This window comes from Diceros bicornis, chromosome 31 (assembly GCF_020826845.1).
Source record: "Diceros bicornis minor isolate mBicDic1 chromosome 31, mDicBic1.mat.cur, whole genome shotgun sequence".
Lineage (NCBI taxonomy): Eukaryota > Metazoa > Chordata > Mammalia > Perissodactyla > Rhinocerotidae > Diceros > Diceros bicornis.
This window is the reverse complement of record NC_080770.1, coordinates 143522-202524: the sequence shown is the minus strand read 5'-3', so window position 1 is coordinate 202524 and position 59003 is coordinate 143522. Positions and strand designations below refer to the sequence as shown.

At 48.6% G+C, this 59003-nt stretch overlaps 4 protein-coding genes and 3 long non-coding RNA genes across 10 annotated transcripts; 3 read left to right on the top strand and 4 right to left on the bottom strand.

Annotated features, from left to right (window-relative positions):
* Positions 1–5643: 5643 nt before the first annotated feature.
* LOC131395480 (interferon-induced transmembrane protein 3-like) lies at positions 5644–6788 on the top strand. Its single transcript, XM_058527337.1, has 2 exons — positions 5644–5953; positions 6554–6788. The coding sequence occupies exons 1-2, from the start codon at positions 5768–5770 to the stop codon at positions 6701–6703; spliced, it is 336 nt and encodes a 111-aa protein (XP_058383320.1). The 5' UTR covers positions 5644–5767; the 3' UTR covers positions 6704–6788.
* Positions 6789–16074: 9286 nt separating this feature from the next.
* LOC131394656 (uncharacterized) lies at positions 16075–17222 on the bottom strand. The gene is made up of 2 exons (XR_009216209.1): positions 16896–17222; positions 16075–16784 (listed from the first exon to the last, which is right to left on the bottom strand). It is a non-coding gene; the product is annotated as an uncharacterized LOC131394656 (long non-coding RNA).
* Positions 17223–17258: 36 nt separating this feature from the next.
* On the bottom strand, positions 17259–26328 carry LOC131394657 (uncharacterized). Of its 3 annotated transcripts, none has more exons than XR_009216212.1 (5): positions 26172–26328; positions 21865–22081; positions 21321–21379; positions 20446–20530; positions 17259–18000 (listed from the first exon to the last, which is right to left on the bottom strand). It is a non-coding gene; the product is annotated as an uncharacterized LOC131394657 (long non-coding RNA). The 3 variants fall into 3 exon arrangements; XR_009216213.1 differs by having other exon boundaries at positions 21930–22081; XR_009216211.1 differs by having other exon boundaries at positions 21321–22081.
* Positions 23649–25175, top strand: LOC131394655 (interferon-induced transmembrane protein 3-like). The gene is made up of 2 exons (XM_058526040.1): positions 23649–23981; positions 24834–25175. The coding sequence occupies exons 1-2, from the start codon at positions 23733–23735 to the stop codon at positions 24987–24989; spliced, it is 405 nt and encodes a 134-aa protein (XP_058382023.1). The 5' UTR covers positions 23649–23732; the 3' UTR covers positions 24990–25175.
* A 13101-nt stretch (positions 26329–39429) lies between the features above and the next one.
* Positions 39430–41351, bottom strand: LOC131395479 (uncharacterized). 2 transcript variants are annotated; one of them, XR_009216365.1, is made up of 2 exons: positions 40755–41351; positions 39430–40593 (listed from the first exon to the last, which is right to left on the bottom strand). It is a non-coding gene; the product is annotated as an uncharacterized LOC131395479 (long non-coding RNA). The 2 variants fall into 2 exon arrangements; XR_009216364.1 differs by having other exon boundaries at positions 40915–41351.
* Positions 41352–48720: 7369 nt separating this feature from the next.
* LOC131394654 (interferon-induced transmembrane protein 3-like) lies at positions 48721–49629 on the top strand. Its single transcript, XM_058526039.1, has 2 exons — positions 48721–48941; positions 49380–49629. The coding sequence occupies exons 1-2, from the start codon at positions 48753–48755 to the stop codon at positions 49539–49541; spliced, it is 351 nt and encodes a 116-aa protein (XP_058382022.1). The 5' UTR covers positions 48721–48752; the 3' UTR covers positions 49542–49629.
* A 4116-nt stretch (positions 49630–53745) lies between these two features.
* LOC131394653 (interferon-induced transmembrane protein 1-like) lies at positions 53746–54744 on the bottom strand. Its single transcript, XM_058526038.1, is given in 2 exon segments — positions 53746–53964; positions 54527–54744. Coding segments are annotated over 2 exon segments (381 nt in total). The 5' UTR covers positions 54713–54744; the 3' UTR covers positions 53746–53769.
* Positions 54745–59003: the final 4259 nt, after the last annotated feature.

Sequence of the window (59003 nt, the reverse complement as noted above, 5' to 3'; positions counted from 1 at the left end):
CGGGTTATTGTTCGCATGCTGCTCCTGGGTGAGGGGATGCTGCTGGCTCAAGGCTCCCCTCTGAGAAGAGAGATGAGAAAAGACTGAGAGATGGAAGGACAGAGACAGTGTAAGAGATCCTGAAGACAGAGTGACAACTTCTAATGTGTGTTTAGTTGGAGTTCCAGAAGGAGGGGGAATGGAGAATGGGAGAAAATCAATATTTGGAAATATAATGATGAGGATTTCCCAAAACTGTTGGCAGACATTGACACTCAGATTTAAGAAACCTGAGAAGTCTCTACCAGAATAAATAAAAATGAATCCACACCTCAAAACCTCATAGTAAAATCGCAGAAAATCAAAGATGTGAACAAAATCATAGACAGCCTGACAAAAACACAGATTTCCTAATAAGGGGGAAGCTTGCATCAGTGGCTGACCTCACAGGAGCAGCAGAAGCAGAAGACAAGGAGATGGTATATGCAGTGCCAACCTCAAATTCTATACCAAGTGAGAGGAGATGAAAATTGAAGAGCATAGCTAAATGGCGTGATCAGGAGGCAGGCCCCCACATCGTCGAGAGGCAAAGGCACTGAGGGTCTCAGAGGCTGAGAAATCAGAGTTATGTCATACTTTATAGGGTAACCATTAGAATAACAGGAAAAGAGTGGACTCTTCAAGCTTTCAGAGAAATCATGAAATAATAAACGTCAGACAAAGTACAGATGTTGTTAGCATCAGTGGGAGAGTCTGGTGAGGTCGCTGGATGCAAAGCTCATGTACAAACACTGGTTGATTTCTGTCACCAGCAAATGGCCATCACACACAAAGAAGGGGCCGGACTTCTCGGGCAGCTTGACTGCAGAGGTGGCCCTGAGTCTCCACTCCCCCAACAAGGACCTGGATGTGGGGCTGGGAGTCACTGCGGCCAGTTTGGAAACAGTCTTGCACGCTTGCTCCAGTTAATGAACGCAGTGGGAGTGACATGGGCCAGCTCCAAGAGTGGACTTCAAGAGCCCCTGCACGCTTCTGCTTTCTGTGAGGACCCCGCCATGGCCGTGAGAACAGCCCAGGCTAACTTCCTGGAGGACGAGAGATCCCAGATAAGCTGGTCCAGCTCAGCTAAAACTCCCAGAGATCTCATAGATTCTTCAGCAAACAAACGTTTATTGATGTGTACCATGGAAGTTTTGTGGTTGTTTATTATGTAACCTTACTGGGGCAATAGATCATTGCTACAGCCTAATTCATCATCCGGGACATGAAAATTGAAACAACAAGGAGATGGCACCACACAACTCCCAGAGTGGCTGCCCGTGGAGTCAGGGGACACCCAGGGCCTGCTGTGGGAGTGTACACTGCAACGACCACTGTGGAAAGCCACGCGGCCTGGTCCACTGAAGTGGGAGACACACGTGCCCCATGACCCAGTACATACCCAACAGAAACACAAATTCAACACAGGAGAGCACGCGTGCACACAAATGCCCACAGCAGCATCGTTCCAGCTACCACAAACTGTGAGCAACATGGACCATCCACGGTGGAGTGGATGAGCTGTGGTATGTTTATATAAAGGAACAGAAGACAGAAATTAGAATAAATGAACTTCAGCAACCCGGTGAGGCTCACAAATGTAATGCTGAGTGAAGGAATGGAGGCACCCAAGAAGACACACTGTATAGTTTCATTTACGTGAGTTCAGACCACATGAACTTGAACTGTAGTGTTCAGGTTTCACCTACACACAACCAAATTTGGTTTATCCCACACTTGGGGGTTAAAACTCAAATGAAAAGCAGGAGTGTGCTCACCGAAGGAGTCTAGAGAGGGGTGACCTTCATGGGAAGGGAGGCTCTGTCCTGGGAGGGTAGGCGGGTGCCCTCTGGGGTATCGGCATCAAAGTACTTCTGTTCGACTTGAGTGGTAGTTTCATAGGTGTTGGCATTTTAGCGATTCGTTAGGCAATACTTTTTATGTTTCATGCACTTGGCTGTATATTTGTTAAATTTCACAATAAGGAAAGGTTTACAGTACACGCGCCCAACAACACAGACTGAATACATCAAGCAATGGCAGATGGAAATGCTAGGAGAATGGACTCATCAGTAATTCTGTTTCTGAAGTCACCAAAATCCAGCCAGGAAAAGATTTGGAGAACACGTGAAGCCAAGGCTAGAATCTCAATGGATGAGAGACTAAGCTGAGGCCCTACAGATGACCCCCACACGGAACAGTGCATCAGTCAGGATGGGCTGGGTCAGGCTGTGTAACAAACAGCCCCAAACACCTGTCCTTCTCTTGCTCCTCCCCCAGCAAGGGTGGGCGGGGGACTCTGCTTGCCACAGTTGTGCAGGGAGCAGGTGAGGTTCTCCAGTGACATGTGCCTCCACAGTCACTGCAGCAGAAAGAAGGGACATCGGTGAGTCACACCCCAGATATGCCTGGATTCGAGGGTGTGGGAGGTGCAAGCCCACCACTCGCTCAGGAAAGGCAAGTCCTCTGGTGAACGGAATGAACAACGGCCACGTTCAGATGCCTGGTTGTGAAGAACTTGGGGACTCTCCTTCCTGTATGCAAATTACACCCCCTCCCCCGGGGGCCATCCCGACCTCTCCTCCAGTTACACAAAGGTCAAAAGGGATGCAGCCTCCCCAAAGAAGGCAGGTGCTGGAGAACCGAGCAGCTTTCCCAGCCCCCTTCTCACCCATGGAGAGTTGGGGTCGCAGTCTCTCTGGGTCCAGGCTGTTTTTAGGGGGGCAGTACAACTCTTTCATAGAGTTAATCAGCTTTTAAAATTTTGATTTAACTTCAGGCAGGTTCCTATGCCCATTGCCACACCTGTAGCTCCTTTTTTCACAGTTCTCGGGTGCCACTCGGCTCTCAGCCCACCTCCGGACTTAAACACAGGTACCCAGCTAGTCGGGTGTGGATGGACGAGCCACACCCGTGGTTCCATTCTTGCAGCAGCGCTGGGTTTTACCACTTGGGAGCCTGTAATTTTATCTTTCACTGGTTAAGGTTGAAAAGCTCTCACGTCTTCTAACCCTGCAAGGCCCCACTCTGGACTTTCTCCGTGTCCTTTCATTCCTGCTCATCCACCAGGAGATTCTCTCCTGAGCTCGTGAAGCCAAAACACGCAGCCAACAGCGAAGAGCATACACAGTGGCAGTCTGCTGTCCAACATCTTATTCTAGGGCGGATCAGAACCGCCTTCCGCATAGCGCAGGGAGTCATCTAACCACCAGCTTCCTCTCTGCTGGTCCGAGGCTGGGTTCTCCAGAATAACAGAACCAATGGACATACAGAAGGAGACCTAGCATAAGGAACTGGCTTGTTTGGTTATGGAGGCCCATCGTCTGCCATGGGCTAGCTGGAGGCCCACGGGATCCAGTGGGCAGCTCCAGCCTGAGTCCCAGTCCAAAGGCAGGAGAAGGTGGCTGTCCTAGCTCAAAGGCAGTTGGGGAGAGAGAGCGAACCTTCCCTTACTCCATCTTTTTGTTCTATTTAGGCCTCCAATGGATTGGACGAGGCTCACCCACATTGTGGAGGACTGTCTGCTTTACTCAGTCCATTTATTCAAACATTTATCTCATGCAGAAGCACCCTCAGAGACACAGCCAGAGTCCTGTTTGACCCAAAGTCTGCACCCTGTGGCCCTGTCCAGTTGACACACAAAATCAGCTGTCACATTTCTCTACCTGGGTCACTCTGCCCGGCCTCCGAGAACAGTTCTTTGCTGCCTGGCAACTGGCCCCAGGCCAATGCCCCACGTTCCACGTCTTAAATCATGGCAGCGCGTCACTGCATTGGTCAGCGCAAGCCAGACTGTGCTGTGGCGGGGAACAAGCCCGGATCTCAGTGCCTTCAAGGAAAGCTTTGTTTCCTGCTCATGCGAGCACTCAAACGTGGGTCTTTGGTGGCAGTGGGGTCCACGTACGGCCCTCACCCAGGGACCCAGGGTGGGGCCCCCCTGACACGGGCGTCCATGGCTCATGGCTGCCGCAGGGAGCGTGGTGAACACACGTATCTCTTAGCGTTTTTGCCTGGGAGCAACGCCTCTCAGCCCCACCCTCACTTCACTGGCCACAGCAAGCCCCCGATCACGTATGAATTCAAGGTGGTGGGGAAGTGCCTTCTTTCCCTTCGCGCGGAAGGAGGGGAGCAGGAATCCTGGCGAACGGCAGGAATAATGATGGCAGAGTCAAGTGGACGGAGTTCCAAGGAACTGGCAGGTTTGTGGAAGAGAGAGAAAGGTGATCCGGAGGAGGAGGTGAGGAGCCAGGATGTGCCTCCAGCACCTCTGGGCCCCTCGCATTGGATATGTGGGTGTGGCGGAGAAAGGAGCCTCCCCTGACCCTCGTGGAAGAACACTCTCCACCCTTATTTCTCTGTGAAGCAAAACTCTATTTATTCCCTACCCAGTTTTGGCCGGTAAGAGGCCCTGTTGAGAACTGCTTTTTCTTTAAAATGCTGACTCCCACAACCAGCCAGGGAGGAGGGCACTGGGGGCCTTGGAAGCTCCAGGAGAGAGCGAGGAGGGAACCCTGACCTGGGAGAGCTCTCAGAGAGCAGAGCAAGAGGGACTAGAAGGAGCCAGACAGGATCACCCACGTGGAAGGGGGCTGGAGAAGGGCTGCGACGCAGGGGTCAGCCTACAGCGCCCATCGTCTCTGTTCTGTTAGGGGAACAGCCCAGTGGTCACTGCAGCTGAGTCACAGGAACTGCCTTACCGCAGGTGACACACCTCACTGCTCTGATGTCCCCATCTTTCCGTGGGGTGGACTGAGGCAGGAAGTGGAAAGCATGTAATTTCAGGGAGGCCCTGGCCAGTGGGGGGCACTGCCCTCTCCTGAGGCCCCTCTGAGTGAGCTGCTCTCCAGGTTCCCCTGGATCCTGCCCCTCAAGCTCCTTGGCCCTTATATAAAATGATGGGGGACTGGAGGGAGGAGGGAGGTGGGGTTGCACAGAGATGCTGGCCCTGTGCTCCGAAGCTGCTGCCAAATGCCCCCAAGTCATCCTGTCTCCCTCCACAGCCGCCTCCTCCTGTCATGGAGTGCCCAGGGTTCTTGTTCCTGGGGGACCCTGGGGAGAGGGCCTGGAAGGCTCCTCAGGGGCAGGCAACACAGGTTGCTGGGTCCTGACCTGCAACCAGGAAACACCCAATGCCACCTGGAGGATGGACTCAGAGCCAGGAAAAGACAGTGGATTTCAGAGAGGGGGCCTGTGACAGCCTAGGTGTGGGCTCTGGGGGCGGGGGACGCCCTCTGGGCCTGGAGTGTGGAGTCTGAATGAGGGCCTGGTGGGGCCTTGCCTGGGGACAGTGGGGGGCTGCAGCAGGGTTGGGGCTGGGTGGGGGAGAGGGTGGGTGACTTCCAGGCTGGGGAAAAGTCCCCAGGGCCCACCCACTCCCCTAAATGAGAAAGTGGGTCAGCAGGACCAGGACCAGACCTGAGTGCCTAGGAAAGGAAGCGCCCCCCCAGACCATAGCCCTTCCTCCCACCCTGCCCCAGACTAACTTGGCATTCAGTCATTTATTCTGCCCTCCTAGTGCTCAGCCAATTCACCAATTTACAAAACATCAGGAAATAGAAATTTCTGAGAAAGCAGAACTACTGAGTCGTGATGGGGAAAGGGGACCCTGAGATGGGGGGGCCGAGCTCTACCAAGGACCATCCTCCTGCATCCGGGCCTCACTCCACAAATGGTCGTAGCTCCACATCGTGACCGCACTTCCCAGCCCTTCTTCACTGGTGCCCACACCGGCATCCAGACAACATAAGACATGTCCAAGGAGGAGAATGAGGTGGTTGCTACGGGGATGCCCCAAGGCTCGGCTCCCATAACGACCACCGTGATCAACATCCGCACCGAGACCTCTGTGCCCGACCACATCGTCTGGTCCCTGTTCAACACCGTCTACATGAACTGCTGCTGTCTGGGCATCGTGGCATTCGCCTACTCCGTGAAGGTGGGGGATGCTCCAGAAAGTGTGTGTGAGCCTGCAGAGGTCCCCCAGCCCAGAGGGCACTTGGGGTGTGGGGAGGCCTTGTGTGTATGTCTCACGATGTGTGTGTGTGCGTTCTTGTGTGTGTGTGTGTGGCTGGGGGATCTCGCAGTGAGGGAACACGGCAAGGCTGCACGGGGATGGCCTGGGAAGCCTATGTCTCCATAATCCCCAAGTCTCCTTCCCAGACTAGTTAGCGACATTACATGCTTCACACTTCGAATTCAGACCTCAAGTCTGGTCCGGATAAAGGAAAAGGTACTCAAAAGACTCTGACCCTGACAGGGTGAGTGGCCAGTGAAGGGGCCAGAGCAGAAGGACGAGTCTGTGGCCTCGTGGAGAAGCTGAGGCTGTGAGGAAGGAGATGGAGGCCCAAGCCGGGAGGGGACCCACCGGGCACTGTCCTGCTCAGGCTCAGGGGCCGGGGATGGGGGGGGTCCCCATGTGGGTGAAGGGCAGGTGGAGGCTGCTCTGGGCAGGGACCAGCCAGGGGAGGACGTGAGTCGTAGCACCTGGCTCTCACCAGAACCCTTCCAAGTCCCTCTCACCTCTCTTCTCCCCCAGTCTAGGGACCGGAAGATGGTGGGCGACATGACTGGGGCCCAGAGCTATGCATCCACCGCCAAGCTCCTAAACATCCTTGCCCTGGTCTTGGGCATCCTTGTGATCGTCATTTTCATCATTGTTTCTGCCGTTAAAGGACAGTCACGCTGAGTTAACAGAATTCAAGGCAACAGAGTCCACTACTAGCTGCCCATGGCCACGGCGCCATCCCCACTGTCCCCTGCTGGCCTCGCATCCTGGGGCTGTTGGCCCTACCCCCTCGCCCCCACCCCTTTCTACAGCAGTTTGCACAGACAGACCTGTCTACACCTAGATTCAATAAAGCCCACTTGCCTGTGACGGTGCTGTGATGTCCCATGGGCAGGGGCCCTGCTGAGAGTCCCCAGCCTGCCCCCGAGACTGGGCCCACTCCTCCCTTGCCCACCTGCTGTGCTGCTCTGAGGGGGACAGGGCATGTCCTCAGGTTGTGTTGGTTCCAGCCTCCTGCTGGGAGCAACAGCTGGACCCGGGTCCTGGGACGGGGCTCCCTCTTTCCCCAAGGTCTGCGTCCTGACTCAAGGGCACACTATGTCCAGAACACCCTTTTCCCCAAGGACCAGCCTCCCTGACTCTCGGGGGGCTGGGAGCCGCGGTGCTGGGTGAAGGCGGGCAGCTCAAACCCTGTGGGAAGGCCATGGGTTTTGCATCTGTGGGCTCGGCTGATGGAGATGGAGCCCTGGCCCTCCCCGCCCCTCCTGGGCGATCCAGCCATTGCTGCATCCTGCTGCTGCCTCCTCCAGCCCACCAGGCTCTGTCCTGCTCCCCTGTGGGTGAGGGGTGGGGGCAGCCAGTGTCCTGGGGGGACAGGGCCAGCTGGAGCAGTGAGGAGCAGCCGTCCTCAGCGTCAAGCCCTTCCTAGTCCTGGCCAACTACCTGGGATGACCCTGCCCTGACCAAGAGATCCACTCCTTACCTCGTTCCACCATGGCCCCTGGATATGTGGGCAGCTGGGGATGCTCCAGGGCAGACCCTGCCCACAACCAGCTCGCAGGCCATAGCCTCCCCATCCTCCCCTGTGCACCCAGACCCCAGCTGTGGATTCTCCGCACCCCTCACCCACACCCTGTTACCTGTTCCCAAAAGCAGTGCCCTAACTCCAGGAGCCGGGGGTCAGGTTGGGGTCCTCCGGGGGGACCTGCGAGAGCAGTGGTCCCACTTGTGGGAGCATGATGGGGACAGGCCCAGGAAAGGCGGGTCGTGGAGAAGAGGATGCTGACGGACTCCCCCTCCCCCCGGGTCATAGGACTCACTGCGAGGGGGGAGGGGCCCACGGTGTCCCCTGCCAACGGACAGCCCAGACCCCGATCAGGCGACCCTGACCTGGGCCCAGTGGACAGGGCTGGATGGACCTTCCTGCATCTGACTAACTTTCCGTCCGGCACGTCCACAACCTCACCTCTCGTCCTGCCTCTGCCATGGGTAGCAGCTCTCACGTGTCCACCACATTCAGTGGGGGCCTCACGTTCCCACGTTTCCTGGAGCCCCCTCGGGGTGACCACCCCGTCTCCTGCTGTCCTGCCAGGGCTTCCATGCTGACCTGCAGGCTGGAGCAGGTAAAGCTGCCCGGCAGGAGAGCTGGGGACACCCCACTCAACAGGTGCAGTAGGTGGTGGCCTCCTCTGCCCCAGGACCGGTGCTGGGAGACGCCCACAGGGAACAAGGCAGTGACCGCGGGGGCGTGGAGGCCAGTGGGATCAGTCATCTCCTACTAGGACGTCAGAGTGCAGCCACAGGACCTGACCAGCAGAGAGTTCTAGAGACGTTCATGGGCTGTGTCCTGGGGGCAACGTAGACGGACAGATGACGAGATGCTCCTCAGCCTCCGCTAGCCGAGGAAGCAAGGACGGCAGACTAGGAAACTGATGCAAGATCTCAACAAGGCTCGTTGCCCTGGGCCTCTGTGGTGAACTGGGCTTCAGACCTGATCCCATAACTGAATGAAGGTAGAGCCCTCAGGGGGAAGGATGCTGCCACACCATGGCCATGTGCCAAGGCCCATCCCTCAGGCTGCCCCCAGAGGAGCACGTGGCTGGTCCTTGGTAATGGACCCTGAGGAGGAGGGAATCGAGACATGGTAGGAGTGTTGGACTCAGGGCCCAGGTCAGTATCTCGACAGGCAAAGCATCATCCTTGCCCCTCTTTCACGTGGGGTGCATGAGGGCCAAGGAATCAGGGGGCTCCAGGCCCAATCAAACTCTCAGGGGCCCCCTGGCCCCTCCCAGCAGGTATTCCCCACTCCCTGGATGTGAGCTGGAATAGAAATAAATGGTGGTTGGCACATCCTCACATTGGGTCAACCTCCCCTTTCTAAACAAATATTACGCCTAGACTGGCCCTTGTGGTTCTTACTATGATTGCAAGATGCCCTTCAGCAATAACCTTCAGGGAACATGTGGAAGAAAAAAAGTTTATTACTTACAAGTCCTGGAGTGTAGGAGGCACGCCCGGGGCCATACAGCGAGGTCGTGGGTAAACAGAGAGAGAGAGACAAGGGGGTTGAGGGTGGAGTCTAGGGTTCCCAGGGCTCACTCTTTATTGCTGAATTTAAAACATAAGAGTGAGACTTTAAAGCACAGGAGGAGAGAGGACAAACAAGCAGCCCAAAGGCTGGTCATCTAAATCAACCAGGATCTCTAAAATAAAGGATTTATTCCAAAGTGTTTATTCCAGACAGACTTCCTTGAGCAGATGCCTCAGCAATCAAAGCTGAAGTCAGGCACTGAGTTGACGAGGCTGTGGGAGGCCGATGGCCAGGCCTGCACTGTCCTGTTAGGAGCTGTCGCCTTCACCTGCTGGCCCCGTTGGATCAAGGCTCCCAGACCAGCCTCCAGCTGCCCAGTGGCTCCCACATCACCCAGAGGTCTGGGTCTCCTGCCCTTGGACCTCCTCCAGGTCTCCAGGTTCTGATCATTTCAGCCCCTTCCCTGGGTTCCCCTCAAGGGTGTCAGCTGCTTCCTACAGTTGCCAGCCCGGGGCTCCCCGAGACAGGTGTTCCTGTCACCCATTCCTGTGTCAGATCCTCCCTGTGGAAACACCTAGTGTGGTTCTCTGTTCCTGCTGTGCCCACACTGACCCAGAAGGCTGTCTCACCTGACTGAGCTGACGTTGCACACACGGGCAGTAGGGGGTATTGGAGGGAGAGAACTGCCCCTGGAGCCTGGTGTAGGGGGTGGTCTGTGAGGGGTGGGGAGGGTGCCTGCAGGCCCGGGTGGGCTGTTGCTGTTCAAAGTCCTGATAGGTTGCCCTTGCTAGTGTCTGTGGGACACACTCCCCCTGTGGGCCGATCCATGTGTGATAAATAAATGACATGAGATAGGATACACTGGAGGATATGAGGAAGCCATGTGGTTTAAAACTAATTCAGCCTGACTTTTTTTTCCCAATAGGGCCTGATGTGGCCTGTCGAGCATGCATTGTATATCTGCTTTAGACTTTTCCAATGTCCCACAGACAAGAATGATGCCCCTTAAGATAGGGATGTAGCTTCCGCCTCATATCAGCATTACATTAGGAAGGAGGGTCTCTTCCTGGACTTGAAGGATTAATTACCGACCTGCTGTGCTCACCTTGTGACCACTGACCTGCTGACCACTGACCCGCTGTGCCAGCAAAGCAATCTCCTGACTGTTGTAAAGCGGATATCCCTGTCAAATATGATGTATGCTCTTTGTTCCAACACAGTATATAACCGCTCTGCACACCACACTTCTTGGCGCCCTTCCTTCCTTGGGGAAGGAAGGCCCCGTTCTACAGTCCTCAGATCTGGCTAATAATAAACTCTCCCTAATTTGGATTTATAGATTGGTTATGGAGTATTTGCGTTGACATTTCTTGGTGTAGTTGTGGCAGGATTTCAGAGACACCCACCGGAGACCACCTGGAATCTACACTGAACCAGCATTCGGAAACAATAGGGGCCCATTGAGCCCCCAGATCACTGTATTCTTCAGGGGACCCTCAGGGGTTCTCATGAAACCCGGACCTCCTTATTTTAAGTTGATGGCCCAGAGTTTATTTGAGCTGTTTCAAGGCCTAAGACTAGGTGTCTTGTGGGGGTACCAGTACATACCCCAGGTCAGAGGAACCTAGCGGGAATGTCCTAGGCCAGGGGAGCCTGGGGGGAACTTGGGAGTGAATGGGGCAGGCTGACCTTTTTAATTTGGCTTAAATTGGAAAGAATTGTGCTTATAAAGCCTGAACAAACTGTTCAATAGAGAAATGAGAGTCTGAATTTGTTCAGCTCCGAAGAGAAGGGACTCCAGCTCCTCCAGCTGTAAGGCGTTCTCAGGCGACTGAGAACCTAGTGGGAGTGTCTGAGGTGGAGCCTCGAGACGTGCAGCGGTCCCATAGGGAACTCCACTATCATTCACGTTAATTAATTAAAGGGTCGTCCGGGGAAGCGCATGTGAGGCTTGGTCACCCTCACTCCAAGCCCCCACAGCAGTCTTAGACTTCTGGCAGGAGCAATCGAGGCACGTAAGAGACTGTTTGCAACCTTTCTTTAGGGAGTAACACTCACAAGCAGCACATTTCTGACCCACTACACTGTCCCTAGAAATTGTTCCGACTTTATAGTAAAATGAAACTAAAAGAAAAACAGGAAGTCAAGTTTCTAAAGGCCAACTAATTCCCAAATGGGGAGCCGCCCCCCAGAACTCCGGCTGGCTTCATGCTGAAAACTTGCAAGCGCTTAATGAAATAAGGATAGCTGTAAATGGCTGGCAAGATAACCTGGGATAACTTGAAATTACAGTGGCCACTGTGGGGCTCCTTTGTAAGAGCCAGATGACAGAGACATTTTTAAAGAGTCAAGCTCGCCAACTTCCGGCACAACTGCTCAAACTAAAGGTTCTTGAAGCTGTAAATATTTACAAAGAATAGCAAAAAAATGTCTTACCTAGCTTGTTTCATGTCCTGAGGGCTTGGCTTAATAGTCTTCAGGTTGGAGAACTCACTAGGGAGTCTCCAAATAGGAATTATCTTTTCCAATAATAATTTACTTAAAGCCATTGCTCTTCTGCAAGGAAAGTCCTCAATTCAATGTGAGAACATATAGATCATTACCAAGATATATTTATATCCTTGTGATGGTGGCATTTGGACAAAGTCCAATTGGCATACCTCAAAGAGTCCCTTAGGAAGCGCAACGTGGCCTTGTGATTCATGAAATAGTTTTCCTAGATTACATGTTGGGCATATAGCACGAGTATAGGCTTTATGAGCCACTGTGGGAGAAAGTTTCCAAAAGTATTGTTTTCCCCCTTTTGTTGCCACTTTTATTTCTCTTCTTCTGTGGTGATTTCTTGAGCCTACAGAAGGAAATTTTTACTGGGTTATCAGAGTTAATAGAAAGTAGCAGGCATTCTCGAGGCTGCACAGCATATCCAGCTTGATAACATTTTTGCTTATCATTTGAGTAAGACACATCTGTAAACCAAATTAGATAATAGAATGTAGTCATGACTTCTTCTTGTTATGTTGGAAGCAAGGTAGCAGGGTTAAGATAGTGAAAAATGTCTACCTATGTAAACCTAAGAAGGTTTATCATCATTTACTTCAAGTGCTTCCCAGGCAATTTAGCATACCAAAAAGCCTAATTAGTATCTACCTCTTTCTAGGAAGAGAGAACAAACTTCTTTGAGAAATCTCAAGGTCCCTTTGAAAATTCTCAAAGAAAGAAAAGTCAAAAGAAAGACTTTATTTAGGATATGAATTTTGGAGAACTTGTCAAAAATATCAAAAGGTCTTAAAGCACTTGATCAGACAAGATCAAGGGGTCGCTAATCTTTTTGCAGTGAAGCAAAGCTTAGTTACCCCTTCAAACAAAGTGACAACAGAAACAGTCAAGGGCAAAGAGAGCACTAAAACAGTCAAAAAAAATCTTATTAGAGAGACCTCAGTCTTTTTGAACCTAAGAAATTGCCTTAACAAGACGTAGATCTCTGTCCTTTACGTAAGCTTACTCAAAGGTAAAGAAAAATCTTTTATACCCTCTTTATCAAGAGCAGGCTAAGAGTTTAAGAAAATTATCCCTTTTAAGAGGTAGAGAAAACCAAATTCTAATTTTTGTACCAGCTTACTTCTGATATTAAAACTTATGTACTTAATTAAATTTATTTTAATTTTAGCCAACTTGACAATGCATAAAACTGTTTCCTCAGGGCTTCTCTTCAATGAACCTTCTATAACTTTCTTTTTACATTCAGAATTTGTCTCATGCCTTTCTTCTTTTTTTTCCTCCTAATACTTTGGGACAAATTTATCTTTCTTAACAAAACAAACAAAAATATTTCCATTCTTTATATCTTATTTACTTTTATATCTTATTTACATCTTGCCTTGAATACAAAGATGTTTTCTTATTAATTTTTAGTAACTTTAATCACATATATTAATTAGAATTTTTAACCATTATAGACCTTAACTTCTAGTGAAAACTAAGAAGTAATTATAAATTGTCTTTTACATTAGCATTCTGTGGCTTGGCAAATTTATAAATACCTTTTAACATGCTACTTCATAGTACAATATTTCAATAAAATATGAGACATATTTTTAATAGACTCCAAATTAGTCTATTAAAACCTTGGTTTCTCTGTAATGAGAAACCAAAAGTAGAAAAACTTATACAAGTTTAGCGATAGTGTTTCAGTGTGTTATCTTATTTGAAAATGACCCACATACCCAATGAGTTTTTTAATCATTTAGTTTCACCTAGCAAAACTTCAAAGTTTCAAGTTACCAGAAAGATTTTGGAAGTTAATTTAAATACACATGCCATAACACATAATTATTGTTAAAAAGTTTACCCAACACTTTTACTTTTTTCACATCTATTTTGTTACTTGTTCCTAATAATTATTTAAATTGCCTACAAAATTTCATGAGACATTAGACAAAATTAGCCATCATTTTAAGTTATTTATTTATTTATTTATTTATTTATTTATTTATTTTTTTTTGTGAGGAGATCAGCCCTGAGCTAACATCCGCCAATCCTCCTCTTTTTTTTTTTTGCTGAGGAAGACGGCCCTGGGCTAACATCGGTGCCTATCTTCCTCCACTTTATATGGGACGCCGCCACAGCATGGCTTACCAAGCAGTGCGTCGGTGCGCGCCCGGGATCCGAACCAGCGAACCCCGGGCCGCCGCAGCGGAGCGCGCGCACTTAACCGCTTGCGCCACCGGGCCGGCCCCTTAAGTTATTTTTTTTGTTAACCAGTTTTGTGCTAGAGATAACATCAACTTATTTGACCAAGAAACATAGGATAAAGGCTGTATGTCTGCATCATATCCAATGCTGGTAAATTAGGACACGCCTATTTTAATCAAACCAACAAACTTAAACAAACTTTTATTTACCAAAGATTATTTCATATCACATTAACTTGAAAGACATTTGGGTTAGTTGCATTTACATTTAGAAATAATTTATGTCAGTGCTTACTTTAAGCCAATTATACAAAGTTCTTAATTTTGGCTGTACCATCCAGAGGTAAGATATTACACAAATATAACAAACATATAGACACACACACACAGAGACTCCACAGCAATTGTTTTAAAATTACTGCCATGAATCAGGTACAGTAATATAATTCAAGGCTCCCTAGTTATGAATGCAAATTTTGTTTTAAGCCTCTTTTACTAATATTTGTGGAGAAGACACTTAAGATGCCAGATTTTGGCAGACGGTGCTCTTATGGCTGTTTTTCTGGCCTTTTTCCTTTTTTCTTTTCTTCAGTCTTAGGAAGTGGTGATGGGCCGGATAACAGTTCCCAGAGAGACAAGGCAATAATCCTTTTTGAGATAAAGGAACTGGAATCTGATCTGCCTCTAGAGCTGCTTTTCCAGTCTCACGAGAGTTTGTAAGTTGAGGACAGTTTTTCTACCTGTCCAAGTACATCATCCCTAATTTTCTTCTTTCCCTCTGGGTGCTTAGTTTTATGTTAACTTAGGAAATAAGGCCTGGAAAGAGAATTCTTATCAGGCTCTGAACATCAGCTTCCAGTTTGGCTGAATATCTGATGGTAAGTTGCTAAATTCTTTCTAATACCTTGTCAGGTTAGCAGGGACAAACAGTAACTACCTGGCAGTACTGAACAGTTCCAATAATCTTTAACGTAGGAGTCTCCTGAAAATCTCTCAGAGTCTCGTTAACTTTGGGAGTAGATTATGGGTGTGTCTATAAAGTCATGGCCTAATATATTTTCCTTTAGGTACCTTCTACAACTTAATTTTTATTAGCTTTTTGCAATAAAACTTTCAGTAATGTTATTTTGGCATTTTGAAGTCTTTGCTTTTAAGTACACTTCTTAAATTATCTTATCTAATTGGAACACTCCTTCTACTGGCCAATGTGATTCCCCTGAAGCTGGCAGCAGTTGGGTAGGACCCTTAGCCGTGAAGGGATGGCAACCCACATTTCTGTGTGACTATCTCTGGCTGCAAAATGGGGTACAACTGCATCTTGTCCGACCGTATTTTGGGGTCTCCAACCTGAAGACTATTAAGCCAAGCCCTCAGGACATGAAACAAGCTAGGTAAGACATTTTTTTGCTATTCTTTGTAAATATTTACAGCTTCAAGAACCTCTTTGTGTAGGGAGAAGTGGACACTGACGGAAGACACATGGAGACCTGGACGGGGAGAGGCCAGTAGCCGGCAGGGCAAAGAGTGGAAGGTGGGGCCAAGGGGCTGGGTTGGAGGCCTCAGGAGGCAGGTGGAGGATGGGACACAAAGCCTGAGATATTACATATTACTTTCAGGATAAATCCAGATTCCGTGGCCTGGCGAACGTCCTGTAGCAGAGGAGTTCAACTTCCAGGAATTTGTGAGTGGATTCTGAACACAGCTGTGATTAAAATTAAGTCCTGGAGACTATCAATCACTGATGTCACATAAGACAAAAGTCCTCATTACTCAAAACACACCACTTGGCAAGCGTTTCACCACATTTTCCTGTTCCTCTGCATCCAGGTTGTTTCTGTCTCCTTGACCAGCCACTTGGTGAGAAGCTGCACCTGGGTGGCTGCTGCCCATCGCTTCGCTCCAGGAGCAGGACGTCATGTTGGCCTGAACGGCCCACAGGGGCAGTGTGTCCCACAGACACTGGCAAGGGCAGCCCATCAGGAGTTTGAACAGCAGCAGCCCACCCTGCCTGCAGGCGCCCTCCCCACCCCTCACAGACCTCCCCCCACACCAGGCTCCAGGGGCAGTTCTCTCCCTCCAATGCCCCTACTTCCCCTGTGTGCATCGTCAGCTCAGTCGGGTGGGACAGCCTTCTGGGTCAGTGTGGGCGCAGCAGGAACACAGAACCACACTAGGTATTTCCACATGGAGGCTCTAACAAGGAACGTGTGATGGGGGAGCCCTGGGCTGGCAACTGCAGGAAGCAGCTGACACCTTCAGTAGAGGAAGAGACTCCTTCTACCCTCTAGGTTCTTCTGCTGGTCTAAGAATTAAGTTGACATGAGACAGAATAACAGGAGAAAACAAAGTTTAATAGCGTGCATACATGGGAAAACCCCAGGAAAACCGAGTAACTGGCCAAAATGGCCAAAGACACCTCCTTAAAAATCATCCTCAGTTAAAGACAAAGCAGGATCTTGGGGTTAGTGGTTTGGGACTTCAGAGGGGTGGAAGACAATTCACATGGAGACGGAAATGCAAATGTTTGTTAAACAATCCTTTGCTGGGCCATCTGTAGAGAATGTGACCCAAGAGACAGGTCTTTGATAAAAATGGCCTTGCTGGTGCCTTTCTAGCACACCCATTTTACATTATACCCTAGTTATCTCATGGTATTAGCTCCTTCCTGGAACAGGCCTTCTATCTTAAATTCTTTTAGGCAGTTAGTCTCTTACTTTCAATCAGTGAAATTGACCTTTCAAAGGGGGAAGGTCAAAGTTTCTTTCAGAGTCTTTTGTTCTTAAAAATACTCAAGGCAAAGAGAGTGGCCAATTGGGGTGACCAATTCTGATTCCCCACAGTCCCAGCTTTGAAACTGTCAGAAGCTTCACGGTCCAGAAGCTGAGTTTGTAGATTGTTCCATCTCAGTGAACACGTCTCTTAGTCCTGGGGACAGGTCAGTCCAGTTAAATTCATTTCAGGAGGCAGTGATGCAGGTGGGCTCCCAAAGTTAGGCCTACATTGTATAAGCAAGAAATCAGGTATTTAATAGGAAGCATTTCTATGGAAACAAAAAGAAAAAAAGGTTAATGGTTGGATCAAATCATAAACCAGTTTCTGAGTCTAGGGGACAGTCAATCAAGAAGATTTCTAGATGTCAGAGTTGAAGCACCTTTTGCAGTTTGAAATGACTCTGATGATGTCATCGGGCGTTCAGGTATCCTTTGAGTAACTTATACAGCAACAGGCATGCTACCGTGGTGATCTCTACAAAGTTTATGTCAAATTATCCACCTTCAGTTTGCAGGGCTTCAGAAACAAGTATGATTTTAGTTCTCAATGATTCCAAATGAAAATGATGGAAAAAATTGAAAATGTTAATTTGGAGATTTGTAGCTAGATATTTCAGGACAGTAGAATAATTCAGGAGCCAGTCCAGTTTACAGGTATAAAAGAAAAACCTAAAAGACAATTAACAGAACTCGAATCTAATATCTACAAATGTATACTATAGTTCCACTGAAACATATATACTATAGTTTCCACTGAGACATAATTTTTCTCTCTAAAATCACTTTCATTTTTATCAAAGATAGCCAAATTAAGACTAACTGGTTTGTAAAATAAGTCTTGTTTCAATAAACTTAGCCCAATTATTGACATAAGTACAGCAAGAATAGCAACTGATTATATAGGCTCTTTTAAATTTGCTTTGCTGGGACTTTTTATAAGGAATCTCAGATTGAATTGTAAAGGCCTCTGGAGGCCAGGAAAGCCAGAACAAGGACTTGTCATCAGACTCTGCCTGTAATACCTATAGATTTGGGTGAATTCCTCTCTTCTCTTGAGGTTCCCCCAAAACATCCTGAGGTTCCTTGTACCTGCCAGGGAAGTGACCTTCTTTACCCACTTGGAAAGCTTGCTGGGAACCCTGTAAGCAAAATACCAGTCCAATATTTCCAAGCGGCTTTATTCCCTAAAGTCCAATCCTTGTTTCTTAAAGCTCAGTTATATCCAGGTATATGTATGTTTCTCTCAAATATGAGATTCCAGTCAAAGCTTTGGTAATATAACCAACATTTTCAATTTTGTCCTGTTATAAGGAGAACAAATTCTTATTGAACTTACGTAAAAACAGCTATATTGCCATGAAAATAAGAATATTTACTCACCAAGAGTTTTCAAATCCTGGAGGGATTAGGTAGGGAGAAAAATATAAATGCTTCAATTCCCCTTATGAAAGTATAATTTATCCAATTGTTATAAGTTATAGTTAGCTTAAGAGAAAAGAGAAAAAGATTTCCTTAAATCTGAAAGAACAAAACATTAAAAAATCATCACTATTTCAAACAAAATGTCATAAGAGTTATAATCATCCTCATCAGTTCATTTAGTCCCATGTTTAACCAACTCTTGATCTTCTGTTAGCAGTTTCATGAAGTCATCAGTTTTTCCATTAGAGTTCTGTAACTTCTTACCCCATGCAGTTTTATGATCTGAAAGTTTATCAGAAACCTGTATTCTAGAGTAAATGTCAGAGTCCTTTCCATGAATCTCTCTGAAGATGAAACATATTTGCAAAAGCAGAACTAGAATTATGACTGACAACTAGCACAGATCAGAATTTTAGGGATGTTATATAATTCTTTTTCTTTTCTTCTTTTTTTGGGGGAGGGATGTTATATAATTTTTAAAACACTTATATTGATAACATTTACCTACACAATATCATAGGTCCCTATGAAACAATGCTTAGTTATCCATTTAACCATGGTGACAATTAAAGATTCTCAGGCAAATACAGAAAATTAAATAGCTGTCCTGTGATTAAAGACTGGATAAAAACACTACAGCAAATTTATTTTGATAAAACATAAAATCCGTACCCTTCCAGTAGACTACTCAAAGAAAAATCTCTTTATCATTTCTCTTTCATAATCTCTTTATCAAGAGCAGACTAAAAGTTTATGAAAATTATCCTTTTAAGAGAGGGGGAAAAAACCAAATTCTAATCTTGCACCAGCTTACTTTTGACATTAAAATTTGTTCACTTAATTGAATTCATTTTAATCTTAGCCACCTTGACCATCTACAGAATTCCTTTCTCAGAGCTTTTCTCCAATAAACTTTCTATAACCTTTTTTAACAAACAAAAATATCTTTATTTCTTATACCTTCTGTACTGAAAACATACATCTTACTTTCCTTGAATACAAAGATATTTCCCTTTTAATTTTAGTAGCTTTAATCACATATATTAAATAGAATTTTTAACCCTTAGAAATTTTAATTTTTGGTGAAAACTAAGAAGTAAGCAATTATAAAGTGTCTTTTACATTAGCATTCTGTGGCTTGGCAAATTTATAAATACTTTTTATAATTTCTAGAAACATGCTACTTCGTAGTGCAATCCTTTTAATGAAACACAGGACATGTTTACTAATAGACCCAAATATCTTTTAGTTTCTCTGTAATAAGAAGCCAAAAGTACACAAACCTGTATTTAGTAATTAATGTCTAATATTTTATCTTACTTGGTAATGATCTAGATATTCAATAAAATTTCAGTCATTTAATTAAACCTAGCAAAACTTCAAAGTTTCAGGTTACCAAAAAGTTGTTAAGTACATATACCACAATACGTAATTGTTGTTAAAAAGTTCACCCCCAAAATTTTATCTTTCTTACATCTATTCAGTTTACTTGTGTCCAATAATTATGTTTAGATTCCCTAAAAACACTTCATGAGACATTAGACAAAGTCAGCTTGTCATTTTAGGCTGTTGTTTTGCTGACAGATTTGTAACAGAGACCGTGAGCTTATTTGACTAATAAAGGCTGCATGTCAGCATCAAATCCAATGCTAGTAACTCTGCAGACATGCCTGTTGTAATCAAGCCAACGAATTTAGACAAGCTTTCATTTACCAAAGATTAGTTTACATCACATTAACTTGAATGACACTTGGGTTGGTTTCTACTACATTTAGAAGTAATTTATGTAAGCGCTTACTTTAAGCCAATTATACAGAGTTCTTAATTTTGGCCATACCATCCAGGGATAAAATATCACACATATATAACATACATATAGACACACACACACACACACACACACACACACACACACACACACACACGCAGACTCCACGGCTAATGTTTTAAAACTTTAAGACAATGTATCACACCTTTAAAAGTCTACACAAAGCATTTAACAAAGGCCTTCTTTCTAAGTGTACAATTTAACCCTAGACCAATTTACCGTGGGGGGGAGGCTTTTATTATCTTTTTCATTAGCACCTGATATTAGCCTCTAGTTTTTATCTCATACTGTGTGGGCTCAGGCAATCCTATTGACTTCCCTTTAATATGTTTAATTAATGTTGTCTGAAGGGCAGATTTATATGCTGTCCTCCCACCAGGCAGGGGAAAGTTCCCCAGTGAGACACAGTGTCTATCCCCACAATACAATCTATAATACAATCATGGAAAAGAGATGCAATCACTTAATTCCATCAACCCTTATACTTCTAAACATAGCTTTCAATAGGATGTTATCACGGATCTCAGTCTTATAATATTGGATAGGGGAAGCATTCCCAGCCAGACATTTTCAAAACACACTCAGCAGAGCTGGCCCTGTGGTGTAGTGGTTAAGTTCTTGCGTTCTGCTTCAGTGGCCCAGGGTTCACTGGTTCAGATCCTGGGTACGGACCTACTCACTGCTCATCAAGCCCACAAGCTGAGGTGGTGTCCCACATAGAAGAGCTACAACTCCACAGCTATGATACACAACTAGGTACTGCAGCTTTGGGGAGAAAAAAGACAAAGAGGAAGATTGGCAACAGATGTTAGTGCAGGGCCAATCTTCCTCAAAAAACAAACAAACAAGCAAACAAACAAACCACACTCAGGCAAAGTTGATATAACCTTTTTATATAAAATTAGCTAAAACATTCCAAGCTTTATAATCTTATGAACACTTATAGTTTTACATTTTCTCAATTTAATTGTAGCCTGAGTCAGGGTCTTAAGGCTGGTCATTATTTTTTTTGTATTTCCTTTTTAATTTGGTCTTTTCATAGGTATCAATAAAACAATTATGACAAGAGCTCTCAAAATTTTATTTTCAAATTTGGGAGATTTTTCCAATTGAAATGATCCATCATCTGCCCACATTGATGAGTAGGATCTTAATAGCAACTCAAACCAATAAGCCTTTTTTATGGCTTAACCATGGATGCACGAAGCATCCCAAAAGAGAGTGCAAAAGAAGCAGCACTCACAAGATCCAGAAAGTTCCCTCCCAGAAATAGTCTAAGAAAGCAGAGGCCTTCATTGCACAGGCAGTAAGGTGCCAGCATTAACAAGGAACGAAGGTTGAGACAACAAAGGCCCCTAATGAAAGCTACCAGAACCCCTTGTGTCAAACTGCCCTAGAGCTGACACAGCCAGACAAAGAGAGTGTGTCTCGGCACCCCAGTCTATGCAACTGGCCGCCAAGCTGCATGCGGTAGGTGCGTCCCCTGGGGGCGGAGACCAGAAAAGCCACAAAGCCCAGCTCTCAAGACAGAACAAGACAAAAGGAGAAACCTCACCTTACATGCACATTAACAGCTTTAGCTGAGCTTTGGGTCTCTTGGCACCAGATCAATACCTAGAAGAGAGGTGCCACGGGGTTGGGGATTGTGTGTGCTTTAGAGTATCTTGTTGCATGGACATTTTCTTGATGTTGGTGGGGGACCTGTGTCATCTATCCTATTCCAGGACCAACTTATCCTATCCTGGGAGTCTTTTGAGGTGGCAAGCGCCCTAATGACTCTTAACGAGTCAACTCGTGCCCACCAAATTTGCGGCCTTTTTGACTTCCAAGACGCCCTTGGCAGCAGCTTTCACGTCATGCACATATTCCCAGACAACAGGCTTATAGATGTGTCTGTGTCTTGCCCTATGGTTTTCCCTTTTTATGACAAATGACACAAAGGACAGCGACAAGGAAAAATAGTGACCATCTCTGGGAGGAGAAGGATCAATAAACCAATGAGTACTCAAACCAAATTTCCCAGACTTGCTGAGTGCAAGAAGCTAGCTTCACCAACACTTTCTCCAGCTAATCTAAATGTAGAAAAGGAAGAAACTCACCATTCTCACTTCCACTGGACCCTGCAGGTAGAGATCTGGGAAACTGACATGGTAAGAAATTTTACCTCCTGCTGGCTCTTGTTAGGGGTCCAGGATCTCTCAGCTGCAGTGGTCCAGGAGCCAGCAGCGTCCAGCCAGTGAAGTTTTATCCCGTCCAAGTCGCCAAACTGTAGGGGAGCAAAACAACCCCTCTACCCCCTAGGTCCTTCTGGCTGGTCTAAGAATTAAATTGACAAGAGAGAATAACAGGAGAAAATCAAAGTTTAATAACATGTATACATGGGAGAAGCCCAGGAAAACTAGGTAACTCGCCAGAACGGCTGAAGCCACCACCTTAAATACCATCTTCAGCTAAAGACAAAAGAGGATGTTGGGGGCAGTGGTTGGGGACTTCAGAGGAGGAGGAAGACAATTTACATGGAGATGGAAGTGCAAATGTTTGTTAAATAAGTGTTCACTGGGCCATCTATAGACAATGTGACCTGAAAGACAGGATTTTGATAAAAATGGGCTTGCTGGTGTCTTTCTAGCACACCCGTTTTACATTATACCGTAGTTATCTCATGTTATTAACTCCTTCCTGGAACAGGCCTTCTATCTTAAATTCTTTTAGGCAGTTGGGGGGAGGTCAAAGTTTCTTTCAGAGACTTTTGTTCTGAAAAATAATCAAAGTAAAGAGACACATTTTGGGGTATCAAATTCCCTGCACACACCCTTGAGGGGAACCCAGGGAAAGGGTGGAAATGATCAGAACCTGGAGACCTGGAGGAGGCCCCAGAGTGGGAGACCCAGACCTCTGGGTGGTGTGGGAGCCACTGGGGCAGCTGTAGGCTGGTCTGGGAGCCTTGACACAACGGGGCCAGCAGGTAAAGGCGACAGCTCCTAACAGGACAGTGCAGGCCTGGCCATCGGCCTCCTACAGCCTGGTCCTCTGGTGAGGACTGCAGACAACAATGAGAACAACCTGATCCTTCTGTCTTAAATGGAGCTGTGTCCTGGCTACTGAGCTGACCTGACCCTCTCCCGGAGAAGGGGGCACAAGCCTTCCAGCCCAGGAGCCATCCTGCCAACGCTGGAGCTTCCTCCTGTCGCCACCCCAACAACACCCATGGGAAATGTTGGGTCACAGGAGGGAGGAGGGGGGTGAGGTTGCACAGAGATGCTGGCCCTGTGCTCTGGAGCTGCTGCCAAATGCCCCCGAGTCGTCCTGTCTCCCCTCACAGCCGCCTCCTCACCTCACAGAGCGCCCAGTGTTCTTGTTCCTGGGGGACCCTGGGACGAGGGCCTGGAAGGCTCCTCGGGGGCAGGCAACACAGGCTGCTGGGTCCTGATCTGCAACCAGGAAACACCCAACCCCACCTGGAGCATGGACTCAGAGCCAGGAAAGGACAAGGGATTTCAGAGATGAGGCCTGTGACAGCCCAGGTGTGGGCTCTGGGGGCAGGGGACGCCCTCTGGGCCTTCAGTGTGGAGTCTGAATGAGGGCCTGCTGGGGGCCCTGCCTGGGGACAGTGGGGGGCTGCAGCAGGCTTGGGGCTGAGTGGGGGAAAGCGTGGGTGACTTCCAGGCTGGGGAAAAGTCCCCAGGGCCCACCCACTCCCCTAAATGAGGAAGTGGGTCAGCAGGACCAGGACCAGACCTGAGTGCCTGGGAAAGGAAGCCCCTCCTCAGACCACAGCCCTTCCTCCCACCCTGCCCCAGAGTAACTTGACACTCAGTTATTTGTTCCGCCCTCCTGGTGCGCAGCCAGTTCCTAATTTCCCAATGCCAGGAAATAGAAACTTCTGAGAAACAGCAACTACTGGGGAAAGAGACGGCCCACTGAGCACCATCCGGAATCCCGACCACAGCTGCTCTGTCCCGGCGCCATGAACCGCACTTTCCAGACTTTCATCAGTGGCACCCGCACCGGTGTCCCCCCGACCTATGAAATGCTCAAGGAGGAGCATGGGGTGTCCGTGCTGGGGGAGCCCCAGAGCTCAGCTCCCCTGACGACCACTGTGATCAACATCCCCACCGAGATCTCTGTGCCCGACCACGTCGTCTGGTCCCTGTTCAACACCATCTTCATGAACTGGTGCTGCCTGGGCTTCGTGGCATATGCCTACTCCGTGAAGGTGGGTGGGTGCATGGGGGATTCTCCAGAAAGTGTGTGTGAGCGAGCCTGTAGAGATGGCGCTTGAGGTGTGGGGAGGCCTTGGGTGTGTGTCTCATATTGTGTGTGTGTGTGTGTGTGTGTGTGGCTGGGGGATCTCGCAGTGAGGGAACAGGGCGAGGCTGCGTGGGGATGGCTGGGGAAGCCTATGTCTCCCTAATCCCCAAGTTCTCCTTCCCAGACTAGTTAGCGAAATTACATGCTTCACACTTCGAATTCAGACCTCAAGTCTGCTCCAGTTAAAGGAAAAGGTACTCAGAAGACTCTGACCCGGGGCCGGCCCGGTGGTGCAGTGGTTAAGTGCGCACTCTCCACTTCAGCAGCCTGGGGTTCACAGGTTAGGATCCTGGGGGACGCTCACCGACACCCCGCTTGTCAGGCCACACTGTGGCGGCATCCCATCTAAAGTAGAAGAAAATGGGCAGGGACGTTAGCCCAGGGCCAATCTTCCTTGGCAAAAAACAAGAGGACTGGCATCGGATGTTAGCTCAGGGCTAATCTTCCTCACACACACAAAGACTGTGACACTGGTGGGGTGTGTGGCCAGCGAAGAGGCCAGAGCAGAGGGAGGAGGAGTCTGAGGCCTCGTGGAGAGGCTGAGGCTGTGAGGAAGGAGATGGAGGCCCAAGCCGGGAGGGGGCCCATCAGGTGCTGTCCTGCTCAGGCTCAGGGGCCGGGGATGGCGGCTCCCCATGTGGGTGAAGGGCAGGTGGAGGCTGCTCTGGGCAGGGACCAGCCAGGGGAGGACGTGAGTCGTAGCACCTGGCTCTCACCAGAACCCCTCCAAGTCCCTCTCACCTCTCTTCTCCCCCAGTCTAGGGACCGGAAGATGGTGGGCGACATGACTGGGGCCCAGAGCTATGCGTCCACTGCCAAGTGCCTGAACATCTGGGCCCTAGTCTTGGGCATCATTCTGAACATTGGCTTCATCGTGGGAGTTGTCTGCATGATAATTTTCCTACAAGTTTAAAGTCCATGCAGGAGGGCAGAGGCTACTTCTAGCTGCCCATGGCCGTGGCCCCATCCCCACCATCCCTGCTGGCCTCGCATCCTGGGGCTGTTGGCCCTGTCCCTTTACCCCCACCCCTTTCTACAGCAGTTTGCACAGACAGACCTGTCTACACCTGTACTCAATAAAGCTCAACTTTATGTGACAGTGCTGTGTTACCACTCTTCATGATGGCTGCCCTCGGGGAATGGGGGCTCTCCTGTCCACTGGGGCCAGGGTGGGCGTCACCGGACCCGAGTCTGCACTGTCGGCCGGGAAGGGGCACCGCGGGCCCTTCCGCCTCCGAGTGCGTCCTTCCCAGATCCAGTGGGGCTGGTCTGCCAGGGTCCCCTCCATATCTCACCCACACCCCCGTTATGTGCCCCGAAAATCAGCGGCCTAACTCCAGGAGACAGCTGTTGGGCGGAGTCCCCAGGATGGGCCTTGGGTGTGCTCGGGGTGACGCTCTCCCTAGCGTCCCGCGTGTGGGGGCACGATGGGGCACAGGCTCCCGACAGGCGGGTCCTGGAGGAGGGCACGCTGGCCACCGGCCCCTTGAGTTTGGGAAGAATTCGCTCCGACGGGGGAGGGGCTCACGGTGTCTCCTGCCTGAAGACAGCCAGACCCGGGTCCAGTAACCCCGACCCTGGCTCCGGTGGACACGGCGGGCCAGATCATCCTCCGCTCAGGAGCACATCTGTCCTCTCTGCTCTCGGCCCCCCTCGGGACAAACATGTGCTGTGCATCTTCAGGAGTCCGGCCCGGCCGTCTGCCTCCAGGCTCACCGCAGGCAAAGCGGGAAGAGAATATTCTCTCCGAGTGCTGTTTGGAAATGACTTCTAGGAACGCGGCTCACCTCTGCAGCCCGGCACCTGTCCGCCCCGCCCACCTATCCGGCCCCGCCCACAGCCCGCCCGGCCCACAGCAGGCCCCGCCCATGTGCCCACCCCGCCCACCTCCCCTCCTCCCCAGCTCGCAGCACCCAAGACCCGCCCACCCCCAGGCGACTCACGGCGCCCTGCCCACCCATTTCGGAACCATAGCTGGCGGTGCGGCTTCGAGGACTAAGGCTGCTCCCTGCTGGGCCCTCGAGAGCCCAGTGGTCAGCACCCAGGACCTTCCTGCTTACCTGCAATTGAGCCTGCATGATGCCTCAGGCCTCACCTGCAACTTTTCAAAAGCTCGGGATCAGGGGCTCTTTGCGGGCTGCGCGAGAGGGTCGCCCCCTAGCAGGACCCTCATCCCAGGTCACGGAAGCTCAGATGGGGTTAGGCCCAATGCTGAGTGACCTTCATGAGGCTGCACCACAGGAGAATGTGGGCTCCTCCTGTCCACCGGGGCTGGGGTTGGGGTGACTCGTTGCGGGTCTGCGCTGTCCGTCGGCAGGGGGCGCCGTGGGCCCTCCCCCCGACGCAGTGAGTCCCCGGCCCCAGAGGGGCGGGTCTGTCAACATCCCATCCCCCAAGACCCACCTTCCATGGACCTGCCCCCCTTCCTGCTCCCACAGGTGGGACCACCGGGGATAAGAGATGTCCCCCGTGTGCTCCCACGTTTCCCCGGACGTCCCCAACCCTCCAGCCACCTCTTGGAGTTAGGGCACTACTTTTGAGGACAGGTAACAGGGTGTGGCTGAGGGGTGTGGAGAATCCACAGCTGGGGTCTGGGTGCACAGGGGAGGATGGGGAAGCTATGGCCTCCCCAGCTCCCACTGCACCTGCCCGGCTGGTTGTGGGCAGGGTCTGCCCTGGAGCACTCCCAGGTGCCCACACATCTGGAGGCCACGACAGAACTAGGTGAGGGAGCTGATTTCCAGGTCAGGGCAGGGATTTCTCCTCCTCCTGAAGAGCAGGGACTGCTGGGGCTTTCTCTGCAGCGTGAACTGTGGACTCCCTGAGTCAGGTCCCCTGCAGCCTTCCCACCAATGGGGGTGTCAACCTTAAAAATACAACAGCCAGTTTGTTTACCAGCAAAATGAGTTTACTCAGGAATAGCCAAAGAATTGTAATTCGGAATATGCGTGCTATCACAGACCATAAGCCAATCCAACAATCAAAGGAGAGGAACGTTATTTTATAGGGAAAAAAGAGGAAATTGGGAGGGGTTGTTTTGAATGAAAATCCATTGGAGAAAAGCAGGAGTTCAGGGTGGTGATGGTTTCTCACTGGCTGAGTTGCTGGGGTCCTCGAGTTCTGTTTGGGATGCCATGTACATTTCTGTCTGTAATCCACATTCTTTCCTGTAATTGACTGAGAGTGGCACTGCATGGCACCTCCCCCTGTTGGCCTCCTGACTCCATTTTAAATGAGGTTTCCCTTTATTAATTTTCACAAAACAAACTCTGCTTAGTTTCTTCATTAATTAGTACCCAAGGGTTTGTCTTGTCAGTTCTTCACAAGTTTATTGTTTCTTTGTCCAAAAGGTACAAAAGCTGCCTGCTTTGGTCACTTCTTTGGGTCTCATTTTTCTTATGAGGCCCCCATACATATGAAATTAAATTTGATTTCCTCCTCTTAATCTGTGTCATGTCAATTGAATTCTTGGAGCAGCCAGAAGAACCTGGAAGGTGTCAACTTAAAAAGGAAATTTGCCTGTTTTATCTCAGAATGAGTTTATTCGGGAATAGCCAAAAGAATTGTAATTCCAGATGTGCATGCCATGGCGAACCATAGCCAAATCCAACAAACAAAAGAGATGAGCTGCCTTTACAGAGTAAAGGGGGGAGAGGGAGGGACTGTTCTAAAGGAAAGTCCATTGGCAGAGAGTAACAGGTCATGGCGGCAGCGGCTTCTCATTGGCTGAGCTGCAGGGCTTCTCATTGGCTGGACTGTTGCCGGGTGGAGAGAGAATCTTCCCTGAGTAGTAAAGTAGTTGTACTTCCTGTCTGAGATGCAAGTGTCCCTCTCTTCCTGTTTGGTGACATTGATGATGTGTGATGGGCACGAGAGCTCCCACTGCAGGCCTTCCCCATCCAGTTTAGTTAATGTTTCTTTCATTAATTTCCATAAAGGGTAGAAGGATTAAAATGCTCCCCTGGTGTCTGATTCTGCCAGCTCAGCTGAAGCACACAGGAGGAGAGCACGCCAGAAGCCAGCTTCATCTCAAGGCCCAATGGAATGGGAAATACCCCAAATTCTAGCAACTGAGTCCCCTCCCACACCCTGAGAAAACCCTGGGAAAACACCCTTGTTCTCCTCACAGAAAGGTTGGGCAGCAGCAGAAGCCCAGACGTTCCCATTCTCCCAGTTACTGTTGGGTCCCCTGTGGACCACCATCCTGGAGGGATCCTCCTTCAGATTGCATCCAGATCCCACGAGGAGGATGGCTGAAGCTCTCCCAGGCCTTCAAGGCTGGACTAATTCAAATGTTGACCCTTGTTTCTCGCACCTCTGATCTGAGCCAGCATGAGTCTTTTCTGCACTGTGGAAATTAATAAAGAAACATCAACTACACCGGATGGGGAAGGCCTGCCGGGGGAGCGCTCACCCCATCACACATCATCAATGTCACCAAACAGGAAGAGAGGGACGCTTGCGTCTTGGCAGGAAGTACAACTACTTCACTACTGAGGGAAGACTCTCTCCCCACCAGGCAACAACCCAGCCAATGAGAAGCCTCTGCAGGGGCTGGCCCAGTGGTGTAGTGGTTAAGTTCGTGCTCTCTGCTTCAGAGACCTGGGGTTCACCAGTTTGGATTCTGGGCACAGACCTATACACCGCTCATCAAGCCACACTGAAGCAGTGTCCCACATAGAAGAGCTAGAAGGATGTATGACTATGACATACAACTACCTGCTGATGCTTTGGGGAGAAAAAAGGAAAAAAGGAGGAAGATTGGCAAAAGATGTGAGCTCAGGGCCAATCTTCCTCAAAAAAAAAAAAAAAGGGTGTACTTCAAAATTAAAAAAAAAAAAACAAAGAAAAGCCTCCACAGCTCAGCCAATGAGAAGGCATTGCCACCCTGAACTGTTTCTCTCCCCCAGTGGACTTTCTTTAAGAACAGCCCCTCCCTACTCCCCCTTTTCTCTATAAAAGCAGCTCATCTCCTTTGTTCTCGGGATTTGCCTGCGGTTTGCCATAGCATGCGCATCCTGTATTGCAATTCTTGTGGCTATTCCCGAATAAACTCATTTTGAGGATAAAATAATGGACAAATTTGCCTTTTAAGTAGACAGCACTAAATTCAGCCTGACTTGATGTTGCTGATAAGACTTCCATGCCCATGAGCACTGTCTCCTGGCCCTCAGTCCTGGACACACAGAGGCTGGGCACTCCAGGTGTGAGGGCAGGGATGGAGGAGGGCCCTGGGAGGTTGCTGTGGTGTCTGGATCACTCCTCTGCTTATCTCTTGGGCCTTCGCCTGGCCCATGTTGGTCCTGTCTGAGGCTTGAATGATCCCATAGCCACTCCTGCCCCTACCCTAGCCAGGGGCCTGAGCATGGCCCAGGTTGTGGCTGGGCAGTAAGCTGCTCCCTTAACCCAGCCACTCCTTAGAAGTTGTCCCATGGCCTCAGCTGCTTTCCTACCTGGAGACATCACAGAAATTTAGTTTTCGTGAAGAAAATGAAAATACTAATTTGAAAAGAAATATGCACTCCCATGTTCATTGCAGCGTTATTTACAATAGCCAACATATGGAAATAACCTAAGTGTCCATCAATGGACAAATGGATACAGAAGATGTGGTCTATATATGCAATGGAATATTATTCAGCCATAAAAATGTATGAAATCTTGCCATTTACAACAACATGGATGGACCTTGAGGACATTATGCTGAGTGAAATAAGTCCAACACTGTATGATCTCACTTATATGTGGAATTTAAAAAACAAAACAAACAAACAAAACCAAGCTTATAGATGCAGAGAACAGATTGGTGGTCGCCAGAGGCACGGAGCGGGGTGGGGGAAACGGGTGAAAGGAGTCAAAAGGTACAAGATTCCAGTTATAAAATAGATAAGTCCTGGGGACGTAATGTACAGCATAGTGACTATAGTTAGTAGAACTGTATTGTATATTTGAAAATTGCTAAGAGAGTAAATCTTAAAAGTTCTCATCACAAGAAAAAAAATTCTGTAACTATGCATGGTGACAGATATTAACTAGACTTATTGTGGTGATCATTTTGCAATGTATACAAATATAAAATCATTATGTTGTACTTGAAACTAATATAATGTTACCTGTCAATTATACCTCAATTTAAAAAAAAAAAGAAAGAAATAGCACAAAAAAAAAGGAAAAGAAAGAAAGAAAGTAAAAGAAATGCTTCCCATCACATAGTTTTTCTATTGACTTAGGATTAGTTGATCTATGCATCAGTCAGTGCTGTAATGAAAAAAATTACTCAAACAAATCCACACGTCACAGCCTAAAATGTCACAAAATAAAACCCTGTCTCTAGAAGACTCTTTTCTGTACCCCCACGATTTTATTTCTGACTGATCCTCCACCACGCTTCCAGAATATAAGCTTCTGTCAACGTGAAGGACAGAGTGACTTGAGAGAGTGGTCATGATCCCATTCAAGTGCACCTAGAGGCTCCACAGGTTGGAGGTGAAGGATGTGACAGAAGGCCCCCTCTGGAACGCAGGAGGCCAGTCAGGGCTCAGGGCCCACCCAGGCGCCTGAGGACACAGCTGCAGGAACACACTGGCCGGAAGCAGATGAACCTGCAGGGTCCTGATCCTGACCACATGCACCTCAGTCTCAGACTGGTGTCACTCCAGACGGTGGCGTGGAGCAAAGAACAGACCCACTCTGGGGAAAGGAAGCGCCCACGGGGGTTTACACAGCCAAGTCACATTCATTCAGTGATCACTGGACATGGGCAATGACAGGACCACGGGACAAGAAGACAAGCAGACACTAGGGGCTCAAGTGAGCTGGTGAGTAGCTGGCCCGAGCCTGCCGGCCTGTGCGCCTTGTTGGGCATTCTGCCCTGGACTTGAGGCCTGGTTATGGGACACTTCTTGGCCAACGGAAAAATCAGTGAGTGTGAAGTCAGCAGCGTCTTGAAACATGTTGGCATGTGGGGTTTGCCCTCTTGCAACTCTGCCAGAGCCACGAACGTGCTTTAGGAAGGTGGCTCGCCCCCGGCCAGTGCCAACCCTGAGGTGAAGCCGTGACAACTGACCCACAGCACAGGGAGCCAGAAGTCGACACTCATCTTCCTGTGCTACCGAGGCTTTCGTGACGTGGCCTTAGTGGGCAAGAACCAGCTAAAAACACGTTTGCAAACAGAGGATAAAATGCAACAGCAGTTAAAACACGAAAAGGTAGAACATAAAGAGGACTATAACCCCAAAATATCAGTAATTATATTAAATGTGAACTGATGAAGTCTCCTTTTTAAAGTCTAGATCTGTAACTTCAACACGTACATTGAAAAGGAACAGAGCTAGAAATGGACAAAACCATGAACATAGTGTAAGTATTTAACACATTTAAACATTACACAAATCCCTCAGACACTGGTAGAACCAATGTGATAGAAAAAAACATTTAAAAGTTCAGTAATAATGTAGGACATCTGAATAAAACAACAAAAAAAATTGACCTAATGGACTCTACAAACACCCCCCTCTACATACGTATGCATAGGATGCAGTGTTTGAGACATACATATCTCGAACATACATGGGTGTGCTTATTATAAATATATGATACATTTGAAAAGTTCTTGGAAGTTTTACAATCATGCATTCACTAAATGTAAAGCAAATATTAAACAATTTCAAATATTTAAATAATTCATAGTATGTTCCATGATCGGAGCAGGATTAATCTGGAAATCAATAATGAAAGATAACAATAGCTAGATAGCTAGATAAACAGAGAGATGTCACTCAATACTCGGCTATCAAGTAAGAACTCAGAAAATGAATTAGGAGAATTCGAATTGCATATGAATTGAATATGAACAGCAAGTGCATAACTAGAATTAAAATTCAAAGAAAATAAGATAAGGTGAAGTTGGTCAAGTGACAAGGTTTAAAATTTCTAAGTTACCTTTATTTCTAAGGAAATATTTGCATAACTAATATATATTGGAATTTAATAAATCTGAACTACATGGTGTAATCTGTAGTTTAAGCATTAACAGTACAGGAAAAGTACGCACATGTATTATCAATAAAACAAAAGTGGAATAATGAAGTGTCTACTCAAAGAAAGTATGAAAAGGGTAACGGGAATGCACAATGGAGAAAAGAAAGTTCAACCAGATTTAAGTTATTAAACTGAAATTAAATTCATTAATTCTAGAGTTGATTTAAAATAAAGACCTTTGTTCTCCTTATAAGATACAAACTTTGATATAAAGATAGAAAAAGTTGGATTGTATGAAACAGAAATGATACACCACACAACATTAACCAAAAGATTGCTGGTACATTTATATTATACTGAACAAGGCAGACTGTAAGGGAAAAAACATTACCAACAGAATAGTTCATGATGGAAAAAACCCACACCAAGGCATATCATATTCAGAGTGCTAAAAATATTGAAGAAAGTCAGATTAAAAAACCAATCTATAGATAAAAAACCTAATCTATAGAAAATCAAAGATAAGAATTACATCAAATGTCACGTCTGAAGCCGTTCTGGCAAGCAGTGAAGTGAAATAGTGACAATGTCAAAAGAAGGAGGAAGCCCACCTATCTGGAATTCTATATCTAGTGAAATTATTCCATGAAAGTGAAGGAGAAATAGATTTTCTCAAACAAACAAAAACAGAGAATTCGTTTGTCAGCAGACCTACCCCGTAAGAAATGTTAAAAGAAGTTTCTCAAACAGAAATAAAACTACATAGAGCCAGCCCTGATGGCCTGTGGTTGAAGTTTGGTGCTCTCACCACTTCGGCAGATGGGTTCACTTCCTGGTCGCGGAACCACACCACCTGTCTGTCAGTAGCCATGCTGTGGTGGCAGCTCACATAGAAGAACTAGAAGAACCTACAACTAGGATATCCAACCATGCGCTGGGACTACATGGAGGAAAAAAAAAAAGAGGAAAACTGGCAACAGATGTTAGCTCAGGGAGAATCTTTCCCTGGGAAAAAAAAAAAGAAAAGAAAAGAAAAGAAATAAAACTATATAGCTTAGAAATCTGATCTCCATTAAGAAAGAAAGTGCATCAGAGAAGGAACAAATGAAGGTGAAATAAAATATTCTATTTCTTATTCTTAACTGAATGAGAAGTAAGAATAACTGTTAGGTCATAGTGACAATACCGACGACGTGGTCAGTTATTACAGCATATGGCTAAGGCATGAATGACGGCGGTTCTAAGGGTGGGAGGGAGGAACGGGCAACGCTCTGTTATGAGGTCCCTGCACGGCCTGTGAAGCAGTGGAGTGTTATTTGAAGGTGAAAGTAGTTAGTCAAAAATGCATATTGGGTGATTTTAGCAAGAATGGTAAAGTAAACCATTTCCTCCTCCCCAAATCCTCTCTGCTGTAAGAGCAGTGAGGACAGTGGCAAAACTTGTAAAATTAAAACTTTTCAGAACTCTGGAAATTAGCAAAATTCTTGTACTAATCTGAGTATGGTTTAATCAAGAAAAATGCCTGCTTCTTCGTAAGAACAGCAAGCTTCATGGTGTTTAACTTGCCATGTTCCCATCGACCACTCCCACAGCCCTTTGGTAACTTAAAACCAGCAGCCTGCACCTCACAGGAGAGCCAAGCAGGGCTGGAGCTCCTTCCCAGAGAGCTGAGCCCCTGGGAGGCGCCACCCACAGCCATCTTCTCTTCTGACTTGACTCAGAGCTCGCACAGCTGAGCACCACTTCCCCACAGACATCTGTTTAAAAACTGGCTGCTTGTGGCAGTGGAGACTATTTGGGACAAACAAGAAGCTAACCAGAAAGCTTAGGAGGAAAAGCTGGGGGTGAGATGTCCATAGCGGGCTTTGAAAAGCTACAACAATGATTTTAAAATGGACCTGAATGGACATTTCTTCCAGGAAGATATACAAATGGCCAAGAAGCACACAAAAATATATTCAACACCATTGGTCACTAAGAAATGCAAATCAAAACCACAACGGGACTCCACTTCACACCTGTAAGGATGGCTGTTACCAAGGAAAAAGAAAAAAAAGCCCAGAAAACTGAAAATAACAAGAAGATGTGGAGAAATAGGAACCCTCATGCACTGCTGGTGGGGATGAAAAATGGTGCAGCTGCCATTAAACTCTAAACAGAGTTACCACGTGACCCAGAAACTCCGTCCTAGGCATCTCCCAAGATGTGAAAACATACGTCCACACAGAAACTTGCACACAATGGTTACGGCAGCATTACACCTGATGGCCAAGTGGTGGAAACAACCCAAATGCGCAGCAACGAATCAAGGGACCAACAAATCACGATCTACAACAGGGACTATTATTCAACCATAGAAAGGAACACAATCCTGACACACGCGATAGCTTAGATGAAACTGAAAACATTGTGCTAAGTGAAAGGACAGACGCGAAATGTCACATGTTGTGTGATCCCTTTTCTGTGATATATCTGGAACAGGCCATTCCACAGAAATAGAAAGGAGGTTAGCGACTATCAGGAGACGGGAGGAGAGAGGAGTGGAGAGTTATTAGTTACTGGGCACAGGGTGTTTTCCTGGGGTGATGGAAACATTTTGAAGCTCGAGAGAGGTGGTGGTTGCACACACTGTGAATACACTAAATGCCACTGAATTGTACACTTCTGGATGGTTCATTGTATGTTATGCGAATTTCACCTCCATTTAAAAACAGAAAGAGAAAATAAAAGCTCCACCATATTCTTGAGATTCTAGAAGCCAGGCACACATGTGGGGCGACGCTCATGTCAGGAAAGACCTGGCAGGTCCCATGCACTCACCTCTGTGCAGGCAGGAAGTGAAGGTTAAAGCAGGCTTCTCATCTGTGAGACCGAATATCACAGGTACGCCCCAACACCTTCCCGTAGCCCCTTGGCAAAGACAAAGGACTTACTGGCCTCAGGGGTTTAAGAAATCTCTGTCCAAACATTAGCTCACCACAATTTCATCAGAAACATATGTGGCCACATAGGACAAAGTGAACAGACTTAACAGAAACTTCAGAGAACGGGACAAACGGCAATAACAACAACAGTCCCCCTGGCGAAGGCGTGAAACTGGTTTCCAGTGCTGCTATATTACATTATCTGAAAAGCCAAGTTTTCCACTAAAGAATTATGAGAAATGCAAATAAACAAGAAGCTATGACCCCTACACAGGAAAAAAAAGTGGTCAATAGAAATTCTTTCTGAGGAAGCCCAGACATTGTAATTACTAGAAAAAGACTCTGAATCAGCTGAAATATGTCCAAGGAAACTAAAGGTAACCACGTCAAACAAACTAAAGAAAAGTATGAGAATGATGTCTCACCAAATAGAAAACATCAACAAAGGACAGAAATCATCAAAAAAGGACCAAATAGAAATTCTGGAGTGGATAAGTACAAAAAAAAGAGAGGAGAACTTCACAGAGGGGCTCAGCAGCATATTTGAGATGGCAGAGAAAGAGTCAGTGAGCTTGAGGACAGGTTACTTGAGATTATCGAGTCTGAGGAACAGAAAACAAAAGAAGAATAAAGAAAAATTAACGTAGCCTCAGAGGCCTGCAGGGCTCCATAAAGCTTATTAACACACGCCGGGTGGGTGGCCCAGGAGGAGGAGGAGAGAGAATGGGTGGTCTAAGAGGGACAGATGGAGTATTTGAAGAAATAAGGGCTGAAAACTTCCCAAAGGTGGTGAAAAACGTTAGTCCACATCCAAGAAGTTCAGCAGCTTCAAGCAGGATCAACGCAAAGAGACCCAACCTGGACGCAACATAGCCAAACTGCTGAAAGAAAAGTCAGAGAAAGAATTTTGGAAGCGTCCAGAGAGAAGCAGCTCCTCACGCACGAGGGATCTTTGTGAGATCAGGACCGACTGCTCATCAGAACCTCGGAGGCCAGAAGGCAGTGGCACGACATATTCAACGTGCTGAAAGAAAAAGACCGTCAACCAAGAGTTCTACAATCAGCAAAGCTAGCCTCACAAAATGAAGGAGAATTCAGACATTCCCAGAAAACAAAACCAGAAAGAATTCTAGGTTAGCAGAACTGGCCTACAAAAATACTAACAGGAGTGCTTTAGGCTGAAATGAAAAACCAGTAGAAATAAGAGCACCAGGAGAGGTAACTCTATGCGGAAATATAAAAACAGAATAAATGTATTTTTCTTTGTAACTTTCTTTCTCCTATCTGATTTAAAAGACTCCTGTGTTAAGAAATACTAAATCTGGTATTTATACCAGATATCTATACACACAATGAATAAAGATGTCACGTGTGTGATAAAAATGGCAACAAAGACGGAGGAGGGAGTGGAGCTCTACAGGGGGAAGAGCTTTGTCTATTATCGAAAGTAAGTTGAGATTAATCTGAGCCATTTTACTATGTTAAAATGTTGATGTATGTCCCCAAGGCAACCACTAAGAAAGTAACTTGTAAAAAATAGAGTGAAAGAAATGAAAAGGAAATTAAAATACAAATGATCTATTTCATACAAAGAAGGCAGTTATCGAGGAATAGAGAAAATAGAAAATAAGACATAATACATACAGAAAACATGGCAAAGTGAAGACATACATTTACCCTATCAATAATTATATTAAGTGTGACTGGATAAAATAATCAAAAGACAGAATGGCAGAACGGATTAAAAAAAGAAAAACTTGATCCAAATATACGCAGTCGACAAGAGACAACCTTCAGATTTGACACCACAAATAGGTTGAAAGTAAAATGATGGGAAGAAATACTACCTGAAAATAGTCTCCAAAAGAGATCTGTGCTGCTAATGCTGATCTCAGCCAACACGGAGATTAAGACAATTATTAGCCGACACAGTGGAGGATGTTTTATAATTATAAAAGGATCAATCCAGGAACAAGACATAACATTTATAAACAGGAGTTGGAGTTAGTACGCTTTACAGATGGCACATCATGGACTCCGTGGAGAGCAGCGGCTAGTTGTCCCTTAATCAGGATGTTCCTGGAAAGGATGGGAGCCAAGGCAAACATCAGTCAACCCAGCACCAGAAGCCATGGCCAACAACTGGCCCCCTCTGCCCATTTTAGCAGATATGGGGGAAAGGACTAAACCTTGGGAATCTCCTGCCTCACAGATGCCCACAATATAAACCAAAGTCCCGTGTCTCTACACATACTGAAGCCACAACATGAGTCCTCACAAAGGCGCTCCCTGTCCTCTGCAGAGTCCCATCGAGAAAGAGGGCGATCGTTTCGCTTCTCAGAATGCTCAGTGCGGGGCTCCTGAGTGAGGCATTCAGTGGAACTTGCACCTCCCTTACCAGCCTCAGCTGCAGGCCTCATAGAGACCCATCTGGTTTCCTTAAAGAAGTTTGAGTTAAATTAAACGAGAAAAGGCATATTTCAGCCACCAGTCAAATCTCAGGGTAAACTGTGATCAAGAGTCTGATTCAAGATTCTGACATTTGATGCTAGCTTTAAGCCTCACTCCTTCCTTTTCATTTACTGCCCCACATCAAGGCAAGCTGATAAGAAAGCCTGGGTGCTCCCTCCTTTGGTGCTTGTGGAAAATTCAAACCGCACAAGGAAAGTCACACCCCAGCCCCAATCCCTAAGCCACCACAAAAATCTCAAGTCAGTCTCCTTGCCCTGCTCTCTCAAGCCATTTTTGGACCTGCTGGGGACCACCCTGTTCTCCTCGTAATGCCTCATTACATGAGCAATACGCCTGTTCATGTCCTAGTGGTGAGTGTATGGCATCATGACATTCAACATCTGAATCAAAAAATTAGGGGACGGTGATACTGTGGGGCGATCACGCAACAACCATAAACCAACTAGACTCAATATAAAAATACACATTCTTCTTAAGGACACATAAAGTATTCTCCAGTTAGACAGATGTTAGGCAATCAAACAATTCTGGATAAATGTAAAAGGACTGAAATCATACAAAATATATTATCTGACCACAGTGAAATAAAATTAGAATTCAATAACAGAGGGAAAATAGGTAAATTCACAAACATATTTAAATTGTACAAGATACTCCTGAGTAACCAATGGATCAAATAAGAAATCACAAGAGAAATCATAAAACACTTTGTGATGAATGAAAATGAAAACAAAACATGCTAACGTATATAGGATGCAGAGAAAGTGGTTCTTAGAGGGAAATTTATAGTTGTAAACTTTTATGTGAAAAAGAAGAAGGATGTCAAATCAATACATAACTTTTCACCTTAAGAAACCAGAAAAAAGAGGAAACTGAAACTAAAGCTAGTAGAAGGAAGGAAGTAAAGAAGGAAGGAAATAATAAAGGTTAGAGCAGATGTAAAGAAACAAGAATGGGAAACAAGAGAGAATCAACAAAACCAAAATTGGTTCTTTGAAAAGATCAACAAAACTGACAAAACTTTAGCTAGATTGACTAAGAAAAAAAGAGAAAAGACTCTAATTTCTAAAACCAGAAATGAAAGTGGGGACTGTGAAAATTAATAAACAGAAACCTCAGTTAAAATGAGTGGGGGTCCAGCCCAGTGGTATAGCAGTTAAATGTGCATGCTCCACCATGGTGCCCCGGGGTTCGGATCCCGGGCGCGCACCCACGCACCGCTTGTCAAGCCACGCTGTGGCAGCGTCCCATGTAAAGTGGAGGAAGACCGGCACAGATGTTAGCCCAGGGCCAGTCTTCCTCAGGAAAAAGAGGAGGATTGGCATGGATGTTAGCTCAGGGCTGATCTTCCTCAAAAAAAAAAAAAAAAATGAGTGGGGAGGCCAGAAGGGGGAGCTCGAGCACACACACCACCCCATGTCAATTGCAGACCCAGCGGGAAGAGAAGTACTTGCATCTCCAGTAGGAAGTGACTACTTGCTACTCCAACAAGAGGAAAGAGGATTTCCTCCCTGCACGGCAACAGCACAGCCAGTGAGAGACTGTCATAACTCAGCCAACAAAAGGCCACTACACTTCTGAACTCCCTGCTTCCTCCCTGGACTCTCTGTTTTTAACAGCCCCTCCGAGCTCCCTTCTCCTCTGTAAAAGAACATTTCTCTCCTTTGTTTCTCTGGACTTGCCTGTGGTTCACCATAGATTGCATGTAACAAACTGCAATTCTTTGCTGTTCACGAATAAACCCATTTAGCTGGTAAAATAACTGGCTATATCATTTGTTTTAGGTCAACATTACATTACAACCTATTTTCAGAAATAGAATTATAAGAATACTATAAACAGTTGTACACCAACAAGTTGTATGATCTAGTTGAAATGGACAAATTCCTAGAAACACACAATCTACAAAACTGACTCAAGAAGATATAGATAATACAACTCAACAATAAAAAGATAAATGACTCCATTTGAAATGGGCAAAGGGTTTCAACAGACATTTATCCAGGGAAAATGTACAAGTGACAATAAGCACATGATGAGATGTTGAACATCACAAGTTATCATGGTAACACAAACAAAAATCACAAAGAGATACCACTCTTCATCAGGATGACTAAGTTCCTTTGTCTTTTTTTGACAGTTTGACTACGATGTGTCTAGGTATGTATCTCTTTGGGATATTTCTTCGAATTTGTTGAGCTTCTTGACATGTGAATTAATGTGGATTTTTCATCATGGTTGGGAAGTTTTCAGCCATTCTATGTCCAAATATTCACTCTGATCTTGCTCTCTCTCCTCCCCTCTGGGACTTCCCTTATGCTTGTGTTGTATCCCTGATGGTGTCACACAAGTCTCTGAGGATCGACGCATTCGTCTTTGTCCTTCTTCTTTCTGCTCTTCAGACTGGATAATCCCAAGTACCTACTTTCATGTTCACTGAATCTTTCTTCTGCCGGGTCAAATATGCTCTTAAGCTAGTTAAGTTTTCATTTCAGTTATTGTGGTTTTCAACTTCAGAATTTCTATTTGGTTTGTTTTAAAAATTTCTCTCTTTCTTTATAGTCTCTATTTAGTAAAACATTATTCTCATGTTCTCCTTTAATTTGTTAGACATGAGTTCTTTTGGGGTTTTTGAACATATTTTAAATGAATGATTTTGAATCTTCATCTAGTATGTCTAGTGTCTGGCTTCCTCACAGATAGCTCCTATTCAATGCTTTTTCCCCCTCAGTGTATGGGTCATATATTCATGAGTCTTTGAATGTGTCCAATAATTTTAATTTGAAAACTGGGCATTTTAAATATCATAATGTGGCAACTCTGGAAATCGGATCCTCCCCCAATCAGGGTTTGTTGTTGATGCTTTTGTTGATGTTGTTGTTGCTATTTGTTTGGTGACATTCCTGAACTAATTTTGTAAGGCCCTTCTTCTTTGCTGTGTGTAGACATTGAGTCTCTGCTGAGTTACTTCAGTGTTCAGCTAATGTATGCACAGAGATTAAATGCCTGGAACCAATGAGTCGCCCAGTCTTTGCTGAAGGGTTTTGAGGGCAGTGGAGGGGGACATGCCTTCAATTCTCCAGCAGTTTACCAGCCTGCCTCAGTTTTTACTTCCTTCTCATGCAGCGTTTCAAGGTCAGCCTGAAGTGAGAGATTGGTGAAATATATCTAGTCAGAAATATTTTGTTAATATATTTATAAACATTTAAAACATTTTTATAATCCCTATGGAAAAGGATATCCTGAGAGAGACACTAAGCTAATATGTGAAAATATTAAATAAATGAATGGAAATGACTCACGGGTGAATGAGTATAAGGAATCTGAGGCTCTGATGGGGACTCCCTCCCCAGGCTCTCTTTGCACCTGCCCTGGGTTGAGCCCTGTGCTCGGTGGGTCCTGAACGCCCACGGCAGCCAGTCCCCCTGGCCACCCTGCAGAGGAGGTTTGCCTCGGGCTCACACCATCTTCCCCTCCCTGTGTGTATCTTGCACGGTGACACACAGCCATGTCTTTGGCAGTAACGGGGCTCAGCTGTAGGACAACTGGTTCTTGGATGTGCCTCTGGAGACAGAGCTGCAGCTCAGGCAGGATGGGTTGCATTTTGTGACTCCAGAATCACTTAGTTTTCCGACCCACTGCTGCTCCTTCCCCGGGGGCTGGCAGATCCAGTACCAGCAGGAACCACTGGTTGTGACGGAGAATCCTGGGAGAGCATAGGTGACGGAGGGGGTCTGTGAGATTTCAACAACCTGGACCAGCTTCCATCAGTTTCACTTGGGACAGGACACCTTAGGACTGACAGAAAAATAATCAATTGTGACAAATATCAGGCACTCATACAAGTCAACCATTTTGGAAATATCTGAGATACTCGCAAGAGCAGTAACCACCAGAGAAAAGACACTCATGGTTTTCTGGTCAAGGTCCAAGACTGCTAGAGAACCCAGCCCACAGCAGGAGGGTTCTCACCAGATTCCGAAATCTAACCTGGAAGATGAAGGCCCCAGGCATAAAGCAGGGCAGGGCCAGGGGGCATCAGCCTCTGTTTCAGAATCAGGGGAGGAAGCATGACGCTCTCCCCAGGGTGGCCCTCCCTTCATTGGGATCCTGGAGCTCCAGGTCAAAGAAGCCATCAGACCACAGAGAGAGACCCCTGAAGGTGCAAAAATAAACTCTGAGAACGACTTCCAGCACAGCAGCATGAGCCGCTCTGCTCGCCCACTCCCCAGGAAGCTGGCGATGATTGTTTAAAACAACCATGAACAGCGTCTGGAAACGGTCCTAAAGACAAACAGCAAATGAAGAAACAGCTATTCAAGAACGTCTTTGACAGTTTAGGCAGAAAGGTAAGAGTCTGTGGCATGTGAACCAAGACTGCTCCCTCCCTCTCCTCTCCCAGGCCATCAAGGTGCAGACTCCTCTCTAGGGTGGTGTAGTCATGACACAGGGCTCCCCCTCCTGCAGCCTCAGTCGGAGGGCTTCTGTCATGGGAGGAGCAGGGCTTCAGCATTTCTCATCCTGTCCCAGGGGCCTGGTGCTGAGTCCCAGGGGCGTGCAGTCAGGAGATGGGCTCCCTTCTTCTGCCCCACTCCCACTCACAGAACAGAGACTCTGCCTGGGGCCTGGAGCACCGAGAACATGGGGTCCCTCATTGTCCTTGCTTTGGTTCACAAGATGGCGGCTCTCCACGCCAGGAGAGGTGAGCTGAGAGGACTCCAGGCTGCTTGCCCTTCCACCGAGGGCTCAGCTCCGAGAGTGGGGGTGTCACTCAGAGAGTGGAGAGGAGGAGAAACAGGCCATGAAACAGCGAGCTCTCAATACCTTCTCAAAGGATCTGGCTTCCTTCGCAACAGAGTTCAAGGTCAAGGGCACTCCCAACCAGTGGAGGTCATGTGACAGGCAACTGGGAGGAGATTCATGGACTCAACACAGATACAACCTAGGCTGTAGGCTGGCCAGTTTGCAGGAAGGAGCCATGGAATGAATAGTTGGGAAGAGCCCTCCTGGACTCAGAAGAAATATCAAATACCTAAATAAATGGAAAAACATCCCATATTCATGGATAGGAAGATTTACTTAGCATTGTTAAGATGGCAATAATCCCCAAATTTATCTACAGATTCAACCCAATACCTATAAAAAATCCCAGCTGATTTCTTCTGAGAAGTTGGCAATCTGATTCTAAAGTTGATATGGAATTAAAAGAAACCCAGAATAACCAAAACAGTGTTGAAAAGGACAGAGTAGGAAGATTCACACTTCCTACTTTCAAATCTTACCACAGCACAATGGTAATCGAGACAGTGCAGTACTGCCTCAAGGATAGAAGTAGAGATGAATGGAAGACAATTCAGAGTCCAGCTATACATCCAAATATCTATGGCCAACTGATTTTTGACAAGCTTTCCAAGGCCATTCAGTAGGTAAAGAATCATCTTTTCAACACATAAATCCTTGGAAAACTGGATAGCCACACGGAAAGGAATGATTGGACCCCCACCACACACCATATATGAAAATTTATTCAAAATGGATCAAAGACCTAAACATTAGAGCTAAAACTATGAAAAGTTTAGAAGAAAACATAGGGGTACAACTTCATGGCCTTCTCCTCAAGAAATTAAAATTTCAGGGGCCGGCCCTGTGGCTTAGCGGTTAAGTGCGCGTGCTCTGCTACTGGCAGCCCAGGGTTCAGATCCCGGGCGCACACTGACGCACCGCTTCTCCGGCCACGCTGAGGCCGCGTCCCACACACAGCAACTAGAAGGATGTGCAAGTATGACATACAACTATCTACTGTGGCTTTGGGGAAAAAAAGGAGGAGAATTGGCAATAGATGTTAGCTCAGAGCTGGTCTTTCTCAGCAACAAGAGGAGGATTAGCATGGATGTTAGCTCACGGCTGATCTTCCTCACATAAATAAATAAATAAATAAATAAATAAATAAATAAATAAATAAAATAAAATTTGAATTACCATATGATCCAGGAATTCTACTTCTGTGTATACACCAAAAGAATTTAAATCAGGACTCACACAGATATTTGCACACCCATGTTCACAGGGACATTATTCACAATAGTCAAGAGTTGTAAGCAACCCGTGTGACCATCTATGGATGAATGGATAAGCAAAATGTTATATATACATACAATGGACTATTATTCAGCTTTAAAAAGGAATGATACTCTCACACATGCTACAACACAGATGAACCTTGAAAACATCATGCTAAGTGGACTAAGCCAGTCACAAGAGGATAATACTGTACGATTCCACTCATATGAGGAACCTAGAGTAGTCAAATTCATAGAGACAGAAAGTAGAATGGTGGTTGCCAGGGACTAGGAGGAAGAAAAGAATGGGGAGTTAGGGTTTAACGAATATAGAGCTTCAGTTTTGCCAGATGTGAAGAGTTTTGGAGATTGGTTGCACAACAATGTGAATGCCCTTACTACTGAATCGTCCACTTAAAATGGTAAATTTTAGATTAGGTATATTTTACCACAATTAAAAAGTAAAATAAATTTTGTGACCTTGGGTTTGACAAAGGATTCTTAGATATGACACCACAAGCATGAGCAACAAAAGAAAAAATAGATGAATCGGACTTCATGAAAATTTAAAACTTTTGTGCTTTAAAGGACACCATCAAGAAAGTGGAAAGGCAGCCCATAGGATGGGTGAAAATATTTGCAAATCACAAATCTGATAAGCAAGTCATATCTGACTATTTACAGAACAATTACAACTGAATAGCAAAAGGACAAGTAACCCAATTAAGAATGGGCAAAGGCATCTGCAACAACATGGATGGGCCTGGAGGGTATTATGTTAAGTGAAGTAAGCCAGAAAGAGAAAGACAAACACTGTATGATCTCACTCATATGTGGAATATAAACCAACACATGGACAGAGAAAACTGTATTGTGGTTACCAGGGGCAATGGGGGTGGCAGGTGGGCACAAGGGGTGAAGGGAGACATATATATGGTGATGGACAAACAAAAACGTACAACCCAAAATTTCACAATGTTAAAAACTATTAAAACATCAATAAAAAACAAATTCAATGCAGAGGCTCCGTGTGAGTGAAATGCACCTCAGTGTCTTTTGCTACTTCTTTTGCATACCCCACTCCAAGACCCCTAGAGCAGGCCTGCTGCTCAGAACAAGTCCAGAGTCTCAGATGAGCAGGCCAGACAGCTTTGAAATAAAAAGAATTTTATATTTAACAGTCAATTTGTTTGTCAATAATACCTCAATAAAGCTGGGGGGAAAAAACCCACTTATTCGCCCACATACTAACAATAATAATACTACAATAATTAGACTGCCAAAAACAAAACAAAACAAAAAGGAATGGGCAAAGGACTTGAATAGACATCTCTCCAAGGAGGATACACGGATGGCCAAGAAGGCAGGCAAAGATGTTCCATATCACTAGTTATGAGAGAAATGCAAATCAAAACCACAATGAGATACTACCTCCCATCTATTATGATGGTACAATACAAAGTCAGATAATAACAGGCCTTATGGATGTGCGGGAAACAGAACCCTTGTACACTGCTGGCGCGAAGTAAGATGGTGCAGCCTCTATGGAAAACAGGGTGGCAGGTCCTCACATAATGAGACACAGTTACCCAATGCCCCAGAAATCCACTACTGGGAGTGAATGAGTGAACAACTGTGTCTATAAAAGGCTTGTACAGAAACGTTTATAGCAACATTATTAATAGTAGCCAAATGGTGAAAACAACTTCAATATCCATCAAGTTATGACTGATAAAAAAATGTGATATATCCATATAAAAGGATATTATTTGGCCATAAAAAGAAAAGTATTAATAGATGCTAAAACATGGATGAAGCTTAAACACATTATGTCTAGTGAAAGAAGCCAGTCAAAGGACCACATATTATATGATTCCATACATATGAAAGTCCAGATGAGGGAAATTGAGACAGACAGATAGATATAAGTGGTTGCCAGGAGGGACACAAGGAAATTCAGAGTGACTGCATAATGCGGATGGGATTTATTTTTTGAGGTCTGAAAATGTTCGGCAATTAAATAGTAGTAATGGTTGCACAAGATCAAGAATGTACAAAAAGCCACTAAAATGATACACTGTAAAATGGATAAAACAGCAAATTTTACATGTTATGCGATTTCTACATGAAAAAAATTTAAATAATACAAAATATGAATTAACTAAATTATATGAAAGAAAGTGATGATTACTCAAAACACATCACTTTTTTTTTTCAATTTATCAAACCTATATATATTTTTTTTAATTGATGTTTTATTAGTTTTTAACATTGTGAAATTTTGGGTTGTACATTTTTGTTTGTCCATCACCATATATATGTCTCCCTTCACCCCTTGTGCCCACCTGCCACCCCCATTGCCTCTGGTAACCACAATACAGTTTTCTCTGTCCATGTGTTGGTTTATATTCCACATATGAGTGAGATCATATAGTGTTTGTCTTTCTCTTTCTGGCTTACTTCACTTAACATAATACCCTCCAGGCCCATCCATGTTGTTGCAGATGGGATGATTTTGTCTTTTTTTTATGGCTGAGTAGTATTCCATTGTGTTTGCATATACCACATTTTCTTGATCCAATTGTCAGCCAAGGGACACTAAGGTTGCTTCCACTTCTTGGCTATAGTGAATGATGTTACAATGAACATAGGGGTGCATAAGCCTCTTTGGATTGTTGATTTCAGGTTCGTTGGATAGATTCCCAGTAGTGGGATGGCTGGATCATAGGGCATCTCTACTTTTAATTCTTTGAGGAATCTCCATACCGTTTTCCATAGAGGCTGCACCAGTTTGCATTCCCACCAGCTGTGTATGAGGGTTCCTGTTTCTCCACATCCTCTCCAACATTTGCTGTTTTTTGTCTTGCTGATTATAGCCATTCTAACGGGTGTGAGGTGATATCTTAGTGTTGTTTTGATTTGCATTTCCCTGATGATCAATGATGTTGAACATCTTTTCATGTGCCTATTGGCCATCTGTATATCTTCTTTGGAGAAGTGTCTGTTCACTTCCTCTGCCCATTTTTTGATCGGGTTGTTTGTTTTTTTGTTGTTCAGTTGTGTGAGTTCTTTATATATTATGGAGATCAACCCCTTGTCAGATGTATGTTTTGCAAATATTCTCTCCCAGCTGGTGGGTTGTCTGTTCATCTTGATTCTGGTTTCCTTTGTCTTGTAGAAGCTCTTTAATCTGATAAAGTCCCACTTATTATTTTTTCTTTAGTTTCCCTACTCTGGGTAGGCATGTCATCCGAAAAGATTCCTTTATGACCAATGTCAAATAGTGCAAAACACATCACTTATGTTCTTATAATAATCAAGCCAAAGACACACATTTTGGGGTAGTAAATTCTGATCCCCCGCACATGTTACTTTCAGGATAAAATCCAGGTCCTATGGCCTGGCGAACATCCTGTAGCAGAGGAGTTCAACTTCCAGGAATTTGTGAGTGGATTCTGAACACAGCTGTGATTAAAATTAAGTCCTGGAGACTATCAATCACTGATGTTACATAAGACAAAAGTCCTCATTACTCAAAACACACCACTTGGCAAGCGTTTCACCACGTTTTCCTGTTCCTCTGCATCCAGGTTGTTTCTGTCTCCTTGACCAGCCACGTGGTGAGAAGCTGCACCTGGGTGGCTGCTGCCCATCGCCTCCCTCCAGGAGCAGGACGTCATGTTGGCCTGAACGGCCCACAGGGGCAGTGTGTCCCACAGACACTGGCAAGGGCAGCCCATCAGGACTTTGAACAGCAGCAGCCCACCCGGGCCTGCAGGCGCCCTCCCCACCCCTCACGGACCTCCCCCCACACCAGGCTCCAGGGGCAGTTCTCTCCCTCCAATGCCCCTTACTGCCCATGTGTGGAGCGTCAGCTCAGTCAGGCAGGACAGCCTTCTGGGTCAGTGTGGGCGCAGCAGGAACACAGAACCACACTAGGTATTTCCACAGGGAGGATCTGACACAGGAACGGGTGGCAGGAACACCTGTCTCGGGGAGCCCCGGGCTGGCAACTGCAGGAAGCAGCTGACACCCTTGAGGGGAACCCAGGGAAGGGGCTGAAATGATCAGAACCTGGAGACCTGGAGGAGGTCCAAGGGCAGGAGACCCAGACCTCTGGGTGGTGTGGGAGCCACTGGGGCAGCTGGAGGCTGGTCTGGGAGCCTTGACCCAACGGGGCCAGCAGGTGAAGGCGACAGCTCCTAACAGGACAGTGCAGGCCTGGCCATCGGCCTCCTACAGCCTGGTCCTGAGGTGAGGACCGCAGACAACAACAAGAACAACCTGATCCTTCAGTCTTAAATGGAGCTGTGTCCTGGCTACTGAGCTGACCTGACCCTCTCCCGGAGAAGGGGGCACAGGCCCTCCAGCTGAGGAGCCATTCTGCCAACGCTGGAGCTTCATCCTGTCGCCACCCCAACAACACCCATGGGAAATGATGGGGGACAGGAAGGAGGAGGGGGGTGGAGTTGCACAGAGATCCTGGCCCTGTGCTCTGGAGCTCCTGCCAAATGCCCCCGAGTCGTCCTGTCTCCCCCCACAGCCGCCTCCTCACCTCACGGAGCGCCCAGTGTTCTTGTTCCCGGGGGTACTCTGGCGAGAGGGCCTGGAAGGCTCCTCGGGGGCAGGCCGCATAGCTGCTGGGTCCTGACTTGCAACCAGGAAACACCCAACCCCACCTGGAGCACGGACTCAGAGCCAGGAAAGGACAGCGGATTTCAGAGAGGGGGCTTGTGACAGCCTAGGTGTGGGCTCTGGGGGCGGGGGACGCCCTCTGGGCCTGGAGTGTGGAGTCTGAATGAGGGCCTGGTGGGGCCTTGCCTGGGGACAGTGGGGGGCTGCAGCAGGGTTGGGGCTGGGTGGGGGAGAGGGTGGGTGACTTCCAGGCTGGGGAAAAGTCCCCAGGGCCCACCCACTCCCCTAAATGAGAAAGTGGGTCAGCAGGACCAGGACCAGACCTGAGTGCCTGGGAAAGGAAGCGTCCCCTCAGACCACAGCCCTTCCTCCCACCCCGCCCCAGAGTAACTTGACATTCAGTCATTTGTTCCGCCCTCCTGGTGCTCAGCCAATTCACCAATTTACAAAACACCAGGAAATAGAAATTTCTGAGAAATCAAAAGTACCCTGGAGAGGGAGGGCCCCCAGAGCAACGGACCCACAGCTGCTCAGGTCTCTGCATCGGTAACTCCACTTCCCAGCCCTTCTTCACCTGGGACAACACTTGCTCTCCCGAAGGTGGGGATGATCAAGGAAGAGCACGAGGTGGCAGTGCTGGGGGCACCCCAGAGCTCAGCTCCCGTGACGACCACCGTGATCAACATCCGCAGTGAGACCCCTGTGCCCGACCACATCGTCTGGTCCCTGTTCAACACGCTCTTCACGTACTGGTGCTGCTGCCTGGGCTTTGTGGCATTCGCCTACTCCGTGAAGGTGGGGGATTCTCCAGAAAGTGTGTGTGAGCCTGCAGAGATGGCGCTTGGGGTGTGGGGAGGCCTGGTGTGTGTTACATCCCTCAGACTCAGGATGTGGCTCCAAGGCTCTCTCAGAAAGAACAAAGGGACTCACAGGGAACCCTGCCCCTTGGTGGGGTGAGTGGTCAGTGAAGGGGCCAGAGCAGAGGGAGGAGGAGTCTGAGGCCTCATGGAGAGGCTGAGGCTGTGAGGAAGGAGATGGAGGCCCAAGCCGGGAGGGGGCCCATCAGGTGCTGTCCTGCTCAGGCTCAGGGGCCGGGGATGGCGGCTCCCCATGTGGGTGAAGGGCAGGTGGAGGCTGCTCTGGGCAGGGACCAGCCAGGGGAGGACGTGAGTCGTAGCACCTGGCTCTCACCAGAACCCTCTCCAAGTCCCTCTCACCTCTCTTCTCCCCCAGTCTAGGGACCGGAAGATGGTGGGCGACGTGACTGGGGCCCAGAGCTATGCGTCCACCGCCAAGTGCCTGAACATCTGTGCCCTGGTCTTGGGCCTCCTCTTGATCACCACATTCTCGATTATTTTTCGCCACTCGCTGACTAATTTTGTCCCAAGCATTTAAGCAATCATAAAGAGTTACGGAGACTACTAGTAGCTGCCCCAGGCCTGCAGCTGTTACCCCTTTTCACAGCAGTTTATACACACATCTGTCTATACCTAAATTCAGTAAAGCACTGGTTTGTGAGGACGCTGTGTTTTCACCTGGGGAGGGGCCCTGCTGAGAGTCCTCAGCCTGCCCCTGAGACTGAGCCCACTTCCACCTACTTGCTGCTCTGAGGGGGGCTGGGCATGTCCTCAGGGCTTGCTTGTATCTGGCCTTGAGCTGGGGGGCACAAATGGACAAGGGTTTTGGGTGGGTGTCCCTCCTTCTCAGAGGTTTGAGCCCTGACTCAAGGTGGGTTCGTTTGGGAAGGGTGGTATTTAGTCCAGAACACTCTCGGCCCCCAAGGCCCCCATTGGTGGGAAGGCTGCAGGGGACCTGACTCAGGGGGGACCTGACTCGGGGAGTCCACAGTTCACGCTGGGGAGAAAGCCCCAGCGGTCCCTGCTCTTCAGGAGGAGGAGAAATCCCTGCCCTGACCTAGAAATCAGCTCCCTCACCTAGTTCTGTCGTGGCCTCCAGATGTATGGGCACCTGGGGGTGCTCCAGGGCAGACGCTGCCCACAACCAGCTGGGCAGGGGCAGCGGGAGCTGGGGAAGCCATAGCCTCCCCATCCACCCCTGTGCACCCAGACCCCCGCTGTCGGTCCTCCGCATGCCTTCCGTCCTGACTCCCAGAGTGAGCTTCCACCAGGGTCCCCTGTGCCTGTACTCCTCCGTGGGACCCCTGCCCTCCACCTCCCTGGGAGTCCTGTCTCCCATCTCCTAGTTCTGTGCGGCTGTGTTGGCTGTGCATACCCGTGCTCCATGGTCTGCAGCTCCTTCTCCTAAATGGCTGTGGTGGTTTCAAATGTATCAAAAGTTCCTTCTCTGCAAAACTGAAGCCCACCGCCCTGCCAGCGAGTGAGGGTAAACTTCCGACATTCATCTAAGAAATCAGACATAGTGACAGTGTGTGATTTTTGATATTGGGTCTCAAAGGCGCTGTGAAGGAATTGCTGACACAACCACGGGAACATATCAGATGGCGCCTCCATCCATCCACCCCTCTGCCGTGTTGGGGTCAAACCTAGGTTGGTCTAGTGGCCAAGGGGTAGGCCAGGGGGAGAGTCTGGAGTGCTCCTGGGGGCAGCCCCTGCATTGGCTTCAAGCAAGCCTGAGGGCTCGCTGTAATAGGAAGGCGGGTTGGGGGCACTGCTGTGGTCTCAGAGGGCTGGTGGTCTCTGGGGATTCAGGATTCCTCTCCGTGGAGGCTCCAATCATTCCCACCACCTCTGACTACGGTACGGTAGATCTCCCCCCTCTGGCAGTTTAACCTTTGGAGCTAAACTATTTTTTTGTTGTTGCTGTTATGGCAAAATTTGCACAGAATGAACTAAGAATAATAAGAGGAGCATCTGCTGGTTACCCAGCCCTCACAACGAGCACATTCTGTCATTTCAGCATCTGTACTTGCACTGATCCCCCCATTTTATTTGCAGATTTGTAGTTGAAATTTACGCACACTAATATGGGCAATTGCTATCTGTACAATTTTGGAACTGGATGCCCCGCGTGCTCACACCCCTATCAGGACAGGGAGCACACCATCTCTACCCACAGTCTCCTGGTACAGCTCTCGATTCAGTCCCGCCCAGTGGCAGACAAGTGCGGAATTGCACCTGCGACGGTCTGGCCTAACCCGGAGCATTCCATAAATGGATCACGCAGTTGGCACAGCCCTGTCTGTCTTCTTGGGCTCAGATCGTGCCTGTGGGCGTCACCACCGAGTGGCCTGTAACAGCCACATCCTTCCCCTCACGGGGTGTGGTGCTCCCTTGTGTAACACATCTGAAGCTGTGTAGCCATTTCCTAGCAACGAGCATTTGGGGTGTCCCGGTCTTTGCCTTCCGCACAAAACTGGCGGTCCTCGGCCTATGGACAGGCTGGTCCTGACTCTGCCCTGCAGGGCCCCTGTCCATTGTGGGCCTGGAAAGTGGACGCTCTCCACTGGGACCTGGGGCATCCGCGGCCAGGAACAGACGGACCATCCTCCGCCCAGGAGTACATCTGTCCTCTCTGCCCTCGGCCCCCATCGGGACAAACCTGGGCTGGGCATCTTCAGGAGTCCAGCCCGGCCATCGGCCTCCAGGCTCACCCCAGGCAAAGCGGGAAGAGAATATTCTCTCCGAGTGCTGTTTGGAAAAGATTTCTAGGAACACGGCTCACTTCTGCAGCCCGGCCCCTGCCCGGCCCCGCCCACCTATCCGGCCCCGCCCACACGCCCGACGCGCCCACAGCAGGCCCCACCCACGTGTCCCCACCGCCCACCTCCCCTCCTCCCCAGCTCGCACCACCGTAAGCCCCGCCCACCCCCAGGCGACACAAGGCGCCTTCCCACCCACTTCGGAACCAGAGCCGGTGTTGCGGCTCCGAGGACCAAGGCTGCTCCCTGCTGGGCCCTCGAGAGCCCAGTGGTCAGCACCCAGGACCTTCCCGCTGACCTGCAATAGCGCCTGCGTCATGCCTCAGGCCTCACCTGCAACTTTTCAAAAGCTCGGGATCAGGGGCTCTTTGCGGGCTGCACGAGAGGGTCGCCCCCCTAGCAAGACCCTCATCCCAGGTCACGGAAGCTCAGATGGGGTAGGCCCAATGCTGAGTGCCCTTCATGACAGCTGCCCTACAGGAGAATGTGGGCCCCTCCTGTCCACCGGAGCCGGGGTCAGGGTGACCCAACCCGGGTCTGCCCTGTCCGTTGGCAGGGGGCGCCGCGGACCCTCCCCCCTGGCAGTGAGTTCCCGGACCCAGAGGGGCGGGTCCATCAGCGTCCCCTCCCCCAGGACCCACTTTCCAAGGCCCTGTCCGCCTTGCTGCTCCCACATGTGGGACCAGCGGAGATAAGGGGACGCCCTCGGGCAAGTCATCGTTCACTAAAGAGGACCCCAACCCGTGTGGCCAAGGAGTTAGGGCGCTGCAGGGGATGACACTGGGGATGTGGGAGCTTGGGCAGTCCGACACTTCTGGAGGGCTGGACTGAGGGAGAACCCAGCATGAAGAGCTGCTGACTTCAGGTGCAAGCCAACAGGACTGGCCTCTTCGCTGCTGGACCCAGGTGAGGCTGGATCCCCCAAGGGCAAAGCACTGTGGAGAAGGGTTCAACTCCCTGGCACCGGCCTGTGGCCACTTGGACTTCTGCAGCCTCTCCAGGGTGATACTGTGCAGGGCATGGTGAGTCAGCCAGCAGAATGTGTATCCCCACCCACTCCCTCTGGGGCCTCAGAGACAGGAATACCTGCCTTGGGCGAGTTCCCCCTGCATCAGGCTGGGGATGGCCCAACCTCCCCTTGTGCATCCCAGGCTCTGGCAGAGGCTCACAGCCAATGCCCCAGGGTCCCTATTGCTGGGGCACTGGGGCGCTGGCACATTGGGCAGCTGCTCCAGCCAGCAGGGCCAGCCCGGTTTGGGTTGGAGAAATTGGTCCTTCCTCTCAGGGTTTTGGTCTAATGGGGCTGAGTCACCAGTTCTGATTATTGGCTTCTGCAGTCAGCCTACAGCTGAGCGCTCTATCCCCCCTGAGGACACTGGCTGCCCCCACCCCTCACCCGCAGGGGAGCAGGACAGAGTCTGGTGGGCTGAAGGAGGCAGCAGCAGGATGCAGCAATGGCTGGATCGCCCAGGAGGGGCGGGGAGGGCCGAGGCTCCATCAGCCGAGCCCACACATGCAAAACCCATGGCCTTCCCACAGGGTCTGAGCTGCCCACCTTCACCCAGCACCGCGGCTCCCAGCCCCCCGAGAGTCAGGGAGGCTGGTCCTCGGGGCAAAGGGTGTTCTGGGCACAGTGTGCCCTTGCGTCAGGACGCAGACCTTGGGGAAAGAGGGAGCCCCGTCCCAGGACCCGGGTCCAGCTGTTGCTCCCAGCAGGAGGCTGGAAACCAACACAACCTGAGGACATGCCCAGCCCCCCTCAGAGCAGCACAGCAGGTGGGCAAGGGAGGAGTGGGCCCAGTCTCGGGGGCAGGCTGGGGACTCTCAGCAGGGCCCTTGCCCATGGGACATCACAGCACCGTCACAGGCAAGTGTGCTTTATTGAATCCAGGTGTAGACAGGTATGTCTGTGCAAACTGCTGTAGAAAGGGGTGGGGGTGAGGGGGCAGGGCCAACAGCCCCAGGATGCGGGGACGGTAGGGACGAGGCCGCAGCCATGGGCAACTAGAAGTAGCCTCTTCCCTCCTGCATGGATATCATAACGATCTGGTAGAAGTTCAGGGCGGCATATCCCAGAAGAACAATGAATCCAGTGGTCAGAAAGAGGCCCAAGACCAGGGCCCAGATGTTCAGGCACTTGGCGGTGGACGCATAGCTCTGGGCCCCAGTCACGTCGCCCACCATCTTCCGGTCCCTAGACTAGGGGAGAAGAGAGGTGAGAGGGACTTGGAAGGGTGCTGGTGAGAGCCAAGTGCTATGACTCAGGTCCTCCCCTGGCTGGTCCCTGCCCAGAGCAGCCTCCACCTGCCCTTCACCCACATGGGGAGCCGCCATCCCCGGCCCCTGAGCCTGAGCAGGACAGCGCCTGGTGGGCCCCCTCCCTGCTGGGGCCTCCGTCTCCTTCCTCACAGCCTCAGCCTCTCCATGAGGCCTCAGACTCCTCCCTCTGCTCTGGCCCCTTCACTGGCCACTCACCTTGCCAGGGTCAGAGTCTTTTGAGTACCTTTTCCTTTATCTGGACCAGACTTGAGGTCTGAATTCAAAGTGTGAAGCATGCACTTTCTCTAAATAGTCTGGGAAGGAGACTTGGGGATTATGGAGACATAGGCTGCCCCGGCCATCCCCGTGCAGCCTTGCCGTGTTCCCTCACTGCGAGATCCCCCAGCCACACACACACAACGTGAAACACACACACAAGGCCTCCCCACACCCCAAGTGCCATCTCTGCAGGCTCGCACACACTTTCTGGAGAATCCCCCACCTTCACGGAGTAGGCGAATGCCACAAAGCCCAGGCAGCACCAGTTCATGAAGACGGTGTTGAACAGGGACCAGACGATGTGGTCGGGTACAGAGATCTCGGTGGGGATGTTGATCACGGTGGTTGTGATGGGAGCTTAGCTCTGGGGCGCCCCCAGCACCGCCACCTCGTGCTCTTCCTTGATCATCCCCACCTTCGGGAGAGCAAGTGTTGTCCCAGGTGAAGAAGGGCTGGGAAGTGGAGTTACCGATGCAGAGACCTGAGCAGCTGTGGGTCCGTTGCTCTGGGGGCCCTCCCTCTCCAGGGTACTTTTGATTTCTCAGAAATTTCTATTTCCTGGTGTTTTGTAAATTGGTGAATTGGCTGAGCACCAGGAGGGCGGAACAAATGACTGAATGTCAAGTTACTCTGGGGCGGGGTGGGAGGAAGGGCTGTGGTCTGAGGGGACGCTTCCTTTCCCAGGCACTCAGGTCTGGTCCTGGTCCTGCTGACCCACTTTCTCATTTAGGGGAGTGGGTGGGCCCTGGGGACTTTTCCCCAGCCTGGAAGTCACCCACCCTCTCCCCCACCCAGCCCCAACCCTGCTGCAGCCCCCCACTGTCCCCAGGCAAGGCCCCACCAGGCCCTCATTCAGACTCCACACTCCAGGCCCAGAGGGCGTCCCCCGCCCCCAGAGCCCACACCTAGGCTGTCACAAGCCCCCTCTCTGAAATCCGCTGTCCTTTCCTGGCTCTGAGTCCGTGCTCCAGGTGGGGTTGGGTGTTTCCTGGTTGCAAGTCAGGACCCAGCAGCTATGCGGCCTGCCCCCGAGGAGCCTTCCAGGCCCTCTCGCCAGAGTACCCCCGGGAACAAGAACACTGGGCGCTCCGTGAGGTGAGGAGGCGGCTGTGGGGGGAGACAGGACGACTCGGGGGCATTTGGCAGGAGCTCCAGAGCACAGGGCCAGGATCTCTGTGCAACTCCACCCCCCTCCTCCTTCCTGTCCCCCATCATTTCCCATGGGTGTTGTTGGGGTGGCGACAGGATGAAGCTCCAGCGTTGGCAGAATGGCTCCTCAGCTGGAGGGCCTGTGCCCCCTTCTCCGGGAGAGGGTCAGGTCAGCTCAGTAGCCAGGACACAGCTCCATTTAAGACTGAAGGATCAGGTTGTTCTTGTTGTTGTCTGCGGTCCTCACCTCAGGACCAGGCTGTAGGAGGCCGATGGCCAGGCCTGCACTGTCCTGTTAGGAGCTGTCGCCTTCACCTGCTGGCCCCGTTGGGTCAAGGCTCCCAGACCAGCCTCCAGCTGCCCCAGTGGCTCCCACACCACCCAGAGGTCTGGGTCTCCTGCCCTTGGACCTCCTCCAGGTCTCCAGGTTCTGATCATTTCAGCCCCTTCCCTGGGTTCCCCTCAAGGGTGTCAGCTGCTTCCTGCAGTTGCCAGCCCGGGGCTCCCCGAGACAGGTGTTCCTGCCACCCGTTCCTGTGTCAGATCCTCCCTGTGGAAATACCTAGTGTGGTTCTGTGTTCCTGCTGCGCCCACACTGACCCAGAAGGCTGTCCTGCCTGACTGAGCTGACGCTCCACACATGGGCAGTAAGGGGCATTGGAGGGAGAGAACTGCCCCTGGAGCCTGGTGTGGGGGGAGGTCCGTGAGGGGTGGGGAGGGCGCCTGCAGGCCCGGGTGGGCTGCTGCTGTTCAAAGTCCTGATGGGCTGCCCTTGCCAGTGTCTGTGGGACACACTGCCCCTGTGGGCCGTTCAGGCCAACATGACGTCCTGCTCCTGGAGGGAGGCGATGGGCAGCAGCCACCCAGGTGCAGCTTCTCACCACGTGGCTGGTCAAGGAGACAGAAACAACCTGGATGCAGAGGAACAGGAAAACGTGGTGAAACGCTTGCCAAGTGGTGTGTTTTGAGTAATGAGGACTTTTGTCTTATGTAACATCAGTGATTGATAGTCTCCAGGACTTAATTTTAATCACAGCTGTGTTCAGAATCCACTCACAAATTCCTGGAAGTTGAACTCCTCTGCTACAGGACGTTTGCCAGGCCATGGAATCTGGATTTATCCTGAAAGTAACATGTAATATCTCAGGCTTTGTGTCCCATCCTCCACCTGCGTCCTGATGCCTCCATCCTAGCCCCTGTGCCCCACCTTCCACTCTTTGCCCTGCCGGCCACTGGCCTCTCCCCGTCCAGGTCTCCATGTGTCTTCTGTCAGTGTCCACTTCTCCCTACACAAAGAGGACGGCCTAGGCCCTGCTGCAGCTGCCCGTGGGGACCTTTCCCTCCCAGGAGTGCTCAGGCCACCCCTGAGGGGGCTGGAGTGCAGGCCCCATCTGTGCCCAGCTTTCTCCTGAACACTGAGCCGACCCATGGAGAACCAGGCTGAGAATTCTTCCTTCTCCATCCTCTGACCCCAAGGGGCTCCTCCCGCAGCCCCAGGCGTGAGCAGAGGGACCGGCGTGGGAAGCAGTGCTGGATGACACAGGGTCAGGACCACCTGTACAGAATATGTGCTTCTCCGGAACACTTTCCAAGGCCTTCCCAGGTTATAATCCTCGCTCTGGCTCAGGTAAACTCACCTTATTTCTCTCATCTATAGAATGGTGTTTGGTTATTTGTGTGGACAGGCCCAATGTGAGGATGTGCCAACAACCATTTATTTCTATTCCAGCTCACATCCAGGGGTGGGGACTGCCTGCTGGGGGGGCCAGGGGCCCCCCTGAGAGTTTGAGTGAGCCTGGAGCCCCCTGATTCCTTGGCCCCCATGTGCCCCACATGAAAGAGGGGCCAGGATCATGCTTTGCATGTCGAGATATTGTGATACTGTGATTTATAATAAAAAACATATTTGGTCTTCATCACACTTCTGGCACAGAGCTCCTAAAACCCTTGGAATTTCCTGTGATGAGAGCAGAAAGGTGTCTTTGGTCATGTTAATGAGGTGACTTTTGGACCCCCCCCCCCAGGATGGGGCTGTTGCAGGAGAACCGACCATGTGGTTAGAGGGCTGGAACTTTCAGCCTCCCCCACTACACCCCCCATCTCTGGGGAGGGGTGAGGGGCCACGGGTTGCCAGTGGCGATGATTTAATCAACTGTGCCCATGAGAAGAAACCCACAAGGATGGGGCTGGTGAACACGTGGAGATTCGGGGAGTGAGGCACCCCAGGAGGGCGTGGAGGCTCCTCGCTCTTTCCCCACACCTTGCCCCTTGCACTCGTCCATCTGGCTGTTCCTGAGTTACATCCTTTTACAATAAACCGGTGATCCAGTGAGCAAAATGTTTCTGAGTTCTGTGAGCCACTCAAGCAAATTAATCGAACCCGAGGAGGGGGTTGTGGGAACCTCTGATTCATAGCCGGTGGATCAGAAGCCCAGGTGACAACCTGGACTTGTGACTGGGGTCTGAAGCTGGGGGGAAGGCAGGCTTGTAGGATGGAGGCCTTTACCTGTGCGATCTGACGCCACCCAGACAGACAGTGTCAGAACTGAGTCGAATGGAGGACACCCAGCTGGTGTCTGAGAATTGTTTGGTGTTGTGTGGGAATTTCCCCTTCCCCCTGACAAATGGGAATTGGGTCCAGAAACCTGATTTAGTTGTTGATCTGAGACCAACAGTCCCTAAGATGTTGTTTACAAAGAGACAACAGGCCCAAAACGGAGTCACTTGCGCTAAGCCCCACGTCAGCAAAGTGAGACTTAGCACCTAACCCCAGTGCAGTCTCAGCCTCTCCCAGGACTGTGATCCTAACCAGTCAGTCTGGAATTTCCTGGTCAGCACCAGTGAGGCAGTCAGCCTGAGACCCCTGCTGTCCCCTGGACAAGGTGACCTTGACAGGAGCAATCCACTCTGCTAGTAACTTCCTTGTCCCACACCTTCTGCCTATGAATGTCTCTCATTTTGTACAGCTCTTCAGAGCTCCTTTCTGTCTGCTGGACAGGTTGCTGCCCAACTCATTAATTGTGGAATAAAGCCAAGAAGATTTTGAAATTGTACTAAGTTGAATTTTGTTTTTTAACAGTGTCTAGGATTCCCCTGTCCTCAGAGCCCATTATGCTTGGAGGTGGCGAAGACCAGGGGCTGGGAGGAGAAAGAGTGGAAGGTGGGGCCCAGGAGTTGGGGTGGAGGCCTGAGGATGCAGGTAGATGATGGAGAACAAAGCCTGAGATATTACATGTGTAGGGGAGGAAGAACTATTTCTCTACCCTCTAGGGTCTTCTGGCTGGTCTAACAATTAAATTGACATGAGAAAGAACAACAGGAAAAAAGTGAACAAAGTTTAATAACATGTATACATGAGAGAAACCCAGGAAAATGGAATAACTCACCAAAATGGCCAAAGCTACCACCTTAAATACCATCTTCAGCTAAAGACAAAGGAGGATGTTGGGGATAGTGGTTTGGGGCTTCAACTGGAAGGAAGGCAATTCACATGGAGTTGGAAAAGCAAATGTTTGGTAAACAAATGTTTGCCATTCCTTAAGAAGACAATA

Excerpts from the sequence above, each read along its gene's own strand:
- LOC131394654 (XM_058526039.1), top strand. The coding sequence starts at position 48,753 with ATGATCAAGGAAGAGCACGAGGTGGCAGTGCTGGGGGCACCCCAGAGC. Across the intron at positions 48,942-49,379 it reads CATTCGCCTACTCCGTGAAG|TCTAGGGACCGGAAGATGGT; the intron begins GTGGGGGATTCT and ends CTTCTCCCCCAG.
- LOC131394655 (XM_058526040.1), top strand. The coding sequence starts at position 23,733 with ATGAACCGCACTTTCCAGACTTTCATCAGTGGCACCCGCACCGGTGTC. Across the intron at positions 23,982-24,833 it reads CATATGCCTACTCCGTGAAG|TCTAGGGACCGGAAGATGGT; the intron begins GTGGGTGGGTGC and ends CTTCTCCCCCAG.
- LOC131395480 (XM_058527337.1), top strand. The coding sequence starts at position 5,768 with ATGTCCAAGGAGGAGAATGAGGTGGTTGCTACGGGGATGCCCCAAGGC. Across the intron at positions 5,954-6,553 it reads CATTCGCCTACTCCGTGAAG|TCTAGGGACCGGAAGATGGT; the intron begins GTGGGGGATGCT and ends CTTCTCCCCCAG.